This window comes from Argopecten irradians, chromosome 5 (genome assembly GCF_041381155.1).
Source record: "Argopecten irradians isolate NY chromosome 5, Ai_NY, whole genome shotgun sequence".
Lineage (NCBI taxonomy): Eukaryota > Metazoa > Mollusca > Bivalvia > Pectinida > Pectinidae > Argopecten > Argopecten irradians.
Window position 1 is genome coordinate 2,193,170 of NC_091138.1, and position 61,504 is coordinate 2,254,673.

Below are 61,504 nucleotides of genomic sequence, written 5' to 3' on the forward strand. Positions count from 1 at the left end.
GGCCTACTTACTGTATACAACAGTATTTAATGTCTGGTTGCTATATATTAATGTTCTGCAGGTTGTTACCTGGCAATTATTTAATACATTATGGAACTTCTAATTTATTTGGTAGGTATAAAAACTTGAAAGACAAGAGCATAATGAATTAAAAATTGTGCCTACTAAGTATTTAAATCAGACTACTCATCTGGTGTCAGGATCAGAGGAAATTCAGGCTAACCTACACCAAATATCTATCTATCTAGCTGGATGTCCAAGTCTGGTGTCAGGGTCAGAGGAAACTCAGGCTAACCTACACCAGATATCTATCTATCTATCTATCTATCTGGAAGTCCAAGTCTGGTGTCAGGGTCAGAGGAAACTCAGGCTAACCTACACCAGATATTTATCTATCTGGATTTCCAAGTCTGGTGTCAGGATCAGAGGAAACTCAGGCTAACCTACACCAGATATTTATCTATCTGGATGTCCAAGTCTGGTGTCAGGATCAGAGGAAACTCAGGCTAACCTACACCAGATATGTATCTATCTGGATGTCCAAGTGTAGTGTCAGGATCAGAGGAATTTTACTCAGGCTAACCTACACCAGATATATCTATCTATCTATCTATCTATCTATCTATCTATCTATCTATCTCTGGATGTCCAAGTCTGGTGTCAGGGTCAGGGGAAACTCAGGCTAACCTACACCAGATATTTATCTATCTGGATGTCCAAGTCTGGTGTCAGGATCAGAGGAAACTCAGGCTAACCTACACCAGATATTTATCTATCTGGATGTCCAAGTCTGGTGTCAGGATCAGAGGAAACTCAGGCTAACCTACACCAGATATGTATCTATCTGGATCTCCAAGTCTGGTGTCAGGATCAGAGGAAACTCAGGCTTACCTACACCAGCTATCTATCTATCTGGATGTCAGGGTCTGGTGTCAGGATCAGAGGAAACTCAGGCTAATCTACACCAGATATTTATCTATCTGGATGTCCAAGTCTGGTGTCAGGATCAGAGGAAACTCAGGCCTAACCTACACCAGATATTTATCTATCTGGATGTCCAAGTCTGGTGTCAGGATCAGAGGAAACTCAGGCTAACCTACACCAGATATCTATCTATCTATCTATCTGGATGTCAGGGTCTGGTGTCAGGGTCAGAGGAAACTCAGGCTAACCTACACCAGATATTTATCTATCTGGATGTCCAAGTCTGGTGTCAGGATCAGAGGAAACTCAGGCTAACCTACACCAGATATCTATCTATCTGGATCTCCAAGTCTGGTGTCAGGATCACAGGAAACTCAGGCTTATCTACACCAGATATCTATCTATCTGGATGTCCAAGTCTGGTGTCAGGATCAGAGGAATTTTACTCAGGCTAACCTACACCAGATATCTATCTATCTGGATGTCAGGGTCTGGTGTCAGGATCAGAGGAAACTCAGGCTAACCTACACCAGATATCTATCTATCTGGATGTCAGGGTCTGGTGTCAGGATCAGAGGAAACTCAGGCTAACCTACACCAGATATTTATCTATCTGGATGTCCAAGTCTGGTGTCAGGATCAGAGGAAACTCAGGCTAACCTACACCAGATACGTATCTATCTGGATGTCCGGTTCATACATTTTACACCATACAATCTAATGAGTGATTTGGAATTGGACCCCAGCATTCAAAACTTACTGAATACTTACTTGAATAGTGTAAATCTCAAGACTGCACAATGTGCTCTTAATTGATAAACCCTGGGAAGAAGTCAAAGGTTCTGACCCAGGACTTTTCTTTCTGACAAGATATCCCATACCAGACATCTAATAATATATATAATGTCAGAGCTAGGGGTACTTAGGCTAAAACTTAGTTTAAGTTCAAAAACACTGTATAACTATATATCTAGAGCATGCTGTATTGGTTTAAAATTAGAGGAAGACCTAGGTTTGATTCCAGGTCACATGGGCACTAGACAGGAATGTGTATTTTTTCTATTCGTCCACACAGGGACACTTAAGGCAGAAATGTGTATTTTTTCTGTTCTTCTACATACGGACACTAGGTATTAATGTGTATTTTTTCTGTTCTTCTACACAGGGACACTAGGCAGGAATGTGTATTTTTTCTGTTCTTCTACACAGGGACACTAGGCAGGAATGTGTATTTTTTCTGTTCTTCTACACAGGGACACTAGGCAGGAATGTGTATTTTTTCTGTTCTTCTACACAGGGACACTAGGCAGGAATGTGTATTTTTTCTGTTCTTCTACACAGGGACACTAGGCAGGAATGTGTATTTTTTCTGTTCTTCTACACAGGGACACTAGGCAGGAATGTGTATTTTTTCTGTTCTTCTACACAGGGACACTAGGCAGGAATGTGTATTTTTTCTTTTCTTCTACACAGGGACACTAGGCAGGAATGTGTATTTTTTCTGTTTTTCTGATCTTCTACGCTTGTGCTCAAATAAATAACTCAAGGAAAGATATCTCAAGAAACAACAGGAGTATAACAAAAAAAAGCAGGTCGGTGTGACTTATATATTAAATTATGTTAATTAAGAACATGTGCAGTTGGTGTGACCTTTATATGCATACAGTTTCTGTCACTCAGGTGATGAAGCATGTTTTTTTAGTTATTTTAGTTCATTGATTTAGCATGCCTGAGACCTACTCCCATAACATGAGAGTCGACTGGTCAGCCGTTTTTTTTATGCTGGCTGTAGACTCTCATTTCCGATGGGTTATTTTTTTGATGCAGCTTCCGACGTCAGATGAAGGCGGAATGAAAAGCGCAATAACATCAATATTTCTTGCTCTAACAGTGATAACATTGATGTGTACTTACAGTTTAGGTATTAATTATTCCATTTATCTAGGAAAACCATAAGTTGAGGCCTCATAAAATAGTATTTTAGCGGATTAGATATGATGAATCCTTTCCGTAACATTTTGACCTAGTTTTAAATATGGCGGCTGGTTACTACAAAAAATGGAACTTGAATTCAAGCGGGCAGAATGCAAATAAAAATAAAGGCAGATCAAGCGTTTTGGGGACTTTGTAATTAGTTTTTTCTATTTACCGGCCGGATCGCTTTCATCAAGAAATTTTGTCTGGGTCATGAAAGTTTACGTTAGGAGATGTAAATATTTGTTTTAGATTAATTTTACGGCTGATTTTGTCAAAATACTTGTTGATTTATGAAAAAGAGGTAGGTATTTGACATTGATGACGATGTAAATATGATTTAAACGTTTTATATTGTCACAATCCAAACTTTGAAAATGTTACCCTCAGCATCGGGTAAATGGCCTATCGGAAGTTAGAGGTTAGACACGACGTAATGTTCCAAAAGTGTCTCGTCGTGCTATACCTCTAACATTGTTGGAGTAGCCTGAGACCTAGCTGGGTTGGATTCCTGGGATTCCAGGGGCATTCTACAGGAATGAGTAATGGATAATATTAATTATTATCCAATGTATAATTCCTTCAAATACTTGATTTGGTTTGATAGGTATAGCCTCCTAAACTTATCAAACCAAACCACAGCTTTGGTCATTTAAGAAGGTGCCAGGTGAAGAGGCGAAGGAAGGCAAATTAAAAGTACCAGAAGAAAAAACTATGTGCCACGGTACCAGTGGTCAATACTTGGCAAGTATCCCACATGGAATTAAAACTCACTTCCAAGGTGGAGGGTTTGTGATAATATGCCAGGACATCAATTAAATGTGTTCGTATCAGTCTTGAGTTCAATATCGATATCAGTGTTCTGATTTCTAACTGGCGTGACTGATCAACAAAACCAGTAAAATATTTATTAAATAACTTTGGGGTCAACACATTTACTGTCAGGCACATATAATGACGGCGTATATTGTATCATGTCGTATTTAGAAACATGACTTATGCACTTTCGGTTGAGAAAAGCACATTCTACTTACCATCCAACCTGCCACATATCACACCGGTGTCCCCGTTGCTGCAGACGCCAGCTCTGTTTCCGCAAGTGCGTGCGCAAGTAGGAAGCACTTACTCATCGGAAGGTTTCTCCTTCGACATGCGTACCCGTAATAAATCTAGATAGCTTCCGTATTGTGAACCGAAAATGGCGACATTTGGTGCCTTTTAGCGAACATGCACTTGCAATATATTTATAAAATTCCTGTGGGATAAGAACTAACTTGTGTAGTATTAATATCGTTTTCAACATTGACGATCTATTGTTGTAGGAAGTGCATTCACGATATTGCGAAAAGTTAAGTATGTGAGTTAATTCATATGATATGCAGCTCCAGTTTGACCTTTCTTGGCATGCTTTCATCATCATGACAGAAAAGTGGTGAATTCTACTGCAGTTATGAGTGGCAAGAGAGACGTCAGGATTCTCCTCGTTGGAGATCGTAAGTTAAAGATTGTTAGTTATCTTAAAAGAAAACCTATTATCATAAGATACAAAGTCCATTTGAAATGTATCTGAATGTAAAACAACAGAAAAAAATAATGAGCTAGGCATGTGTTATACAATATTTTGTGATAGTATTATACTAGGCACGAATTTATAATATTAGGCAAAGCCTATCTGAGAGCGCAGCAGTTAGTCCATTCATTCGTTTTTGCCAGGTAGATCTAAATAAAGGATTTCCAACGGCGAAAGAGTACTCTCCCCTGACCCATCAGTCTTATCGATGTTGACATGTGTTTTGTTTTTATAGCTTATTGGGTGCGCTGAATAACTGTACTGCTAGAAACCATTTATAGAATTATTAATTATTGGAATAATAGCTTTGCTGAATTACTGGCATTGAGTTTATAACAAGAAAAACAATATTGAACAAAGATTACTTCTACTTTCACTTTCTGCAAAAATACGTGACTGCGGCTACAAATTATATCTCAACGTCATTCTCCGTTGCCAGGCGGAAAAATTCCGAAGCAACTGCTCACGTAAAACGGCTTTTAAGTTAAGACTCAGAAAAAAATGTAATTGTTAGATACAGGTAAGAATAAATTGGAAGGTTTATATTTCACTAATGTTTTCATTTTGAATTTTTCGAAGCGTTACTTGTTTGTAATCACACGAGAGTGTGATTTTGTAATCACGCGAGAGTGTGACTTTGGATACTGTCTTGCGCGATGCTGGATCTTGTGTTGACTTCCTGTTTCCGGTTTGTGAGAAAGTTTTCCAACTCTACATATATTGGATGATTTACATAGAATAACGTTAGTGAGACACCTCTATCACAAGAGTTCGCTGCGCTCTCTATGAAATACTAGGCACGAATTTATAATATCAAAGCAATCACTGAAATGCTACATGTATCATAGACAATAGCATAAGCGTATTGAAGAGCTGGTTTTAATCAGATTGACAGATTTGAGATGTACTAGTGGGGAAGTGGAGCAGTTTTAGTGGTTTTACTTTATGTGTTAAAAATGTGACTGTTTTAATAGTAATTATAAGAATATTAAAAACTTAGAATTGAGAGAATCTCACTATGTACTGGGTGGCGTAAGCGTATTGAAGAGCTGGTTTTAATCAGATTGTCAAATCTGTCAATGTGGTGGATCAATGTCTGGATCAACCATTGGGGACCATCATGTTGCTCAATTGGTAGATCATGTTCACTACATTTTCTCTTCTCTTGTTAGCTCACCTGGTCCAAAGGACCGAGGTGAGCTTATGGGATACCGCAGCGTCCGGCGTCCGTCGTCCGTCGTCCGTCAACAATCGACTTCTTCTCCATAACCGCTGGTCGGATTTCAACAAAATTTGACTGGTAGCATCCTTATGGGCTACTAACTGAAAATTGTACAAATGATGGGGCTGACCCCCCGGGGGCCTGAGGGGCGGGGCCAAAAGGGGTCAATTTGGCTATTTCCATATAAACGACTTCTTCTCTGAAACCAAGCATGGGATAGCACCCATAATGCAATGGTAGCATCCTTATAGGGTGGGGATTCAAAATTGTACAAATGATGGGGCTGACCCCCCGGGGGCCTGAGGGGCGGGGTCAAATTGGGTCAATTTGGCTATTTCCATATAAACGACTTCTTCTCTGAAACTAAGCATGAGATAGCACTCATAATGCAATGGTAGCATCCTTATAGGGTGGGGATTCAAAATTGTACAAATGATGGGGCTGACCCCTGGGGGGCCTGAGGGGCGGGGTCAAAAGGGGTCAGTTTGGCTATTTCCATATAAACGACTTCTTCTCTGAAACCAAGCATGGGATAGCACCCATAATGCAATGGTAGCATCCTTATAGGGTGGGGATTCAAAATTGTACAAATGATGGGGCTGACCCCCCGGGGGCCTGAGGGGCGGGGTCAAAAGGGGCCAATTTGGCTATTTCCATATAAACGACTTCTTCTCTGAAACTAAGCATGGTATAGCACCCATAATGCAATGGTAGCATCCTTATAGGGTGGGGATTCAAAATTGTACAAATGATGGGGCTGACCCCCGGGGGGCCTGAGGGGCGGGGTCAAAAGGGGCCAATTTGGCTATTTCCATATAAACGACTTCTTCTCTGAAACTAAGCATGGTATAGCACCCATAATGCAATGGTAGCATCCTTGTAGGCTGGGGATTCCAAATTGAGCAAATGATAGGGCTGACCCCCGGGGGCCTGAGGGGCGGGGTCAAAAATTTCCATATAAATGACTTTTTCTCTGCAACTTAACATGGGATTGCGCTCATAATGCAATGGTTACATCCTTATAGGGTTTGGATTCAAAATTTTGCAAATGATGGGGCTGACCCCCCGGGGGCCTGAAGGGTGGGGTCAAAAGGGGTCAATTTAGCTATTTCCATATAAACGACTTCTTCTCTGCAACTAAGAATGGAAGAGCACTTATAATGCAATGGTAGCATCCTTATAGGGTTGGGATTTGAAATTGTACAAATGATAGGGCTGACCCCCGGGGCCTTAAACGGTAATAGATGCGAGGTCAAAAAGGTCAATTAGGCTACTATTTTCATATAAATTACTTTGTCTCTGAACCTATGTATTGGATATCATATTTGTATGGTATCAATAGCATCATTGTATGGTTGTGATTCAAAATTCAACTTTGGGAGTCAATTTTGCTTATTTTTCTAATTGTCAGAGTCTTGTGATAACTACTAACAAAAAACCAGGTGAGCGATACAGGCCCTCTGGGCCTCTTGTTACAACTTAGCTTGCAAATCCCTGTGACATATATTGAAAGTACACTTTAGCAGAGGATATGCAAACTTGTCAGTTTTTATGTCTTCACTCATAGCATGAGATCAAGACTTTGAGAAAGGAAGGAGGAATGTATAGCAGAATTGGACTGATCAAATATAGGTGACCAGCTGTAGCTGAATTGGTAGAGCATTTGGCTGGTTCAAACACAGTAGTTCAAATCTGATGAAACGCTTGTCTGGTTGCTACATTTTCTCCACCCTCATTTTACTACAATCAAGTGTTTTTAATTTGCTGATTGTCAAAGCGAAGGGAAACTTCCCTCTTGTGTAAACTAAAGCTATAAGAAGGGAACATACATGGTATCTGGTTATAATAATGATATTTGATTGTTCAAAAGAAATTCAACAGTGTTCAACAAGATATATATAAGAATACAACTTTGTAGACAAAATTTTTTACTATGTTTAGTTTTAAAATAATTCAAATAGGTCCCTGAATAAATCAACAGTGCCATCATATGATGTTTCTAATGTCTAAATTAATGTACACTTTTGCAATTGTAGCTGGAGTTGGGAAGACATCTTTGATACTATCTCTGGTTAGTGAAGAATTTCCAGAGGAGGTAAGTTCATTGTTTACCATTTTATATTTCTTATGTGAAGATTATTTGGGAAGCTAATCGTACTATTTTAGTATGTACATAGAGATAATGCAGCTGTAAACAAAATCTAATACACATTTTTGTACCCCTAGGTTCCATCCAAGGCAGAAGAGATCACAATTCCTGCCGATGTTACCCCAGAAAAAGTCCCCACACATATTGTTGATTACAGCTGTAAGTAGACTTTGTACATGGTGATTTCTTCACCCTTTTATGTTACACATTGTAAGTTTTACTATGTCTATGCCAGTGAAGTTTAATAGATTTCTATAGTCTATACAGTGTAATAATATGTTTCAAAAAATGTTCATGTATGTAGTCAGAAAAAAACTATATTGATTGGATAAAGATTATGATACCATGAATCAAAATGTAAAAAATATCATGTTGTAATCCTTTTGTTACAAACAGTCTCTGGTTTTGAATCAAATGAATTTCAACACTGCATCTTGATATAGACATATTCTTTTTATAGATAATACTAATTGTGTTGTAATCGATATAACAGTTCTGTATAGAGTGATATCTGGGTGTTGTAGACAATACTAACGTTGCGTGTATATATATGATGATTCATTATTTACAGCACAAGAGCAAGATGAAGACAGACTACAAGAGGAGCTGGATAAGGTATAGTTGGGCCTCACACTTATCTACTAGTTTTCAACAAATTCATTTAATTTGAGAAATGCAGATAATATCAATACCTAAACATTTTGTATAGATTTTATAATGTAATTGCCCATTTCTTAATATTACTTTGATTTAACAACTTGGTCAAAATCTTGGCTTAATTCTACAACAGAATTCCAAAATTATATACCTTGTTTTGAATTTCAATATGATAATAAATAAAGTATACATTTTTGCCTTAATATTGGTAACTTCTAGATAACAATTTCAGAATGATGAATGAAAGTGGTGAAAATATTTTCTTTTTATACTACTGAATTATGTTGTTGCTTTTCAGGCAAATGTGGTGTGTATTGTATATTCTGTGGACGATGAAGATTCCATTGAGAGGGTAAGCTGGATAAAAGTCTTTTATACTTTATAAGATCATAACAATGTACTGAAATTGATTTGGCTTCTTCCTCTGAATTAAGATGAATATTTATCACATTCACATTCAATTTCATGTCTAAATTTCAAGATAATTGTTACTGTATAGAGACAGTACATCAAATTTCTTGTCAACAGTACCTTTATCAAAACTATAATTCGGGATCAAGCTGTGACATGTATAAGCTATTGTTATTACAGACCTAATGCTGTAATACAGTCCCCTTTTGACATAATTTGTGGTATTTTCGTTAACAGATCACCACATTTTGGTTGCCATATTTACGATCCTGTTTGGGAGAAGAGCATCGGACACCAGTTATATTGGTTGGAAACAAAACCGATATGTTAGACTTCAGCACAATGGAGGTACGTAGTGATACAGTGATTCAGAAGCTTATCATCAACATCAAATGTATTGGTTAACATTCCTGAAATCAACATCTTGTTGAGGGTTTTATGATCTTCTCAACTTAAACGTAGGTTTCACTCAATGAATTATAAAGACTACAAAATTGGAATTTATCCTGTATATAGATATAAACTTCAGACCATTTTCAATGCATACAGCGAACAATATAGGTGGTCAGTTGCCGAGCTTGACCTGGGAAATACTCATCTAGAAATAGAACGAAGTCAAGCTTTACATAGAACACGACATATTTTTTCCCAAAACAAGGCCGCATCAACAAACGGAAGCTGGCAATAAAATGTCAGACAACAGTGACAGTCTTGGCACGGTATGTTGAGTAAAAAAAAAAAAAAAAAAATTGAAGTTTGGTGGACTGTTTATACATAGCATATAATCTACAACACTTAATGTTACTGACATACACTCGCTAGCTTAGTACATCAAACATATATGTAGTAGGTCTGCCACTGCTTGTCCGCTGGCATGTGTTGAAATTTAACTCGATCACCACGTGCAATACGAGTCCAACAGAATCCAGACAAGTTTGGAATGACATGCTGCTTCTGTTTCTTCTTTTGCTACATGGCATCTCTGACTTTCATTACCTAGAGATATCCTAGGGTACTGCCGATTCCATTCTAAATTCCTCCTCTTTTTTGCTGATTCAGCTACAATTTTTTTCTCACATGCTTTTGTTCTGCCATTTTGTTTTCTTTTAGTTCGCAACAATGCGCATGCGTGACTTAGACAACCCAATCCATCTCAGCTTCATTTGCATATTATCCAGTCAGTCTTACATCGTAATAAATCAAGGATTTCCTTTAAATTAGTATTCAAGACACATTTGTTCAATCTCATATGCATAGAAAAATAAACTTGAGTATTTTTAACATGTTTCATCTTTTCTTCGTTTATCGGGTTTTACACAAAAAAACCCATTTATTTGGTTGGGTGAAACCTACCTTTAAAGTAGTGAATAATTGAAGAAATAATTTATTTCCATACAATATTGTTTGATGTCATTCATTCTTGTTACATAAAAGAATGTATGACATATCCATCCCTCCATTGATTTCCTTTGAGTTATCTATATTTCTCATTGCTAGATTATGACAGTTGTTTTAATTTGATTGTTATATTAACAATCTTTGTTACAGACGATGATGCCGATCATGAACGACTTCGCTGAAGTGGAAACTTGTGTAGAAGTAAGATTAATGTTGTTTAGGATCTGATACACAGAATATTCCCCTGGTTCAGGGATGTGTTTAGGATCTGATACATAGAATCTTTTCCTGATTCAGGGATGTGTTTAGGATCTGATACATAGAATATTTCCCTGATTCAGGGATGTGTTTAGGATCTGATACATAGAATCTTTCCCTTATTCAGGGATGTGTTTAGGATCTGATACATAGAATCTTTCCCTGATTCAGGGATGTGTTTAGGATCTGATACATAGAATCTTTCCCTGATTCAGGGATGTGTTTAGGATCTGATACATAGAATATTTCCCTGATTCAGGGATGTGTTTAGGATCTGATACATAGAATATTTCCCTGATTCAGGGATGTGTTTAGGATCTGATACATAGAATATTTCCCTGATTCAGGGATGTGTTTAGGATCTGATACATAGAATCTTTCCCTTATTCAGGGATGTGTTTAGGATCTGATACATAGAATCTTTCCCTGATTCAGGGATGTGTTTAGGATCTGATACATAGAATCTTTCCCTTATTCAGGGATGTGTTTAGGATCTGATACATAGAATCTTTCCCTGATTCAGGGATGTGTTTAGGATCTGATACATAGAATCTTTCCCTGATTCAGGGATGTGTTTAGGATCTGATACATAGAATCTTTCCCTGATTCAGGGATGTGTTTAGGATCTGATACATAGAATCTTTCCCTTATTCAGGGATGTGTTTAGGATCTGATACATAGAATCTTTCCCTGGTTCATGGATGTGTTTAGGATCTGATACATAGAATCTTTCCCTTATTCAGGGATGTGTTTAGGATCTCTGATACAAAGAATCTTTCCCTGATTCAGGGATGTGTTTAGGATCTGATACATAGAATCTTTCCCTTATTCATGGATGTGTTTAGGATCTGATACAAAAAAATCTTTCCCTGATTCAGGGGTGTGTTTAGGAATTGATACATAGAATCTTTCCCTAGTTCAGGGGTGTTTTTAGGAATCGATACATAGAATATTTCCCTGGTTTAGGAATGTGTTTAGGATCTGATACATAGAATCTTTCCCTGATTCAGGGATGTGCTTATAGAATCTTTTCCTAGCCCAATGTAAGACAACAAAATTACAACATCAGAAGACATTCATGAATTTCCTCAAGTGTTGAGATTTCATTGTCTCAACCTGAAATAGAGAATGATTATTTTTTCCTGCATACAAAGAAAAAGACAAAATTGTTTTGCTCATACTTTCAGATCAAAAAGTTAGCACAAATAATCTGTCATACCCTAGAGAAATCTCTCATGGCTGAATATGGTGATAAGAGAAACCTCTCACGGCTGAATGCTGTTATATTAGAAATCTCTCATGGCTAAATGCTGTGATAAGAGAAATCTCTCACAGCTGAATGCTGTTATAAAAGAAATATCTCACGGCTGAATGTTGTGATAAGAGAAATCTCTTACGGCTGAATACGGTGATAAAAGAAATCTCTCAAGGCTGTGTGATAAGAGAAATCTCTCACGGCTGAATACGGTGATCAGAGAAATCTCTCACAGCTTGATGCTGTGAATGCTGTGAATGCTGTTATAGAGAAATCTCTCATGGCTAAATGCTGTGATAAGAGAAATCTCTCACAGCTGAATCTGTTATAAAAGAAATATCTCACGGCTGAATGTTGTGATGAAATCTCTCACGGCTGAATGTGATGAAATCTCTCAAGGCTGAATGCTGTTATAAGAGAAATCAGCTCATCAGAGAAATCTCTCACAGCTTGATGCTGTGATAGATGCTGAATGTTGTTATAAGAGAAATCTCTCATGGCATGGTGATTGAATAAATGAATGCTGCTATAAGAGAAATCTCTCACGGCTGAATGCTGTTATAAGAGAAATCTCTCACGGCTGAATACGGTGATAAGAGAAATCTCTCACGGGTGAATGCTGTGATAAGAGAAATCTCTCACGGCTGAATGCTGTTATAAGAGAAATCTCTCACGGCTGAATACGGTGATAAGAGAAATCTCTCACGGGTGAATGCTATGATAAAAGAAATCTCTCACGGCTGAATGCTGTTATAAGAGAAATCTCTCACGGGTGAATGCTGTGATAAAAGAAATCTCTCATGGCTGAATATGGTGATAAGAGAAACCTCTCACGGCTGATTGCTGTTATAAGAGAAATCTCTCAAGGCTGAATGCTGTGATAAGAGAAATCTCTCACGGCTGAATGCTGTGATAAGAGATATCTGACACAGGAAAAGTTCATCCTAAAACATTACCTATATAAACAGAATTTTGTAAATCTATTAAAGTTTGCAATTAATGATAGAAGAAAACATTGTATAAATTATATGAATAATTTCATGAAATTTATAGTGTCTTGTTTCTTCTTTAACAGTGCTCAGCGAGGACACTGAAGAATATCAGTGAGATGTTTTACTATGCACAAAAAGCTGTGCTCCATCCAACAGCGGCCGTATACAACCCGGAGGAGAAGGAGGTATTGCTGTGTTTCATTCATTTTCGGGAGACAATCCTTGTTGTCAATAGTTTAAAACAATAAAAATATGTTTAAAATTAAATCAATTATCATTTACCCTTGATATGAGAGAAAATATAAAAAAATAATTTTGTTATAACAGCTTCATACAAGCCAGAATGATTTTATTTATACTCATGTAAACTTTATGATTGATGTTATTGAATAAATGATAATGTTGATAATCTATTTTTCAGCTGACACCACAATGCAAAAAGGCTCTTACCAGAATATTTAAGGTAAATAGTCATTCAGTGAATATTGATTGTTGACAACCTGTTTGTTTTCCATACGTCAATCAGGTATGATCTAAAGTGTGATCCAGGATGGCAGATCTTAAACTCAAAGAAAACCAGAACACATTGTATTAGTGAAAACAGCCACAGAAAACAATCTGGATTTATTTTCAAAATTTTGTTGCAGATTACGTAAAAAATTTTATTACAAGTAGTAAATATTTTGGTGTTTTCTGTTTCAGATATGTGATCTTGACAATGACTCTATACTCAAAGATGATGAAGTACATTTATTCCAAGTAAGTGCTCATGTCAATGTGTTAATGAATAAATAGAATACTAACTTTGTAACTATTCATAAACCTTTGATGGCTTTATGACAAAGAGAGATAGTTGTTAAATGTATCCAATACATCAGTATTTTTTGTTTTATGATTACAGAGAAAATGTTTTAACGCCCCTCTACAGCCTCAAGCTTTAGAAGATGTCAAGTCTATAGTGAGGAGGAATATCACAGACGGCATCATAGATAACGGCATCACACTTAAAGGTAACTTACAAATTTCTTAAAATAGAGATCATGCTCATAGGTAACTTACAAATCTCTTAAGATAGAGATCATGCTCACAGGTAACTTACAAATCTCTTAAGATAGAGATCATGCTCACAGGTAACTTACAAATCTCTTAAAGTAGAGATCATGCTCATAGGTAACTTACAAATCTCTTAAAATAGAGATCATGCTCACAGGTAACTTACAAATCTCTTAAAGTAGAGATCATGCTCATAGGTAACTTACAAATCTCTTAAAATAGAGATCACCCTCAAAGGTGGATTTGGTTAAAGATACAAATCTCTTAAACTAGAGATTACTCTCAATGATATCTTACAGATTTGGTTAAAGATACAAATCTCTTAAAAGAGAGATTGCTCTCAAATGTAACTTGCAGGTTTGGTTAAAGATACAAATCTCTTAAAAGAGAGATTGCTCTCAAATGTAACTTGCAGATTTGGTTAAAGATACAAATCTCTTAAAATGAAGAAAAATAGAGTTTAACCATCACAAAGAGGTTGTCCAATAACAGAAAAATATGTTTTGTTTTCTTAAAAAATTAACTGGATATGAACAGAACAGTTGCTATGCTCAACAATTATACAGGATTATGCTAAAATATGAAAGGTTTCACTGTTCTTCCTTGACCAGGTTTCTTGTTCCTCCACACACTGTTTATACAGCGAGGCCGTCACGAGACCACATGGACTGTACTTCGGTCATTCGGCTATGATGATAGTGTCCAACTCTCAAAGGAGTTCCTCTCACCAAGGTAGTACATTAACGCTGTTTACGAATCTGAAAGGGAGAACAAAAAAGAACATTTGTCTTTCTGAGCCATTGCAAATTGTCAAAATATCACAAAAATCGTTGTTGTTTTGACTCTTTATTTATGATAATGTGTGATTTTAATAAAACTTGGCCTCCTGGACGACAGCTTTACTGAGTAGCTGAAGTTGATGAAAATAATAATACACTGCAGTTATGGATTGATTTCTCTGGAGCAAATATTCTCTTGATTTAATTCTTTACATAGTAATGAATTACATTGTTATTTTTGTGAGTTAATTTGTTTTAGGGTACAGACTGCTATGGGCTCTACAACTGAATTGTCCACACAGGGAATACAGTTTCTCAAGATGATATTTGATAAATATGATGATGTAAGTATGAGGTGTACTGGACACAGGGTAGTGTATAATGTCTGAGAGATGACGTATAAGTTTTTGACCATCTATGAACAGGTTGCATCTCTGTTATCATTGATAAAGATTTGTTCCTACCAGTATTTAATATGTATTGTGTATTGTAGAAACATTTGTTTTTACCAGTCTTAACTAATTGACCTATTTTGTATTGTAGAAAGATTTGTTCCTACCAATATTAACTAATTAACCTATTGTGTATTGTAGAAAGATTTATTCCTTACAGTATCAACTAATTGACCTATTGTGTATGGTATAAAGATTTGTTCCTGCCAGTATCAACTAATTGACCTATTGTGTATTGTAGAATCATTTGTTCCTACCAGTATTAAATATGTATTGTGTATTGTAGGACCGAGACGGCTGTCTGTCTCCCACAGAGCTACAGAATCTCTTTAGTACATGTCCAGTGATGCCCTGGGGGTCGGACGTCAACAATACCGTCTGTACGAATCATAATAACTGGATTACACTACAGGGCTACCTGGCTCAATGGGGGTAAGTCTACAGATTTACATGTTATTTACATATTTATCTCTAGTCAAGTAAAGCTTAATTTGGATCTTAATTTGTAGTAATTTGTGCAATCCGGAAACCTGGCTAAACCAACCAAAAATGCTGGTCCTAGTGGCATCCGGTTCTTTGTTTTCTTTATATGTTTTTTACCCATATATCCCTAACTGAATCTACAGATTATGTTATTTACCCAATCATATATAGTTTAGATATGGTAAAGCTTGATTTGGTTGAATTTTCAGTATTCTGTTTACTACCTAAAACAAAAATGACAAAAAAAAATTGGCAAATTGACTAGGTAGAAAATTCAGCCGTTTATTTAAAGTGATAATGGAATCCCATTAATCAATCAACATTTAAAAGTCTTCAAAAACTGCCCTTGTCTAAATCCGGAGTCCGGTGTATTCCAACATAATTGTATGACATTTCCTCCTTAATTTGTAGAATTGTTTTACCTGTATAATCCAGAAACCTGGCTATAATGGCCAAATATGTTGTTCACGGTGCCATCCGGTTCAGTAAAAAATTGTAGATATTTTGCAGAATACTGAACATGATACTACCAAAATTTGTTGATAATTTCAGGAATACTGAATACAATGTTAAATTTTTGAAAACCTCAATGGCCAGGATAACATTAAACAACCTTGAGCCGGAGCGCCACATTTACTTCAGCTAGGATTAACATAGTGGGGCGGGGGACCTTTCTGATGCTCGTATTATGGTGTTTTATGTACTATCAGCAGCCATATACAATTGTGACATTTGGATGAATATGTCATATGAGCTAGGTTGTCATTTGAATTGTTTATTTGTTTCCAGATTAACCACACTACTAGATGTCCCTAGGACAGTAGAGTATTTAGCATATCTAGGTTACCACTATCATCATGACAATCAACTCTCCGCAATAACAGGTAAGGCGACGTGCCTTCTATCAAATATATAAAGGCAACAATGGTATTGATCATGGTTTGTCATTACTATTAAATTTTCTTTGTACATTCAACTTTTATATATAGTGTGTTATAACACAGGGAATTTTATTTATTACAGGTTTTCAGTAAGGATTTGATATTTCAACGATATAAAATTAAAATACTTAACAATGTCGAGGAATTTATAAAATGAATTACCTGAGTGAATTGTCTATTACCAAGTTAAGCAATGTTTGTGAAATATATGTCAAGATTGAAAGTTATATTGTTCTGTAAATACAGGGGTAAATTGATTATGATGGTTTTGTCTATTAAACATATCGATTATTTTCTCATTATTAGCTCACCTGGTCCGAAGGACCGAGGTGAGCTTTTGGGATACCGCAGCGTCCGGCGTCCGGCGTCCGTCAACAATCGACTTCTTCTCCATAACCGATGGTCGGATTTCAACAAAAATTGACTGGTAGCATCCTTATGGGCTACTAACTGAAAATTGTACAAATGATGGGGCTGATCCCCCGGGGGCCTGAGGGGCGGGGCCAAAAGGGGTCAATTTGGCTATTTCCATATAAACGCAGCATGGGATAGCACCCATAATGCAATGGTAGCATCCTTATAGGGTGGGGATTCAAAATTGTACAAATGATGGGGCTGACCCCCCTGGGGCCTGAGGGGCAGGGTCAAATGGGGTCAATTTGGCTATTTCCATAAAAACGACTTCTTCTCTGAAACTAAGCAAGAGATAGCACCCATAATGCAATGGTAGCATCCTTATAGGGTGGGGATTCAAAATTGTACAAATGATGGGGCTGACTGATGGGGGGCCTGAGGGGCGGGGTCAAAAGGGGTCAATTTGGCTATTTCCATATAAACGACTTCTTCTCTGAAACCAAGCATGGATAGCACCCATAATGCAATGGTAGCATCCTTATAGGGTGGGGATTCAAAATTGTACAAATGATGGGGCTGACCCCCCGGGGGCCTGAGGGGCGGGGTCAAAAGGGGGTCAATTTGGCTTTTTCCATATAAACGACTTCTTCTCTGAAACTAAGCATGGTATAGCACCCATAATGCAATGGTAGCATCCTTATAGGGTGGGGATTCAAAATTGTGCAAATGATAGGGCTGACCCCCCGGGGGCCTGAGGGGCGGGGTCAAAAGGGGTCAATTTGGCTATTTCCATATAAATGACTTCTTCTCTGCAACTAAGCATGGTATAGCACCCATAATGCAATGGTAGCATCCTTTTAGGGTGGGGATTTCAAATTGTGCAAATGATAGGGCTGACCCGCCGGGGGCCTGAGGGGCGGGGTCAAAAGTGGTCAATTTCCATATAAATGACTTTTTCTCTGCAACTTAACATGGGATTAGGCTCATAATGCAATGGTTACATCCTTATAGGGTTTGGATTCAAAATTTTGCAAATGATGGGGCTGACCCCCCGGGGGCCTGAAGGGTGGGGTCAAAAGGGGTTAATTTAGCTATTTCCATATAAACGACTTCTTCTCTGCAACTAAGAATGGAAGAGCACTTATAATGCAATGGTAGCATCCTTATAGGGTTGGGATTTGAAATTGTACAAATGATAGGGCTGACCCCCGGGGCCTTAGACGGCAATAGATGCGAGGTCAAAAAGGTCAATTAGGCTACTACTTTCATATAAATTACTTTGTCTCTGAACCTATGTATTGGATAGCATATTTGTATGGTATCAATAGCATCATTGTATGGTTGTGATTCAAAATTAAATTTTGGGAGTCAATTTTGCTTATTTTTCTAATTGTCAGAGTCTTGTGATAATTACTAACAAAAAACTAGGTGAGCGATACAGGCCCTCTGGGCCTCTTGTTACTTACATGTAATACTATAACTGTGGTGTAAAAAGTTAAATGTACCCTTGGTAGTACTGTACTCTATTCTGAAAAGTTATGCAATTCTTGCGATTCTGTTGGGCAGTTACAAGAGATAAAAAGATAGACTTAGATAAAAAGCAGACCAGCCGGAATGTGTTCAGATGTTATGTTTTGGGAGCTAAAGGCGTCGGCAAGGTAAGTGTTTTAAACTCTTATTTTTACTGTGTTCTTTTATTTGTACCTAACAGATAAAAGTTTTATGTCTATACATTTATTTTACAGGCCTGGAGTCATTATTTTTTAACAAGGAAGCCAGCTGTTGGGGGGGGGGGACCAATTTCATTGGTGATAAAACAATGGCATTTGTTAGAGAACATTTAGTAAAATTTCCGTGAAAATGATCATTCAACATAGTTTCCTGAGTAAATAAATATTACATATGTTTTGTCTTTTTCAGAGTACATTCTTACAGGGCCATTTAGGTAGGAATCTGCGCTACATAGCCACACTAAATAAGGAACACTTGTCCAGTTTTACTATCAATACAGTTCAAGTGTATGGACAAGAAAAATATTTATTGGTAAGTATGATCTATTAGGTAAGGTTTAAGGAAAGCACTGCTATAAATAACTTATATAATAGATGAGGAGAGGATTAGAATTTTGTTGGTCTCTCGGTGTTACATCATTACTTAGTAAAGGACTGGAGACTTCCTAATTACCATCATTAGCCAAAGTAAGCATGCTATTCAAGATTTACAAAGATGAAATGTGTTAAGAACATTGAAGTGAAAATAATCAAAAAGAATAAAGAAGGAATTCCTTTTGACAAGTTGTTCAATTTGATTTCATTTTGTGCATACAGCACGAAACTGAAAATGATTCTGTGGAAAGGTTCAACAGATAGAGTAGACAAGATTACAAGAAAAATACATGTCTATTATGAATATTGACATTTCTGTCATTTGTTGTTTTGACGCTACATTTGTATATTTCTTTTATTTTTAGCTTCACGAAGTGGATGTGTCTGTATGTGATATGTTGAACCCAACAGAGATGAATTGTGATGTAGCGTGTTTAGTGTATGATTCCACCAACCCTCGAAGCTTTGAATTCTGTGCTAGAATGTACTCGGTAAGTTTAAATATTGTTCACAACATAAATCATTCTTGTAGTTGTCAGTGAATGTATCAACACGTTACAATATGTGTCCCATTTTAAGAGTGATGGTTCATAGTGGTGTCTACCAACCTTTAAAGTTGAATTAGTGTGTGTAATGGGACTGTAATTAGTTGTATAAAAAAAACTTTTGATAAGTACATGTATCCATTTCAGACAAACTAATTTGATCTTGATCTTAAATTTATGATTCCTTTTTTGTCTCACAATAAACACTTGGTAAACTTCAGATATATCATAAATTGGGATATTTTGAATGTAGTCATATTTTGGCTTATATGGCCTTTCATACAAATGTGCCAAAATCTAACACACCAAAATTTGACTACCGAGAGTACATAAGAATAAAAAACTAAAGTTGGGACTCATTATTATATGAACATGCATGCCGGGGTAAGTTACTGAATCATGTTATGTACATTTAGATGTAAACATACAGAGTATGTTTATTCAACTGGAAATACACTGTTACCCGTGCAAACTTTTCATTATTTTGTGAAAACAAGTATACAGGTAGATATATGTGATTATTATTGATCACTTCTATTGAACTGAATGTACATGTACCTTCAAACCCTTCACGTGTGTTAGTATAGATATACATGTACCTTCAAACCCTTCACGTGTGTTAGTATAGATATACATGTACCTTCAAACCCTTCACGTGTGTTAGTATAGATATACATGTACCTTCAAACCCTTCACGTGTGTTAGTATAGATATACATGTACCTTCAAACCCTTCACGTGTGTTAGTATAGATATACATGTACCTTCAAACCCTTCACGTGTGTTAGTATAGATATACATGTACCTTCAAACCCTTCACGTGTGTTAGTATAGATATACATGTACCTTCAAACCCTTCACGTGTGTTAGTATAGATATACATGTACCTTCAAACCCTTCACGTGTGTTAGTATAGATATACATGTACCTTCAAACCCTTCACGTGTGTTAGTATAGATATACATGTACCTTCAAACCCTTCACGTGTGTTAGTATAGATATACATGTACCTTCAAACCCTTCACGTGTGTTAGTATAGATATACATGTACCTTCAAACCCTTCACGTGTGTTAGTATAGATATACATGTACCTTCAAACCCTTCACGTGTGTTAGTATAGATATACATGTACCTTCAAACCCTTCACGTGTGTTAGTATAGATATACATGTACCTTCAAACCCTTCAAGTGTGTTAGTATAGATATACATGTACCTTCAAACCCTTCACGTCGGTCTATGCATATACCCAGTAGACAAACGGGACGTTGCGTTAAGAAATACAAATACATGTACATCTTAAAACGCCAAATTAAAACACACCAAAATTTAATCATCCTATATTGATGCAAAAATGCCAAAATTTCCTGATGCCAAAATATCCCGATTTACAGTACTGTGGAGCCTTGATAATCTGAACACTTGTATCCCCAGCCCTATCTGTCTGGGTTGCCAATGTTCCAGACTGCTGGATTCTGTTTACTTAGTCAATGATAAAATCTACACTGTCATTTTGCCCAGATTTTGATTTTGCTGGACTATCAACGTCCAGATTATCACATGTCCACTGTTATCTTTTGTGGATTGGCAACATAACAGTGTAACTCTATTAACTCATATGAACTGTTTTGAGTGTTAACTGTTTTCAATGTCAACTCTTTCTGTTGTGTACTATTTCATGTGTAGATTGTTTTTAGTGTTAACTATTTTGGTTGCTATAGAAACACTTTATGGAGAGCCGAATTCCAACACTGGTGGTAGCTGCTAAAACAGAATACCAGGCTGTACGTCAGGATTACGAACTCTCACCCGCACAGTTCTGTAGCAAGTATAAGATACCGCCACCTCAGAGCTTCTCAGCCATCGATAAAGTCAACAGAGAAGTGTACATAAAGTTAGCCACGATGGCTGCCTACCCGTATGTATCTGTCTATCAAAGTATATTGGTTTGTAATCCTAACCTGTTATAACGATCACACCACAATCACTGTTGGTAATATCTATTTCCTTCTATCTATTTAACTTCCCATCAAAAAACTGAGCTGAAGCTTATATTAATGACTTGACATGATGTTGACTTCATGGTTTTTCAAGGCGATTCAGATTTTCATTCTTTAATAACATATTTTATCTAAAAATGTATTAAGCAGAAAAGAAAATTTGTTTCATTCTGAACATAACAACAGAAGAATTAATCTATCATTAGAGGTTGTAAGACACAAAACAATGCATGTTTCTCTAATATTTCTGGTGCTAATGTTATAACAGGATATGATGTGAGACCATTTTGTTACTTTTCATTTCTTTCTTTGTATCATTTTCATGTTCATTTTCCATCACTAGATTGCTTCATGGCAGAAATGCCCCTGTATTTATGATTCCTTCTAGTTATAGCTTTCAATGTTTTATGTCTCATATTTGTTCTACCTATAATTGACTGTTGTATGACTTATGATTTTAAAGTTATAATTTGATGGTCACCATCTTTTACGATGAAAGTGGACCTTTTACAGATAAATGTTGTCAAGGGAGACCATGAGTTATTGGACTTGATCCTTAAAATCACCCATCATAATCACTATTTCCATGATTTTATGTTACACACTGTGTTTGTCTTAATCCACTTCTTAGTATTTGTTTATTACTCTATAATTTGCTAAAACATAATGAACTACATGTAATACCCGTAGATACATTGATTTATTGTTTTTCTACGTTCTTAATATTCATAGACAGTGATTTCACATCAAATATGGGACTCAATTTGAAAGTAAAAATTAAAGTTTCTTTGCTATTGTTTATAGATTGAACGTTTGCTAGTTTCCTTATTAACTCTAAAGCTACTAATTATATATAATTTTGTAGGTTGCGTAGATCGGGTTTAACCCTGTTACTATAGCGATACCTTTAACCTAGTGTATTTTTACTGTAAGGTTGTATATCTTTTGTGGCACCCATCGGATGGTATTTTAGAGCAATGACTTTTAAACATGATGATTTTAGTCAATATATGAACAATTAAGATAAAATTGATATTAAAAAATTGATCGTTTTTAACTGAGGAAATGTTTTAAAAGGGTTTATTTGATGGACTGTAGATACATGTATATGTACTGGTAACATTTCAATGAATCATGAAGTCACATGTATGTTATTGGATTGGGTGATGACATACATGGATTGCTGTTGGAACAAAGTTTCTGATTTAGACTTATGTACACCTCCTGAACTATAAATGTTTACTTTGACTTGGCCCTTGATTATTTGCAGCAATTTGAAGCGACTGGTGCACATGTTGTTGGTGCGACAGAATCCACTGTGGCTGGAGGAGAAACTCAGGTCCCCTGTCGTTCCTTATCATAGCATGCATGCTTGTTTTATTGCCCGCTATAATCACCAGGTGTTTCGGCTGTTGTGTCCCTCGATGTTGTATCCTAGTACATGATATAATCAGGTTAACCCGACATTACTAATCTGTATGGATAGACTCAGTAAATCACAACCAGTGTGTCTCTATAGCATTGTAACGACAGATATCTAGGAATAACTACTTGGCCTATGTAATTTATCAAGTATAGTTCTTTGGGGTACCCATAAACAATCTTGATCTGCGAGATATTGAGTGTTTATTTAGAAAAGTTGTAGAAAACCTGGAGCTTCAAGAAGTATAAGAGGTCTACACTTACACTTAGATCAATTGAATTTACACAGAACTGATACACTGGTTGTAGTTTACTTAGGCTAGTCATACATACAAAGTAAGGAATACTGTATGTATATACTGTATTAACGTAGAAGGTAAATTAATGTCTTTGTCATATGGATACGGGATTTATCACTGGTAACATTAAAACTTTAGGTTAAATGATAATCTGAAGAACAGGGCGTTATCATTCTCTTTGAAAAGCAAACCGATCCACTGTCTTCATTCCCGGTATTTGCTGTTTCTCTATTTCAAGCTTTGCTTCATGTTTTCATTGAATTTCCTTAGAAATAAACACAAATCCAACATTTGTCTCTCTCTCAAAAACTGATCAATGTATTAACATGCTTACAAGAGAAGATAACTCTATAACAGAAAAGGATGGAATGAATTATACCTTGGTACAACTGCAGATTGTAAAATCTTACTCTTTATAGACAGATATATATAACTCAATATGTTGTTCTGATAATGATGCAATATTAGATCCTAGCATGAATTTTTCTTCTGCATTATGTATTTTTCTTTTGTCCTCTTTTGCATTTTTCAATACAATTTTGTAGTTAACTGCAGTAGCGATTTTGGTAATTTTTATTTAAAAGCACAAAATACTTTTTTCATATGAAATTATGAAATCACTAGATATGAAATGTATATTGATCCTTTAAAAAGCACCATGAGATGTTGATTTTGAGATATTAAATCAGAGAGGAAGAAGAATGTTTTTAATCACGTTGATGAGTCCTACCTTCAGATGTTTATGACTCCATATTTTAATGTCTTTGTGAAGCCACATTCACTGAAAGATGGGACTTATCAAAAGTAAATTGTACTTCAACCAAATTGTTTTGATATCTCAAACCAGTGTATTGCATCTAGCATTAATAGACTTTGTAGGATGACTATTAATTTGTACACGTAATAGAATAAGACAAAGCTCTCTGCCTAACACAAATGTTAATGATTTAATCTCTTGGCCTTTTGTAAACCAATATCTCTCTGTGTCCATTGAATTTCGTGTATTTCACGACAATTAAGAAATCATGAAAATAAATTGTCGCAAAACATTTTAAATCCAGGGTGATGCATTTATATAACCCAGAGCATGATGTAAAAAAACCATTTTATCAAATTACACATATTAACACCCAAGAAGATTTATCTATTGGAGCGCTATTATTTTGCTCCATTTTAATTATATCGTAACGCATGTATATTAACCAGTTTAGTATGTAAGATTGACCAGAACTTGCTTGTGACCACAGTAACTGATGAGCCATGCCTGCCCTGCAACACCTCTTTGTTTTATACAATATACTGTGTAGCCAAGTATTTTCATAAGGATGATATTTTTGCAATTTCATAGGACTTTGATGTATACATAGTTGCAAAATTTCAACTGCAAAATAATAAATAAATCACATCTACTCTGACAGCCATATTGTGAAATTTTACTTTCCCGTTTTAAGTGTAAATTTCTTACTCAGGAAGATAACCGGCTACCGTGTATACAGGATTCTAAGTAAATATCAAATTAAAGAAGCGTCATTTAAATGTATCAGCCAAACATAACTTATAAAGATATTGTTTCTATAAATTGTATATAAAACTCTGTTGTCTTCCGTACAGAGTTGTCTGCTCTTGTCATCTAGCTATTTGGATTGTTGTTAGTAGTTTTCCCACCGTTAACACTTCTGTTACAAGTGACGTAACGATCAATGTAGAACGTAGACGCTGATGACTGTTTGTTTTATGTGTTTACAGTCACGTGAAGGACATTGTGATGAAGGAGGAGAATGTCTATCTACGTGTTGGCATCGGTGTCGCTGTACTGGCCGGCGTCGGATTTGTCATCTATAGAGTTTTACGACAGAGCTCCTAGTGACCAACTCAGATGGCACTTATAGGTGTAATCGTAATGGCAACCCTTGAGGACACGATGAAAATTACGAAATGTATTCACTTGACAAGTGACAGAGTTTGTGATGAAATCTGCTACACACAATGCCTGATTAAACAATTGACAGGGATGTGATATCCAGATACTGAATACAATCATCTGCTGGCGGAGCTGAGATGTTTACAATGTAAGCACTGCACAGACAGAGACCAGACATCACTTAATGGAATAGTCTATGATGCTGTTTGATGATAGTGAATGTGAATGTCTAAATGTCTGTGTAACCAGATACATAGTTCCTAGGTGTAGAATATGAGATCAGTGTTCAGAGTCTGCCCAGTATGGTAGTGAGCCTGTACCTCCATGTCTGGGTGGTAATTGTCTCCCTTGAAAGTTACTGCTAGTAGTCATCATTTACTGAATGCAATATTCAAGCAGTCAATTAATTGACTTTGTGCATGTATTATTAAGTCAAAGATTTTATTGCACAAAATATTTATTAATGAGGGGAACAATTGAGGGATGTATTTGTGATAAACAAGTATCATAACACATACATATTGTATTATAAAAAATGTACATAAACAAAGAGGGTGTACATAAGTAGTTGACAGTTTGTACTCTATGTCTGTGCACTGTATTAAATACAGATTCATAGAAAATGGAAATTCTAGATAAGTATGTTATTTCTCAATCACCTTTGTACTAGGAATAAGAATGTATAATCATTTGTAGTTTATACACCATCTATCTATAAACTGCCTGCCCTTTTTTTAAGGAATATGAATATATATCTCCCAAGGGGTACCGATATAAATACAATTTTGTCGGCTTCACTTGAATTCTTTCCTTCTTAACATATCTATAAATACAATTTTGTCGGCTTCATTTGAATTTTTTCCTTCTTAACATATCGGATTCAAAAGCAAACATAACTATAGTCTGATAAGTTCACCTTTTTTCTTAATTATACCCAGTATAAACATGTGCATTACCTTGCTGCATTAATCACTTAAATAAAATATTTTTGTAATGGAGTTTTAAGTAAGCCAATCATTTGAAGCGGACATGCATTTTACTTTACGGTAAGGTTGAACATTTAGCCCTTATTTGGTCAGTTTAAGATATGTAGACCAAGTCTTCATCATTTATTGTTAGAGCATGAGCTTGGGATAAAGGACATGAGTGTGTGTACACTTGTCTGGTTGTGTGAGTGAAACATCATGTGACAATAACCAAGGTTTCATTACACCACAAATCACTGCTACGTGTCAATACTCAATGTTTTATGTTAATTAGCGGACATGTTTTATGTTAATTAGCGGACATGTTGTTTTATGTTTGGTAGCAGACATGTGTGACATGCTGATATGTATGCTGTGTTAGGATGCATGTTTTGTGTTAATTGACTGTATTACTTATTTATTGTCCAATATTTGTTATTAACTTGTATGAGTAATTAGATATTTTGTAGCTACTGTAGAGGTAATCTCCCCCTGCATTGTAAACAGAAGCATTTAATTCTACATTGACATCTATGTATTTATTTATTTTTAAGGCTGTTTAAATTGTTTCAACACAGTAAACAGATTTTACATATTGTACATTTAAAGTTTACCAATATTGCTAAATGATAATGATTACCACCATAAGTTATCAGACTTAAGTACAAATGGTAAGAAGTGCTAGAGACATTTAAGAAGCTTGTTTCTATATTTTGTCAATGAAGTTATTAGAACTTGTATGTCTTACTGAAACGGGTCATATGTCCTGAGATTATGTTATTAATGCAATCTAGTCTTTAGTGATAAAAAGTCATACATAGGATAATTTCCTGAACATCTGAGTGAATGAGCCTTCAGACATTACAAGTGTAACTGGTATATCATTAAAAGAGTTAATCAAGTCAAAATATAGGGCATTCACACAGTTCCATCATTAATTAAAACTTGTATCTTATACCTGTGTACTATATCTAATTTTCTGGTTCACTATCAGTGATGTGCTTCACAAATCGTGTACATGACCTGGAACTTTTGTTGTTTTTGACTTTTCATTGGTAACAATAACCCAGAATACTCTTAATCACAGAATTAAATCACTGTGAACAAGTTGTAGGCATGAGAATGCGAAACTAAGTCTCTGAAAATTACATATCTATTTTAGAAAAGTAGGGGGGGGGGAAGGATTTTCTACATACATTGATAAGTTTCATTGACCAATCCAATATTATGTTATATCTCAAAGGTATAAGGGTAACACAATAGCGCTTTTTAAGATAATTTGTTTGCTATACAGCTTTATTGTGTTTCAGTGTACACCAATGAATTATTTGAGCATGGAAATGAAATTTATATTACATCAACATCATAATATGTATTTGAAATAATATCGGCTGAAATACAAAGTACAAGACTGAATATACTTACCCAGCCTACTATGCCCTTTGGCTAAAACTGACATTTTTATCTGTCATCAGGTTTTAGTGCTACAATATAACAGCTAACACACATACATTTAAACTCCTCTTCCCAAACCTTGGCCATATGATACTTTACTTCATAGTAGATGTTTTTGAGACTAGTGCTGGTTTAATCTGATTTAGTGGTTATAATTAAAATCCACTTTTAGCCTTGTACATTACAAAAATATGATTGTTGATTAATTTTGCTCATCATTAATGAATCAATTTTAGCTGTATCTGATTCAAGGGAAGAAAATTGAGGTTCACATTTAATTCGTCCACCAGTATGTTCATAGAAGATAAATGGTATCAGTAAAATATGCTGTGTCTTTTTGTATACAAGGAAAAAGTTCACGTTGCTTTCATGTCTATAAATTAAATTACTTTTGATGCCATCTGGATTTTGATGTATCAGAATTACTTCCCCTTGTCAATTCAACAGCTTTTACCAGGCAGAGACTTTATCCCGTAAATGTTTCATTAACAATGATTCATTTAAAGGAATTCACCCCTAAAGATACATTTACACTCTTCTAAATCAAAGATTATACATCAGTCTATAATGATATATCAGGGGTAAATTTCTCCTTAGGAAAGCATTACTGAAGTGTTGATGAAACAGGGTCCTGGCTGTTTTGGTTCTAAAGATGCTGTAGAAACACCAATATTTTAAATACATCAATAAACACTTAATATATCAATACTTATTTGTAAGAACACCAATAACAAAAACAGCCAAATACTCGTACTGACGATCACCACCTACCCATTCTCATACTGACGATCACCTCACCTACCCATACTCATACTGACGATCACCTACTCACCTACCCATACTCGTACTGACGATCACCTCACCTACCCATACTCGTACTGACGATCACCACCTCACCTACCCATACTCATACTGACGATCACCACCTCACCTACCCATACTCATACTGACGATCACCACCTCACCTACCCATACTCGTACTGACGATCACCACCTCACCTACCCATACTCATACTGACGATCACCACCTCACCTACCCATACTCGTACTGACGATCACCACCTCACCTACCCATACTCATACTGACGATCACCTCACCTACCCATACTCGTACTGACGATCACCACCTCACCTACCCATACTCATACTGACGATCACCACCTCACCTACCCATACTCATACTGACGATCACCACCTCACCTACCCATACTCGTACTGACCATCACCACCTCACCTACCCATACTCGTACTGACCATCACCACCTCACCTACCCATACTCGTACTGACATCACCACCTCACCTACCCCGTACTGACGATCACCACCTCACCTACCCATACTCGTACTGACGATCACCACCTCACCTACCCATACTCGTACTGACGATCACCACCTCACCTACCCATACTCGTACTGACGATCACCACCTCACCTACCCATACTCGTACTGACGATCACCACCTCACCTACCCATACTCATACTGACGATCACCACCTCACCTACCCATACTCGTACTGACGATCACCACCTCACCTACCCATACTTCGTACTGACGATCACCACCTCACCTACCCATACTCGTACTACATCACCACCTCACCTACCCATACTCGTACTGACATCACCACCTCACCTACCCATACTCGTACTGACATCACCCATACCCATACTCGTACTGACGATCACCACCTCACCTACCCATACTCGTACTGACGATCACCAACTCACCTACCCATACTCGTACTGACGATCACCACCTCACCTACCCATACTCATACTGACGATCACCACCTCACCTACCCATACTCGTACTGACGATCACCACCTCACCTACCCATACTCGTACTGACGATCACCACCTCACCTACCCATACTCGTACTGACGATCACCAACTACCCATACTCATATGTAACACTGGTTTTATAATGTTGTGGTCTTAGGGTGTTATGTTGCTGGCTATGATAAGGAGGCTTTTGTGTTGATGTAGCCATGTTCAGTTTTGGTAAATTGTGTACTAGTACATGTGTACTAGAATATTCACAGGGACTTGACAAAACAAAAAGTTTATGTCAGAAATGTTTTGTATTCAACCACTGAAATTATAACTGTAAAAATATAGAAATATTAAAACTTTCAAAAATGTTCGATAATATTGGGTGTTTGATCAGCAGAGAATTTCAGGGGTAATTTTTGGATCATAATATGGGATTCAAATTATGGTACTTTGTTTTCAAATATTATGGATACATTATGAGACAGCTACCGTCTATTCATCCTTGTGAATGTATTAAAGCCTGCAATGTTACATACTGGGGTCTGGCCGCTTCTCCATTGATAAATGTTATATCTAATGTTTGTATATTACGTGATGGACGGCTGTTATAACTGTATACCAGTACTGAAAAGATGATTAGAATGTGTCAGAAAAGAGAGAGTGAGGGTGTCACTGAAAGAACGAAGTGTATGAGAAGTATTGTGTGAACTGTCCAGATTGTGAAATACAAAAACAGTATTCCTCTTTTAATACAGTACGTCTTAACTTTACACCCAGAGTTTGTTGTGTTTATATGAAAAGATTTTGGAGTTGTTCCAATGGCAAAGTGTACCATGTCAAAGGTATATATGTCGACTTTCAATTTGTGGTCCTGACCTAACAGTATTACTCTGCTCCACTGGAGGAAAAAAACATTCAAGGGGCATAACTCCAAACGAGACAGACATTGCATTGAACAGTTTTGGAGTATTCCTCTTTTAATACAGTACGTCTTAACTTTACACCCAGAGTTTGTTGTGTTTATATGAAAAGATTTTGGAGTTGTTCCAATGGCAAAGTGTACCATGTCAAAGGTATATATGTCGACTTTCAATTTGTGGTCCTGACCTAACAGTATTACTCTGCTCCACTGAAGGAAAAAAACATTCAAGGGGCATAACTCCAAACGAGACAGACATTGCATTGAACAGTTTTGGCTAAGGGAACCCAAGGTAATTATCCCCCGCCCAACGAAGTTGGCGGGGGATATACAAATGGGTTCCGTCCGTCCGTACGAATTGTTTCCGGAGCATAACTCTAAAACCAGTAGAGATATTTCCACGAAACTTCATACACACATTGGTCTTATGGTCTAGTAGTGCCTTTTGCTATTTCAGGTTTTCATTTTTATCATTTTTTCCGTAACCATGGAAACATTGCTGAAAATATCATATTTTTGTACCAGGTTCGTTTCCGGAGCATAACTCTAAAACCAGAAGAGATATTTCCATGAAACTTCATAGACACATTGATCTTATGGTCTTGTAGTGCCTTTTGCTATTTTAAGGTTTTCACTTTTTGTACTTTTTTCTGTAACCATGGAAACATTGCTGAAAATGGCGGATTTTTGTGTAAAAATCGTTTCCAGAGCACAACTCTAAAACCAGCAGAGATATTTCCACAAAACTTCATAGACACTTTCTGTTTATGGTCTAGTAGTACCTTTTGCTATTTTTAGGTTTTCATTTTTTGCACTTTTTCCGTTACCATGGAAACATTGCTGAAAATATGGTAAATGGTAAATGTTACTTTGCAAAACTCCACCCATCTTTGTGTATATAGTCTAATATAAATGTCAAGGCTGTATACCTGATTCAACAATTGCAGCCCCGCTCTACTTGAATTATACTCCATCTCTCTTTAGCTCAACTTCCCTTTTCCTGGTTTTTTTTTCATTCACATAAGTCTCCACAAGCAAACTTACTTCAGCTTTGATATCTCCATTGGCGGGGGATCAGAATGACTATGTCCTTGTTTATATGTAAAACATCACCAGTGGGTGATGCCGCTGACACCAACATGTGAACTTAGGAGGTCTATTGGGTCTTTGCATATGTGTACAGAGTATCCTCCCTTTCGGATAGGTATCCCATTTTGTGAGTGAAGCTCAGCCGTTTTCTCTGAGAAGCTTGCAAATAGATGATGTCACAATCAATACCTACCCGAAGGGCAGGTAACTCTGTAATATGCAATACGGAATAAGTTTGTGTCAATCTAATTATCCTATAAAATGCGTTTGCAGGGGATATTAAATTGGGCTCCATACATCTGTCCGTCCGAGATTCTAAACCGTTCAAAGCAGCTCCTTGAACCTTTCCATACACATCAGACAAGTGCGTTTGTTGTGCCTTTTGCTATTGCATACCATCCATTTTGGGAACTTCTTGCGTTACCATGGAAACTTGGCCAAAAATACCAAATTACTGTTTCCATTTGTTTCCGGGCTAAAACTTCAAAACCATTCAACGCAGCTCCATGAAACAGCTGCTTGTAAAGAAAAGAAATATCTGTGACATTTTGAGGATTATTGGGCTAAAGTGACTAAAACTATAATGCATTTATTCTGTGTGCTTCAGTAACCTTGAGACGTTGTCAGGTCAAGGTCATTGCTGCATCTTATACCTGACAGAGACCAACAGTAGTCAGGTGGTTGTTTTTCAGAACCTCTCGACTTTACTTCACCAATTTGACCATACTTACAAGTAAATTAGATCAAAACTACCAACAAATCAACCAATCAAAATATTTGTGATTTATGCAATTATTTCTCCTCTGAAATCACATAATGATAATTTCCAATATGCAAGTTTGGCCCCCCAATCAACGATGCTGTTCTATGGGTAGAACTCTTTTAAACGGAAACAAGAAACTGTTTATTAGCCTTACTTAGTCTTAAAAATAACAGTTCAACAAAATATATCAATTACAAAAGTTTTATTTCATTTTTTTTTTTTTTAACAAAATGTGAATATGAAAATTAGATTGCTGCTGATTGCATGTAAATTTACAAATGGAAATTGTTCTACAAAACAATCAGTGTTTTATATACAAGCATCAAATATTTCTCAAATATTTACAATCTGAAACCAACAACCATTGAATGCTAGGGATGGAATATTTACTTACATATCAGGAATATCATTGTAACAATACGTTTTTACTTGTTCAAGTTGGAATTAATCACAACCATGTTAAAATTTCAATAATAAATCACAAAACACATCTATACTTGAGGAATGTAGTGGCCTCGAAATTAAAAACTTGCATCTGATATGTTAAAAGCCCTATTATCCAACATTAATATGAATCACTTAAAAAATCAAAGATATACATTATTAAAGGATGGGAAAAAATCATTTAAGTAGATATCTGATTTATATATATACAAATGTGAAAAAAACGGGTTTCATTTCTAGCACTTTTCAATAATTAAATGAAAATTTACTGATATACCTTTTGAAGCCATTTGTAAATGAAGTGTCCTGAATGTTTGCAGTCATCTTTCTATGTAAATTAGCATATTTATAATTATACAAATAAACAAAATCCAACTGAGGAAGGCAAACATGGCACTTATTCAATAAACAAATAGATTATTACCAACATTATTTTAAACTTCAAATTATGGTTTCACTTCTAATTATCAATATATTACAATGATCATATTACATAATTTGTTCATCAAGACTCTTTTAAGTACAGGATTTTTGCTTTTTGTTTTTTCACATTCAGAGAAAATTATGTCGCTGATAACTTATGAAGTATCCACAAATTGTATGATTCTGAAGGTAACAACCTTTTCATGCTGTATATGAAAAAATTCTTTAAAGAACAGCTAGCTTCTATTCAAAATGTGAGTTACCCATCAAATGCTTTCAGATACAGTGTAACTAGCGGGTATATAATAAAAATAACCTTTATATGTTTCCACAAGTTTTTCCAGTTGATAAGGGTCTTGATGAACAAGGTAAAACTGCATATATATAATAATGACTACGCCGTATCACATGATGCATAACAATGGCTGGATTAAGTTATTTACACTACGTTTAGGACATCCTGGAATGTTATGTATGTATACATCACTTATAAAAATCATCTACATCTAATGGAAAATGTACAAATCTGAATATTTACAGGTAAACCAAAAAAGTACACAAAATATAATACAGTTCTGATATGTTTTGATATGGTGGTGCTTTTCATATTGATAAAGCAGCCAAAATATTTAACTACATGTATCACGACACAAAACTGTCACCATATGACTGGATGTACAGTTGTTAGACAGCACAGGGACAAAACATTAACGACGGAAGGACAGACAGTTATCCAAACTACATTCTGGACTTTGGGAACTTTACATCAGATGGATCGTTGGCGATATCCTTCTTACTGTAGATGCAAATATTATTTCTATTGAAAAATCTAGAAAAAATTCGGAGGTAAGTTTTGGATCCACAGTAAGGAGGAATCCTTGACTAATGATATCAAGAGATAAATGCCACAGTCACCTAATCATCTAATTTTCTCAATGGAAAGTTTATTACAAACACACATTGACATAATGTATTTTTAACGATATTTAATGTTAGGACACATTTGCTTTAGAAACAATTAAATGCCAATTTGAATATTTTAAGGAATGTTTTACATCAATAGATCGATGATGACTGAGTTACCAATTAGAATATTACCATGACAATAGTGCAGAAAAGGTACAAATAATATAGTCATGTTTTGAATATTAATTTCCTTCTTGCAAATCTTTTTTTTTTTAAATAAAGAAGAGAGAATCAAATTGAGTTTCAAAATGACAAACTAAATATTATGAATATGGAAATATTTCCACTGAAACAATCCATGAAGTCTTATCAAAGAGAAATATAAAGTATCAATGATGTGGAATATGTTGATAGTGATTGAACCCTTGGAATGTGCAGTATAGTGTGGTAGCTACCTAACCACCATCACATCTAACTAGGCATGTACAATTCTTGCATAGACAAAAGTGACCATGGTGCCTGTCAGCACCACAGAGGGGACACAAAGTTCTGGTTCTGGGCATCAAAACCGCAAACAATGTCTGGTGGAGGTTTCAATCCTACTTATACATGTATTTCTTAGTAAATTTTCCTAAAATTATTGCTTCCTTCTGTCACAGTACCAAAGTATCCAGACTAAATTGACCATAAACTGGCTGATATTTTATCTAAAACAACAAATGGTGACAGTGGTGGGATGCTGCCAAAGAGCCGCTGCAATCAGTATAGTTTTCACATCCAGTAAGTGACAACATGTACTGGACTTGACAGCAGTCTGATGGCTCATACCAGATATTTGTAAAAAGTTTTATAATTCCCATTTGTTGTCTCAAAGTTGTCAAAGACGGAATAGTTGGGAAGGAACCATAAAGAATTGTCTGGGCTACAATACACAGAAAAGTACCTTGTGTCAAGATCCTTTATAGATTTTTAAAGAAAATTTTAATTTCATGAAAATCATTTCTTGTCCTATGAAAATATGTCTGTGTGCCTATACAAATGCTAAGATGAAAATATAATCCAGATATATTATGAACATAATCACGAATGAATTAATATGGTCTAGTATTGCAATGTAAGACTGGTTATACAGATAAGGATAGATTCACACATTCCACATATTGATTTACAGTTTTTAATGACTAAAATGAATGCAGTAATGAAAATGAGCTGAAGATATTTGGAAAAATTTAAATATTCTTCTTAAAACATTACAGAAGTATGGTTATTATAAAGTGATTTCCCTCTATGTCCTTATTTGGTACAATACAGGTCACATCTTGAGATTCTTCATGATTAATTATAATTAGTATTAATTACTGTGGCTATGTATACATATATATACATTGTTGCATTCTAATATCTGTTCTTCTCCTTACAAAATGAATTCCAATTAATTTGTAATTTCTCCTTAATTATAGATACTTCTTAATGATCCAATGTATAATTTTTCTGACCTAAATGTGATCAATGAGATGATGATAATTGATGAGATGATGGTCATCACAGAAACCGTTTGGCAACAAAACCAATGAGAGCTATTCCCAGGCCTAGAAACAGCTGTAGATGTGATCGTGAGGCTCCATTACAGATGTCGTACTCACAATAACATATCTCCTTGAACACGCCCACCTGGTCCCACGACCATCTACACCCCCAAGCAACACCTGAAAGGTAAATCACTTCTTAATCTCATGACTTAAACAATGGCATTTTTCACTAACTATTATCACTTTCCCATTTACACTAGGAACTTAATTTCATGATCAGTATGTGGACTGACTCGCATCATATTTTTGAAGTACCATTATGATAGTAAAAACATTCTTGATGGATATATAGATATGCTTGACAAGTTGTCTTTAAAAAACTTTCTTGGATTTAATTTAATTGTGATAATGATAATTATTAAATAAGTTATAGTCATATTACTGATTTGTAATGTTCAAATAGAAGACTATCTTTTATATTATAATTATGTATATTGAAAATTCAGAGACAGCAAGGAAAATGTCAACAAAAACTCACCAGAATCTGTTCTAGATCCACATCGTCTTGTTATTTTTTTCCAGCCTCCCCCTGTCAAAATAAAGAAACCAATTAATAGAGTGACAACATTTCAGCAAATGCTGACAAACTTTTTCTTATTCATGTCATTACAGTCCGTTTTAAAGACCACACCAGGGATCAAGAAAATTTATCTTCAGGTGGTCACACAGGGCAAACTGAAACTGACCATTTTGGACATGAGAAAGCGGTCTTATAAGCAGGTAGTCTTTATACAAAGTTGGTCGCTATGGCAGGCGTCACTCTATGTCCCTAAAAAAGGTAACTTTTTTATTGGTTTCTAACCGTGCCAGAGGAGAAATTCACCCAAGCATAAGGAACAAGCTAGTTTAATTAATGTCATAACATCAAAACTTGTCTTCCACTAGATTTACTGATAAAGGTTGTAAATTGATACCCTTTATCACTTTTGCTTTAATTGTTGAACTTACATTATGTATCATTATTAATTGCTATTAATTGCCATGAATTATATAATAATACAAGGTGAGTTGTTTTTCCCTACTTATGGCATAATTTTTAGCAAACCATATAAATCTGCACATGTTTTCCATCTTTGCATATTACAGAGACACATACACTTATGAATGACATCATTATTTCGTAAACAAAATTCATGTCTTCTGTTCAAATATGACACTGTACTCGCAAACACATGACATTACAATTAATACCTACCCACAAGGGTAGATAACTCTTTATTACGCAAAGATGGAATATAGGTAGACGAATTTCATGGGACTTACATCCTGGACTCTCCTGTGTAATTTTCATACAGAACTGGCCGGGTGTTTTGGCTTCAAAGCTGTTACAGTCTATGGGTGCATTGACCTCCGTATCAAAGTACTCTGTGGACGGACACGAGGCGTCTTCATTACTGTCACACTGGTAACACTGGATCGCTTCACCTAGAATACAAAAGTTTTACTGAATTTATAAAACAAATATATCATATACATTGTGGACTTGCATTGATAAGCATATCAATGCAAGTATATATGACATTATCAAAGAGATCCCTAAAATGGTGCTCTTATACACAGGGACTTGGCATTAATCAGGGCATCCAGTTGACCCTAGACTTTAAGCAGTTTCAGAAGCAAAATATTCATTTTTCAGAAATCTGAAGAATAAAACCATATGAGTAATGACAAATAGACATGTGCTTCAAACTCAAGAGTGAAATGTGATTTTTGAGAGTCAAAGACATACTCCAAGGGGTCTACTGAATGCCCTAATGAATCGGTCAAACTGTATATGTGTACATGTATATAAAATAAAAAGAAATCTTGACACATCCTTTAGAGTTTTTCCCATGTCTCATCAGAATGTTCTGAACATTTTTTTTATTTTATCTAACTGCTATATTTCGTCTGTAAGGATCAGTCTATTCATCAATATTTACAGTTTGCACTGACATGGACTCAATAACCATGCTTTCTAGTATTATCATTATCAGTGTACAATAATAGCACAACACGCGCGGCGATTCTATTGTTATGTCAATAGTCGATGGCGTAGCAACGTGGGGTCATGACCCCACTTTTGGCAGGAACATATGAATGACTCGATTCCAAATCAGCTATTCAATCGATTTCGTTGATGATGACGGGGGGGGGGGGGGGGGGGAATATGGGTGTTTAAATAAAAAAATATGCAACTGCCGCGGGATTAAATAATATTCATTTACTTGAAAAACTGTAAATATAAGGAATAGATATTTATTTTGTTGAGGTTATGAGGGTATAATGATAATGGAGCCCGTGTGAATTTTATGTAACCCGGCTTTGTCAATATTGACATGCAGGTGGGTAAATAAATGTCCAGATTATGTTAGAAATGTTTGGATTATTGCTGAATTAATTATCGCAAATTTACTAGACATCATTTTCACTGCTGGATGTTTAAATTAGCAACACAATAGTTCATAGGAAGGAGTTGTAACTCTAATATCTGCCATCCGTCGTTCAGAACTATGTCATATCGCACCTATAGCCATGAAAAAGTTATATTCTCTACAAACTGGACACCTGTGTAAACTGAACAAATGAACTGGTCCCGTTATCATCCGGTTTAGACAAGTTATACTGAATACAGTATTATATTGACTGTTGGTTGGATATTTGTGCCAAGTCCCTGTACTCTTATAGTTATTGATTTTTTTCATTATAATTATTACAATTAAAAGTATGATTGCATGGTCCCTCTAATTCCTTGATCATCATTTCTAATAACAGACATTCTTTACACCAATGGAACTTACTGATATTATATAAATTTTCCGAATTCTTTATTGGGTTTTTTAATCAAGTTTTTTTTAAAGCTGGCTTACATACACATATTCATATATCGATCAAATTTGTTATCTAGTGTTATTGTATATATATCTAGCTGTGTCATGCCTTGTGAATGAAGTATATTATTCTTTCAACCAAATTGAAGATGAAAACAAGACATTTAAGGGAGACAATCACATTACTGTACAGGTGTTGTAAACAACAGATGCAGGTGTATATTGTCCGACAGGATGAAATCAATAATTAAACATTTGTCAGTGCGACTACTATAACTATATGGAATTGTTAAAACTATAACATAACATCCAGAAATATTTGAATCCAATATCCGGAAGTGAAGTCGGCTTTTCGTAAACATTCTTTGGTGATTACACCTTTCCCCAGGTGTAGCGATTTAATTCGAACGACCGAATAATGAACGTAAATCAAGTATAAGTGTGCATATTCCCGACCTGGTAGAATTTCTTATAAAACAATTGCTCAAATATGACGATTACCTGTGTCAATTAGGTATAACAGGCCACATAAAAGCAGCCAGGTCATCTTCAGCCAGACCATCATGGCGTCGGTGTGGCTTTTCTTCGTTACAGGTGGCGCTTCGAGTGCTCATTTACATACTATTTTAACTCACCTGTTGAAGGGCGCGGTTTTCTGTCATACCTTTACTGGGCGGTAAAATATGAAAAGTTGTCAGAGAGAAAGTCGTATATAACATTTTTTGAGATAAACGTCCTTGATCAGACATGAAATTTTGATAAATTCAGTCCTGGACTGATAAATAACCAGGTAAGAAATTAATGTAGTTAAAAATACAACTTGGAGAATGAAGAATCCAACTGAAAAACTTAATCTCGTTGAATTGAAATGACAATAAAAATCATTTGGTACATAAAGTCGGGGATTTATATCCCTCACATATATAATAATAATATTTGGAATTACCACCCATTAACTGATTAGAAAAGTCGATTAGTTATAATAGATCGAGCTACAAAATGTATAGTACCTACAGTTTTTGGGGGTCTAAAAAGTGAACAAATACACAGGAATTTGATAATTAGTTACAGTTTATATCAATATGGACCCACCACAGTACTATATGTGTATAGTGCTATGCAGAATACGAATTTTACCATTTTTTATCTAAAACCCTATATAAAACGTCTAAACTGAAATGGTCTATGGACACTGTTCTGGTGGGTCCATATCGTTATAAACTGTAACTTATCCTTCATGTCAATTTTCACCGCAATCACCTGTGTATGTAAGTGCAATCACCTGTGTATGTCAGTGCAATCACCCGTGTATGTCAACGTAATCACCCGTGTATGTCAACGCATTCACCTGTGTATGTCAATGCAATCACCTGTGTAAGTCAATGCAATCACCTGTGTATTTCAACGCAATCATCTGTGTATGTCAACGCAATCACCTGTGCATGTATTCATGTACCAAAAGCAGATATAGAGCTCTAGTCACTACATTTCATTGTGTGTCTAAGTAGTTATAAGATATCACGACAAGTTACCAAAAACCTCAACTTGAGGTTTGATAGTTCGAATCGCATTTGGGCAGTTGCCAAGTACTGATAGTTTGATCGTGGGTCGTTTTTCTCCGGTTACTTCGGCTTTCCAAGTTACTTATTACAGACCTGACACGTTCTGGTTGGTAATATGGCAAAACAAACCAATTAGTTTTACGTATAATCTGCATGTTATACCTGATTCATCCATAGTCTTGATTATCAAATAATTGCCATTTCAGTTTATACATTGTTTTGAAGATATTTAGTAATTCTCTCAAATTATTATAGACAATATTTCCTTTCTAGTGCATTGGTAAAAGTATAAGCATACAAGTACATACATTGTTAGAAGAACATACAAAGCTGATTTTTATTTGATATGGCCATCGTTCACCATTTTGCTATTATATTATATCTCTGATCATAAGAACATACAGAACCCCCATGGTGAGCCTTCACTAGTTACGTGTATTTAAATGATCTCTGTAGTTTAAATGTCCTTATGTTAGAAGAATGGAATAATTAGACGTTTTTAGGATTGTAATTTTAGCCCTTTGATAGTTGAACCCTAATGTGTACTACGCTGACCAACATACAGAAACAATAAAATCGGTCTCTCACGTGGGTGGCGTAGTATAAAGGCCTACATGGGTAACCAAATTACTGATTATTGAGTTGACAAATGAACTAGGTAAAGTCCAGATAACATATCTAATTAGCACTACCAATCTGTATAAATTAAAACATAAGTAGTTCCAATCTGTATAAATTAAAACATTGGATTTTAAAAGTAGTGTTCGAACTCCACTATGATATACACATGTTACACGTATGTGCTGCAGTACCAGAGCTGAAAAACCAAATTCACAAAAGGACATTCGGGTTTTTTTAATGTATGAAGTCTTACGCACCCATAATTTTTCAGATAATACGCTAAACTTTCTCCCGCGAAGAAAAAGTCATTTGAGGTTTTCATGTATGATTTTCTGGAACATCAAAAGATCGTTACATAAAATGTTTAATTTGGGTCGCCATGATCAACAACAGTATATATTTGTAAAACTTAATGTTCCAGGATATTAGAGATATAAATAAACCCAGAGGATATTAATTAATATGCATGATTTTAATTGATTGAAAATTTAAAAACGAAATCTTAATTGTCGATTTACTAGTTATTGAAGTTATTTCCCTTGATAAAGTCGATATAGTTTCAGCAAAGTGAGCAAGCCAGACCATATAGATCCATTTAATATAAACCAGAGATCATCATCACTATTTTGCAGCAAAAGACAGTTCTAAATGATACCATCTCGTGTTATAATTATCTGCTTGTTGTCATTCGTCTGATTCAGCCACTGACAAACGTCATTACTTTAGGTAATGTGTTAACTGCCCCCTCATCCCTATACAGTCGTCTTGTATGAAGAGAGAAAATAATAATCGCACCAGCTTGTGTAGTAGTTTGTGTAAATACTTGGGAGACATCTGGGCCGTTATTGTGAAGATGACAGCAGGATAAGACAGCTGCTGGAGCTCTCGGTCGTGCACTGTAGCCGAGCTGCACGTGTATATAAACCCTGATAAACATCAGAAGGAATTTACACCTCTCATCAGCGAGCGTGCAGCGATTGTATAGCAGTCACTGCAAAAAACAGCTAACAGCCAGTGCCCCGGAACACACATCAGTCATGTGCATTAGTAGAACAAGGCCAAAGTCGATACATAATACACAAGAAAGTTCCAAGGATACGCAGTTATCTACTCGCAGATTGTAAGATACAATACCCAACCTGTGAGATCAAAGTCAGATTTGGTTCAAAATTGGAGAATGGAGACAATTACTGTTATAACATATGATATCGACCTCGGGGTCGATGTTGATATGGCTAATTTTACACTCCGGATCTCTTAAAGCAGATATATACATACAAAATGTATCGTTGTTTGGAAATGTGTGCCAAGTCCCTGAGGTGGCAACACTATGACTTACATTTACCTCGAGCCTTAATACCACTTCAACATGTATCCATCAAGCTTACAAGATCTAAACTATAAAGCCTTTGTATAGTGGATTTTTTACATATTCTAGGCAGTCTATGATCACACCTCAAACCAGGTCATTGATGCAGTTAAACTAATTAAGTTCTAAAAATACAGACAGAGTAAGTTGATCTTTGACCTCTACCAGATTGTGACTGACAACCAAAGTCCTCTAAGTCCTTCATGACAAATTGAATGAGCCATGTGAAATCCAATTTCATCTAACTGCATTCCAATCAAAGGTTAGAAATGACGATAATTTAGAAGTGTATCAGTGAAATATACACAGAAGTATCAAGTAATTGACACAAATGAAGTGTACAACAACAGATAGAACTGTCAATACATAAATCAGAATGATTCTTTTGTTTACATAAAACAAACAAGGTAATTTGCCTTAAATGACATACATTTCAATTTTATGTTTGTTTCAACCTTTTTCCAAACTAACGACTTTGCATTATTTCATATCAAATTACACAGCAAACATTAACAAAGACCAATAAAATGAAATGGTATCATTTATTAACACAAAAGATCCTGATCACATCCTAAACAGTTACACAGGAATGTAAGGACAACGCTCTCACACATTCTACTACACTCTCTCAGATAAAAACTTGCCTTACGATGTGCAATTTCACTTAAAAAATCAACACCTCCAACAAGACCTACGAGCATAAAAACAATTTCCTATAGCCAATGTTAGTATTCCATACAAGATAATACCTGTATGCTAATTTAGAAATGCAAGTACAAGTTAATAATGTCTTATTTTGTGTTGACAATATTCTTAATACTTTTTTGCAATTTTCAAAAATATTTCGTTGCTCTTATTTTTCCTTCAACTTAAGAACTTATGATTTTAAGAATACCTGTAATTTTGAGATCCTGGTACAAAAAATCAATAATACTTTTTTACTTGAAATTGAAAATTGCTTTTCTACATATTAAAGTGATTGTTGGAGGGCTGTGGAATTGAACGGTGGAGGTATAATTTTATACAGTAGCTATTTTAGAATATTGAATATGTGCTCAGATATAATTTGAGTATGTATGTTAAATACAGGATGACACAATGATATTGCACATGGTTATTTAGACAATGCAAACAAAGATGTTAGAAAAAACAAGTTCCTCAAATAATTACTTCGTTAACTGATTACTATATATTATAAATGCTATTTCATGACAATTTAGGTTTTTATCTAATATTATCAATAACATGTATTATTTTACATTTTGTTGTGTCATCTCTTAGGCATATCTTTTTAACAAATACCAAAACCATTCGAAAGGAGAGGACGTACCAGCCTCGATTCCATTATTTTGTACTTCAGATCTTCTGAATATTACAATTTCCGGGTTCTCAGCTTTTAGACACGTGAGGAATAGAAAGGCTCTCAAAGGTATACACAACCTACTACACGGCTAAGAATCATTTTGCATCAACATGACAAAAGTGCCCTAGGCACTTGTGACCATCGTTACTACAGCTACCTAAAATAGGCAACTAAAAAAGTCATCATGCATTCAAAAAATAAACAACAATTTAAAAGTGTTAGGCAGCTAATAAATGAACTATGTACAGTATTTCCTTCAGTCCATTCTGAATAGATGAACATACCGAATATAGATCTACTTTGTATTTAAAATCGGCCTAACACATCACCCAACAGGAAGTAACGACGTGATCACAATTGGTACGCTCTTCTTTAAAAAATATGACACCAACAAATACAAAAACACAAATAAAACCATTGTAATGTTTTCGTTCAGTTATCATGTTTTATGTAAAAAAATGTTTCTACAATGATCTCTTATCAATTCCCTTTTTCAAAGTAAATTGATACCAGGGGAAATCTTGGGGTATAGGAAAAGAGATGCATCAAAAAGGATAAATTTGTGATAAGAATCTTCACGCTAACATCAAAAAGGTGAATGAATCGCAAGATCTATACAACACAATAAAATCTTATATCTATAATCTGAATTTACTGATACATTTTTAATTTCAATTTTATCTGGTTGTGATTTAATATATTTTTGTATAAAAAATTCAAGTTACTGATATCAACTTAAAATTTCTATGCTAAAATTTCTAATGGCACACATACCCAAGTGAAGATATTTTCAGATTACATATTATGCTTTATATATTAAAAATGTTTTCTTGCTAACGGATGGAAAACTGTACAGTTTGTACTACGTATTTGCATGTGACAATTTTACACAAAGACGAACAAGAAATTGCTAACAGCTTCATAACAAGTACAATTAATAATTAACCTTCCTCATCATGGCAAAATTTTAATTCAATTAAGTGCATATCATTCAAATCTATAATCATTCATATCGCATTCTTCTCATCAGTTAATAAGATTTTCCCAGATTCACATAGCTTTGATATACATGCATACCACTAAATATGGAATACTGGTATCATTCAAGGCCCTGCTCATGCTGTTTTTAATTCCATTAATAAGCTCTTCATAATTTCTAGACACTTCAAAAATAACACAAACCTATGTTTGGTACTGTTTACAATATCTATGGTACAAAAAAGGTCAAAAGTGCAATACAAATGTTTTGAAACTAGTTTCATTCATCCAATCATGAAACAATGTAAAATAATCTGACACGGTCATTAACAACATATTTGCATCTTGTAATATTAATTGTGTTAACAGGTTTATATTATTTTCTCCAATATCACTTCTTTCAACACTTGTCTACATATATCTGTATAGGAACTATTATAATATTTACATATTTCAATAATAGACAGGAAAAGATCAACCCTTATATTTTGAAAGTTCAAATGCAGAGTTTCTTGTTAATTTGTTGAAGTAATAAGTGGTTTTGGAAAAAGGGTCAATAAAAATCTGAGTCTGTTTACAGTTCAAAGAATACATGTATAAATTATGATTAATTGTATGCGTAGGTGATCAAGAACTGCATATACACATAATCATATTTTTCTTCTTTGTAGAAACAAAATTTGATAACTTTCCTGTATCAGACAGAATAAATTTATCGTTAAAAATCAATGGTACAAAAATATAAATCAAAAGAAAAAAATGTCCGGACTACAGCTCTACCTATCCATGTGTCTTATATACAACGAATTGTTAGACAGAACTTATCTGTTCTCCCCAACCATAATAAAAAGCTGCAGATAAAAAGTACATTTATTTACATTTCAGATTCCGTATTCCTAATAATGATATTATTGCTTTGAGTCTTCAACTAAAGCGTTTTATTGAGCAAGTGCTCAAATGTAGTAAATTATTCTAAAGCAAAATGAGTGAATTAATATACAAAGAAAAAAGAACTTTTTCATACTTTTACAAAGATTAAAATTATCATTATCCCACAAAACTGACCAGGGTTTTCTAATAACAAATTCTTCACATCAAATCACAATTTTGCTCCAAGAAAGAAGAAATGCCAGAGAAAGATTCTTAAGTTTTAGATATGGTCCTAATCAATGTGTTCTGAATGCCCACATGTAGTTGAATTGATCTCCTGTTTTCACTCTGGTTTAACTGCCAGCTTTATAACAGAACCTCACATCAAAGCAATTCAGTTACAGCTAACAGTTAATTCTCTGGTCTTTTTTTTTTTTTTAATTTCCAAGTGAAAACCCTGAGATAATTTGGTTAAAAATGTGTTCTAACTTATTGTAAATTTCATAAATATTTTGAAAGGTAGAGTCCTAAAGATGTGACAAGTGGCACGGCAAGAAGAATGGCTGGAAATTTGATGTTGCTGGCGCCGTTACAGCCTTCCTGGTTGTTACAGTGACAGTATCGGACTTTCACACGGTAAGTGCCAGTCCTATCCTTGCACTGACGACCTTCGTCGCCTCCGACCTCTCCGGACCGGGCACACTGTCTGATGTATCTTACATTCCAATCATCGTTGTAGTAAACTGAAAAAGAAAATACAAATGGTTACAACACTGCTCACAAAAAGTGTAAAAACATAAACAAATGCACATAATGTCCTTCGTCTATATCTCATCCCATATTAGAAGAACAAATAAAACAGTATATGTAATGATTAATTGATAATATTAATTACCTTTAGTTACAAACTTCAAATGACTTATTCCATATATACAATATAATGTAACAGGAATTATGTGTTAATTTATTCTTTTTTTAATGCATATTTAACATAGTTCACAATTTCAAAATATGCCAAGAACATAGGACCCCCCCCCCCCCGTGATGTGAAATACAATCAATTTTAAAGATCAGACAAGAAACTGATAACAATAGCACTATAGCAGTCTGATGTACCCTATAGTTATGCACAATGTATATATACATACCTTCCTGCACAATTTTTCGGCACATTTTCACATCGTCTCCACAATCGACTAAGTTGTGTGTTTTGTTGTCAAACCAATCAGCACAATCTGACTGGAAGAAGGAGTTGCATTCATAGCATTTGATTGCGCTACCTGGAAATAAAGAAGATGAAAAAGAGATAAATTGATTGCAAATCTATCAATCATAATTTTTTTTTTGTCTATGACTTAATAAACCCAAAAGATATCAAGAACGGTGGCTAAATATTTTGAATCCTTTATCTAATTTAAGATAAGAAAACACTGATGCTCACTATCATTGTACAATTACAACAATAAGAAATATGACTGGGTTTCTGGACTCAAAGACAGGGTGTACACTGGTTCAGGGTTTGTGTTGAAGCCGTCCCCATATCCTTTTCAAGCATAAAAATTGAAACTTTTTTCCCTGAAAGCCCATTCTAATTACATAAGGGGACCCCATTTTATCGGAGGACCCCGTTTATGGGAGATCCAGCGCACCCCCTGTGTGTGTTCTAATAATGCATTGTGTCCTTCTCAGATTAATATTGGGGTCATTATATAGAATCTGTCTGAATTTGAATAGACTTTCAGAAAAATACCTGGATAGTTTTCATCTTTTGTCCTTAAAAATGATATTGGGACTTCATAAACACAAACCCTGTTGATTATAAAACTAGGGAGAAAATCTGAGAACCTAACTCTCAACTCAAAATACTGCAGTACTGCATAAGGTATTCTGTTTTGACATAATATCATATCACTTTAACATTCATTCATTTAATAACAAATTGATGTGTAAATGGTTTGTTTTTGCAGGTTTGAAATGAATTTATGTGCATGAAAGGTATTTATTTTATAGTACATTTTTCATATACACCCAGTCTCTGGGATCTTCATAAGGATTTTTCAAATTCCATGTTTCCAAAAAAAATATTGAAAGTTTATTTAAATGAATTTAATGTCAGCTCATCGATACCAAACAAATGCAAAATTCTCAAATCTGTTAAAACCAAAGATTATGAATCTTTTCACTCTTTTGCAATGTGCAGACATACAGTTAACTACCATGCCTCTTCATAAGATCAAACAATTCATGGTTTGTAGGAACTATTGTTTAAGTTATCTATTTCAAATTGTCTAGAAAGTGATGATAACTGTAGCATTGATGACAAGACGTTAATCTTGACTGTTACAACAAAATAAACTTCATTTAAATACCATTGTTTTTGGTTTTTTGTCTTTTTTTTAATCAAAAGAGGTTTTGGTTAAGTGATGTACCTTAATTAGGTAAAGAAGCCTGTGGTAATATTTTCCCAAAATATAATTAGCCCAGAAAAAAATTGTAATTTATTAAATTACACATTTTTTTTTTTTTAATTTTCATCCGAGATTTATTATCGTATTATCTTAATTTAAATACAGAAATTGTGATCAAAAATTGGCATACTAGGTAAGTCAACATTTTTTTACAAAGCAATTCTAATGGGTTCTCAAAAACATGGGTTCTCAAAACACAAAAAAACACAAGTGAGACAAGAAATGCAAGAGTCCAAGACTCCAACACTAACAGAGCAGTTTTCACAAAGTGAAACCTATATATTTATCCTAATGACTATATTCACATTTCAAATCAATTACAGTTCCTTTAAAATAGATTATATTAATTAACTAGATTTTGACCATTTCTACCTTGTTATGCCCTAAGTGTCACTTTGTGGTCTAGGATTTAATTTATGGGTTATGGGAAAGGCAGAAATGACAGACAGTGCCCCGGGGCATTTGCATGAAGGCATTGTTAGTGGTAAGATTTAGCATGGTGTAGGACATACAGGTAGGTAAGACTGATTTAGAGGACAATAAAGATACTACTCCAGGGGGTTCCAGGCACAAGTGTTGTTTGGATAGCTGACCACTTAGATCATATTACATAATAATAAAGCCTTGCCTATTGATACTACAGTTGACTCATGTTTATATGTCTTTTCTAGGATTGTGAAAAATTAGGTGACAAGTTGACTTTGTCACAATGTTACGTGTAGGTAGTAGAGTAGGTCATAGCAAAGACAAACGAAACACAGCACATACTGCTCTTATTCAATGCATCGCTATTAATATTAAATGAATTAATCCGTCACAGGTGAAAATATATCCTAATCCTATAATCCAAATTGGGTGTATCCCTACGAGATGCACCTATTGCACTACATTATCAGTCATCTCTTGTCTTTTATTGAACTATGATATTAACAAATCTTCTGGTTTTATACATTCCTAGCAATAAAATATCAACTTTTTGACACAGGTAAAGCTAGATAGGCATGGCCAGTGAGCACAAGCGGCCTCCCAGCCCAGGTAGCGTCATCAAGGTCAAAAGGATATTATGTTCCAACGCTAACTAGTTTACGTTTGGGTGATTTTAAGGCGATCAAAATAGGGTATACAAACTTAGCTACTTTATCCACCTCGAACAAAATAAAAAATAACATTACATTTGACAGCAAGGTTCATAATTCTTGCCAAAATCAACATGAAACAGAGTATCGGTAGGAACGGTGCTCGTACTACTGAACACATGCAACATGGCGCCGGTGAAATGTCACTGGAATATTGTCAGAAACACAATATTATACGGAAATGTGCACAAATATATACTCACCAGTGTCAACAATAAAGTATAGAGTGATAATCGCAAATGCAACAGCTATTAAACTCTTCATTTTGTCAAGCCGGGCTTCTCACAGTCTCACAGCGGATCTTCTGGCAGCCAAAGTAATTAGGACTCTACGCATGCGTAATAATGATATGACGTCAAAGAGGCCACAGAGAGGGTGTCGATTTCGCAATACTGCCCAACTACCAAGGCCGATAACCCCGATACTTATTACTAGCACAGAAAAAAGATTTGCTGTTACCATATATAAATTATTATGTTTGTAGTTTTTATTCAAAATTTGAAAAGCGGTACTAGTGTGTCTACTGAACAATTTACGAAGGGCTATATGAGATATACATGCTGGACGTCCTTGATCGTAATATATACTGTAGTAGATATTACACAATAGACGATTTCGTAAATATATTTAGTGTAACAGGCCCATACGTAGTAAAATTTACTATTGCAAAATATTGCCAATAGTGAAATAAAAAAAAATTTTCTCTCGACATTATAACATAGGGCCAAGAAACCTTAAAAACCTTCATGCAATGAAAAGGCTCGGTAATTATAACCAGGAATAAATAAAATATAAATAAGATATATTTTGATTTTCCCACATATTATTTTACGAACGTTTTAAGAAGGTAAATATAATATTTTTAAGTGCATGTACAAGTGTTACAACATATTTAATCTGTAGATGGATAAAAGCAGTACACAAGAGTAGATTAAATATCTAACGTAAACCGACATAACACACAACGAGTATATTGTTTCACGCGTAATATTCTACCTTCAGATACTTTTAAAAGATCTGTAGAATACAATGTTTCTAAATATTTCAACCGTACAGTATAGTACAGAACAGTTTACCTATTTGTGGTGTAAGTTAAGAAAAATTCTTTTTTTTTCAGAGAATGAGTAAGGAAGTGAGGAGTGGGAGGAGGGGATGGTATTGGGTTTGGGCAGACAACCATTTCTAAATGAACCATTTTCATCTTTTATTTCAACATTTATCACGCAAAACAATATAATTATATTGTAGTAAACAAAATTCTCTATACTGAAAATCTCCATGTTTTATGTGTTACACAATTCAAACCAAGGATCCAAGAGCATTTATCTAGGGATCTTCGGCTAAAATTTCCACATTTTTCATCGTATCCTTAGAAAAGATGCACATGTTAAGCAACAAACGGATAAAAATAAATCTAATAACCAGGTCAATAATCGTTATTTTTATTGTATCATAATGATTTTGCCTTTATCCATGTCACTGGTGCGCCCGCATAGTAAAAGTAAAAATAAACAAATAAATAAATCAATTAACATACAATAAAAGGAAACATTCTCATCAAAATATTTGCTACGATGTAAAAATAAAAAAATAAAAAATTGTTACCAAAAGGAAAAGAGCTTTGACTGCGTATAAACTCGTCTTTTGTCTTAGTTATTAACCCCGCACGTTTTGTGAATTACTGCACATTAACATACATAGATAAACTATATAGTACGATAATGTTATGATGTAGATATGAATTATAGTGCGATTATGTTATGATTAGACTGACCAATAAAAGAGAAGTATGAAAAGGTTTTTTTTTATCTTCTACCTCAATGTACTTGTTAACTATAAACATTTCACAGTGGAAACGTGCGGCGATCTATAATTGTAGTAGAGGATGTATAGCTATAATAGGCCAAGGTTAGATACATATCTGTCAGATACCAGGATGAAAATAAAATTATATCACCTAAATAGGCCACTGGATGCTACAGATAATACATACCTTGGTGCAACCAAACTTTACATATATATGGTAAACCTTTTTTTCTCTCATGTAATGATCGACATATTGCTTATTCCAAACCGATGACAAAAACTTCACATGTTAACATTTCAGTATATAACAGAAATTATATAATAATAGTTTCATAGACAATGATTTTTAAAATGTTTATCACAAACTATGTTAAGGTTATGGATAATTACGTCTCATTGACCCCCCCCCCCCCCCCCCCCCCACTCTTGAATGGGAGACGATAAACTGGTGTCACATGGAAGAGGAAAATTATCGCGCGATTGTTACCTTTCAACCTCATTTAGAAATATAAAAAAACCTTTAAACCAACAAGAAAGCTATTCAGGAAACCGTTCAATGATTTTCTATCCAGTTATGAGACTGGTCATTATCAAGTTGTTATTTTGTGTTATAAACATTTCATAGTCTTCCTGACCACATACGTAGTCCAACCAGGGACCAATATTATAAGACAATATGTACAGTAACCATCATAACTACATAGCATTGATGTAATACAGTTTATGTACTATGTAATTACAACCAATGTTACCTCGTTGTAAACGAGACGAGAGTTGGTCACATACCAGGATAAAGGAATGAAAATCAACTGTGTAGAAAGGACAATGATGTAATGTACTGTTCGTTATTTGTGTGAAATACATAATGCCATGCTGAGTGTTCTGAAACACTGCAGAGATCAGTATTAAATATATATGATTTACACTTTGGCCATCATAATATCATCTCCTCTTCAGATGATCACATAAAGACATTCAACATTTATGTAAGTCATGACTATACTCTTATCATATAAAACTCTGGTTATGTTGTCAAACGTTGATACGTTGGCATCCTTATAAAGCTGACAATGCATGCTGATTTGAAAACAAAATCCTCTGGAAAATCAATGGAATTGTATGTTTAAACTAAACGCACTGTATTTAATCAAATAGTCTGAAAAATTCGTTATAAGAATTTATGTCACTTTTAATGCTACGCGGATTCACAGTTTGGAAACACCCCCTCTCCCTTTTTCATACCCCGAAGAATTAAAACAAAAGTGACATCAATGTTTAAATTAAAAAATATATATAATCTATAGATCTTATGAAGTGACTTGTTTTAAAAATAAGTTATTTTTGAATCTCAGTCGATTGCATTTTAACTCCCATTGTGAGCTTAAACATGATAGTATACAGCCAGACCGATTTCTGAGTCCAACCCTAAAAATGACAAAAGCAAATGGAACAAATTGATGTCGATGAGCCAATTTTTAACAATTGACATATTAAAGAGACTATTGTAAGATATAGACGACATTTTGTATAAACTCTGTTCCTGCTGAGGCTGCCATTGTTGTATGTTGGAGTGTCAAAATTCCATACAACTAATGATAATGGAAGCTGCCAGACTTGTGCCTGGACTCCTACGTAGAGGTTCTAGACAACCCAAAAACTGGTGTGGACAAAGCGTTCCTGGTGAAAGGTACCTTTATATCTCTGCTTAAAGCCATAATGAAAGACGGTTCTCGAATAATTGTTGTGGGTAAATTGTCCTGTTTTAGTGGGTGAGGCCATTCTGGACTTTTGTACCAGAAAGGTTTTTTCCACCATAACAAAACATCAGACGAAAAAAACAAACAGTCGCAACGCAATTTATCTAAATGTCATTCATAATGACTACATACCACAGTATCTCCTTTCTCTCCGTATAAAATACACGACCTTCATTTATATATATTGGCCAACTTCTGTTGAATAACATTTTATTGTATTAAACGGATATCGATATCACAATCCTTTACGGTTACATTATATTAATTCATTTTGTATGTATTGACAAGAGGGTTTCATTATTGAAGTCTTTAAAAGTCGATCACTTGTTCTCGAAAAAAGTTCTAAAGATTTTTTTTACACAGACATGTTAAATTGTTAATTATTTTATGATCTTAACTTAAAGTAATTGTAAAATTTAAAAAAAAATCATTATTTCTTTTGTTTCTTTTTGAAATACCTAAAATTTAAACAATGTCATCAGCAAATCCTAGAGTGTGCATTAAATAATGTTTACGCAAACATCACCTTAGTAAAATATCTCAATATATCTTATTAACTGAAGAAGTCAGTAAACTTCTGAAAATGGTTGTGTCTGTGTTTTAAATAATAAAATCCCTTTGACTGGATAAACATATTGTAGGATGGGTATACTCAGGTTTAATGGGATAAAGCAACACAATGGAAACGGATGAGGCGGTACTTAACCTTAAATGATATCACGATTTTACTGAACTTTTATTTAGGATATTTTATTAGTAGAATTTTGAATTATATAAGAACTACTTCGTTAAAAAAAATGTTTATCGGAATATTAGGTCACAGTTACGATAGTTTAAGTTAAAATTATGTTTAAGATTTACTTTATTATGTGTTAACCACATTTTTCTTTTTTTTTACATCAAGATAAAAATAAAAAAAATGAAAAAATTGAAACTAACTTGACAAAATTTCCAAAAAATGCATTGATACGTCTAAATCTACTGGTGAAAACTAATGACACACGACTGATCTCTTTATGAAGGAAATTTGTCATTGAAATGTCGTTAATATGTGTAGTAAGTTATATTATCATTAAGTCTGTGGTATTTTCATTTTAACGAATCAAACACTGATTAAAACAATCACACACAGCATTGTAATGGCTGAAAGATTTTCACGACGAAGGTTCTTCCAATCTATCCTATATTAATAAGCTGTAAAGTTCAATCATAACCATGTACATTGTGACTTGAATGTTTGTGTAAACTCGTGAATATCAAATCGTATGGAATTATGTAGATATTTTGGAATGCTTGTTAATAATGATCATGTTACCCACATTATTTTACGTTGTGGCTAAAATAGCGAAATTTGCGATGGATGCTGGTGTTTGTTGGTCAATAATGTAAGATTTTGATATATGTAATATTTTGTTGTATAAATGATTGACATTCGATTTTTTTCCAAATGAAGAATAAGATGATTTCAGATTAGAAAGTGACTTTATTATATCTACTTTTTAAAACAAAGGATCTAAATTCTAATAGGACATGAACTTGTACATTTTGTTGTAAATATCTATTTACTGTTTGTTTATGCTTTCATATTGAATGTATTTTTAATGTAATCTTCGAATTTGGAGGAAATAAAAAGAATAGCACACTCGCTAACAATAGAATTGTTCCTTATCTATTATTCTCAAAGTTTAAGCAGTTTAAATACATTATGAACTGAACGTGTTTGACTGTTGCCGTACTTGTATCTTGATAATTAAAAAAAATAAGAAAATGCATAGTTCAACATTGACATTGTTATCTATATTTTTAATGACTTATATATATCTACAAAAGGTCATGTTCTATACATGTGTTATATACAATGTGTAAATATAATAAACAAATCGGAAACCACAACACGTGTGTGCAGTACGCGATCGATAACAGATAAAATAGGGTTGCCATATACAATGTCAGTGTTTGACAAGTTATTGAACAATTGGAGGTCAACAATCATTTTCAGATAAGCCACACTTGAGGATGGTTACCACAAAGATACAGTAACCAGGACGAACTGTCCGTAAGGTGGTGCATTATATACAAACATAGGCTTTTATAGCTAAAATTCAATGAATAGCAATTGATATATAGGGAATAACAATATTTGTGGAAATACATTACTTTTAGCTGCTAACACATACGTAACTTCTGCCATCGCTGTATTTAAAGCTGGTGTGTTGTCCACAACTGATATCACATTACGTTTTATATATTATTATATTTTATATCTCGAATTCAAATTTAAATTCAAATAATATTATTGCATTTTTCAATTCATTTGCACTATCTCGTTGTTCACAATGAAGTTAAAAATACTGCCATTATAAACATCTTATTCAAGGATTTCAGTTGATATGCCTTGTACTATATATAGATTTGCAAAACTAGACAGAGAATACATATGTTTTACAATGGCATGTATCCTTTGCGTGTTAACTGACATTATACCTCTCTCAGGTGAGGGAAACAGAGCGAGGAAAGAGCTTTCTCGCTTTTCCCGACAAAGTCACCATTTTAAAACAGGGATTTCGATAACATCTTTCACCACAGAGTTTAAATGTATGATATGCAAATTGGTCAGTTGGCTTCGGTACAAGTCGGTTATCATAGTAACGGAGGTTAGGTAGAAGTGCGCGTGGAGTGGTCATTCAAGGTTAGTATACACCTGCGGGGATGTTATACGGTCACAAGTGAATGTCATACAGGTATACATATCTATAGCTACCAACTGTCAAGGGGGCGCAACAGGGGAAATCTGCAATGCTATAATACTGTCAGCCAAAACTGAAAGAAAAGGATGAATTACAAAATAAATAAAAAATAAATAAATAAATGAATAAATGAAAAAGAACATTAAGATTCAGTTTTAGGGATGTATATTTAAAAAGAAAAATATCCGAAACAAGAAAATTCATGCCACTATGCAATTAATTAAAAAAAACCGTTTTGCATTATAGCATACTTTTTTTATTATTATTTACACGATATTTATTCATTTAACACATACTTATAATTGTTAAATAAATCATCCGATAAATAAATCTCTCAATCAATAATAAAAACAATATTTCATATTTTATAATTTATATACAAACAAATACATATAAAATGTACACCGTGAATAAGCTTTAAACCTCTTCACGGGAGTCTAATGTATTTGTTTCCTCAAAAAGTACACTGGGTTAGGAAGTCATTTCTAGTTATCTTGATATAGCTACATACATTCCCTGTTCTAGATTTCAACCCGAGGGTATCATATGTTTCTACAGCACTAGTATATATTATGATTAAAACTATTAAATAATTGATAATTGTCAATTTACTTCCTTCATAAGTTTCCTGGTGACACTGTATACAAACGTGAAACACGGAGAAGAAAGAGATACAAACTCTCTTGAAACACCTGGTTCTTCGTTGCTCGTACTGTCAGGAGTTTCCTCTCAAACACATATTTTATTGAATTTATCACAATGTTATAACTACTTTTTTATTTTATATATCACCAATTTTTAGTTACGTAGTCGTTCCTTGATTTGACATATCGTCCTATAATGTGTTAGATAATTGTTTTCTGAACTCACTCGAACATTCCATCGGTGTATGTTCTATCTACGATCCTCCCATATCGCATCACCAGGGCGATAACAACTGATAATAGATCACAATTATATACTGTGATCACATGTTACCTTTCATTTAAGTTTTTCTTTTCTATTTAGCTGTGATAAGAAACGTTTATGTACATTTGAAGCTAACGTGTCGATAATACGATTTATTATTTTGTTATTTTTGGATAGTTAAAATAGAGCATGAAAAACGTGACCCGAAACATGAAATATAGACCTCTTTCGAATAGTTTTTTTGTGTCATTATTATCTAAAGATATAGGAATGAGGAATGTGAAAACAGTATATTAAGCATTAAATTTGAAAATGGAATTTCGTTAACATGATTATCATTTAAAATAAATAATATCGTCTCAAAGTTCAGTTCTCTTTTAAAAAGCCATCGTCGAAAACAACGTACGTGATGGAACAACGTCATTGGAAAGAACAATGGGGCGATTTAGAATCCTCAGCATCACCTGATCATAATGAAATACCTCATTTTGTTTTACAGGTCAATAACATCAATATATTAACCTGTCCTGATAACAGTCCATGTGTTATCATTACCTAACCTTGGTGATAACAAAGGAATGATGAAAACCGTACGGCCATGATCATCTGATCTGTTTACGATCATCCCACAACATTATCACTAACGAGGCATGATAACAGAGATACACTGATGCGCTCAGAGTACGTGTAAACATGTTTACTTTCAACTACATCAGATCTATAATAATAATTATTATACGTTATTTATCGACAAAAATATTTTAATATTAGCTCTCTAGCATAAAAAATAACGAAGATTAATGTACTCTGTGTTATGATAGCGATAAGATGCAACTAATATATGAAGGATCGATAGGGATGATGATCCGATATGGTGGTCAGGGATGGTTGAGAAGGATGGTGGACAGGGATAGTTAATATATTCTACATTCGTGACATCATGGTCAGCAATTGAAGTTGAAAGATCAACCAACTCCACATGCAATGACAAGTACGATGACTTATTTAGTTGTAAATCTTACCTTACAAGATGAGAAACTATTTCCTATTAGGTACTACAAATATATACTTATTATCTAGGTTAAATAGTCAACCATTCAACAATTTCTGAACCCATATTTCTGTGTTACAATCACAAACTTTCATAAACGTTAGATATTGATTTACAAACACACTTCGTATAAAACTTCACCTGATCTAGACAACGTGAAATACACTAAAATAAATCACCAAAGTTGGTATGATATATTACCCTGAAGGAAACAATAAAGACGTATTTTAGTGTAGATAACTGGTGCATTGTAAAAAGAAAGTAAAAAGAAATGCCATCAAAAGAAATCAGAAATATTTGGAATACTTACTAAATAACAACCATCGACAGACATACAGCTTATATCTTCATAATTTCAGTTAAATTAAACAAACAAACAAACAAACAATCAAACAAACAAACAAACAACCAAATACCTAATAGACACAAGGGAAATATTACCAAGATGTATAATGTCTAGACATTCTCCGTTTCATGGACGACTCGAACCCTACTATTTTGGGTCAATTTCATTTTGATTTTGATCATAAAAGAGAAACTGTCGACAACAACGAAACCATATGATACCATATATCATTTGAGGTGGTCACTTGAATATGCCATCCCGCCTTACAGAGTGAAATCCAAAATTATAGCAATGTATTTGGACATTATATAAAATTGTGTCGGTATATACAGGTCTAATATTAACATATTCAAATAAAATAAGTTTCATTTGGCGAATAAATGGGTAAATGAAAACCAGTATGTCTCTTTTGTCACTAAAGAATTATACAAAGTCTCATGATCTTGATCGGCAATGAAAACCTGTACGTGGGTGAAGCAGAGAAAGCCATATTTTTCCATACTGTAACGAAAGTATCTGTATAAATGCCTTGAATGGAGTGGCAAGGTTATATCAAACCTAGTGAAGAGATATTTCCCATTTACAAGGCCAGCTTTAATTCAAGGCTGGTTGTTCACCGATGTCAAGATTACACTAAACCTGTCAGACGGATATATCTTTGGGATCGGATGCAAAGCAAGATAAGAACTTAATGCATTGCAAACTAATAGACTATAAAGTTTATAGGGAAAATTCATTTTCAGAGACAAACACGAGTTCAATCTGAGGGAGACTAATTGCAAGTTGGAAGACAAATGTCACCGAAATAGTGTGATGATGAGATTTATAACGAAATAGTGTGATGATGAGTTTTATAACGGAAAAGTGTGATGATGAGCTTTATAACGAAATAGTGTGATGATGAGCTTTATAACGAAATAGTGTGATGATGAGCTTTATAACGAAATAGTGTGATGATGAGTTTTACAACGCAATTTAATGCAATACAGGATTGGCAATAATACAGAAAAAGAAAAGTCATGTTTGTTATACTATTATTAGTATACATGTCATATCCCAACGTTTTATTAGTGGTATGGAAAAAGTGAACTCTGACCACATGGTTTTATAGGTGTCTCACATTTACACAGCTAGGGGAAGCTATATAGAGTATATTGCAAGACAGTTGCCCGGCACTGACCGTCGGCTGGAATGTTTTCCCCTCAACTACCAACAATACACATGTTCTGTATGAGCCGTTAAAAGGACGTAAAAACCCCAACCAAACGTTTTGTGACGCTGTATCCTGGTACTGTTACCGTGTACGCTGGTGAAATTGTATAAAACAATATCTCCCACTACATCATTGCTGTCTGTCGGTGAACACTACCATTTAGGCTAAGTACAAGCTGTTGAACACATCAAACTAATGTAATTCACGAATATTCATAAACCAGCTGAGGATGCATTAATTCATAAAATAAGAGTTAAGTTAATGGTATAACGGCCCTACGTTCTATGTTTCTACACAGACCCAGTGTATAGTGGTGTACTGACTGACAGTGAAGAACGTTCTGGTCTGTGCGAATGTCACACAAATGATAGGTAGAAGTCAACCTGACTTCTGCCACAAGGAACATTTCTCACTCACATCTTCTCCATATACACCACAGACGCACACTGCGCACAACTTTCCAAATACACGCCATCGATTTAAGCTACATTCACAGTGCCAAATTCGTGTTCACCGATAAAGTTCGTGTTGTAGCATAATCACTTAAGGTTGATGCAATTATTTACAAAAACACATATGTACATGGAATATGAAATTTGTACCAGAACATAATGTGACCACCGTATCCAGGACAACAAGCGTGCATAAAATAATAAAATAATAGGCAATTACTAATAAGATCGCAGTGGAAACTAACAGTACTTGATGGTGTAACTTTATACAGAAAAGTAACAGTGATTCAATTCGGCATGAATAATGAATATTTTGATCTTATAAGAGCTCAGACATCGGCAGCGTAAAGTTGGCAATATGGATCTCTGACTCACCAAGTTCTGTAAGGCCACACATCCTCACTAGGTAATTAACCATTGTTACGTAACATATCAAACGGAAGACCTACGTTTGTACCTGTAATTAGTTTATGGAAATATATTTTGGTGGAATTAAATCTAGCACACAACGTTGTTCGAGAAAAAATGCCATACAATTTGATGGCCTTTTCAAGTTTTAAAACTGCTGTCCATGTGATATCATATGAGTGTACCGAACTATTACTTTCTGAACTATCATAGGGCAAAGTCAATAGCAGGAAACCGAAATTATATTATCTGTGTTTTTAAGCTACATGTATTACCATATACAAGGCAGTCTAAAGGGAGAAAATGGCCACACAAGTCAGTCAGATTTAAAATGTATTTGCTTATGAATCTGTGTATGCAAATAAATGGCATTTGAATCTGCCTTTGTGAAGTGTGTGAATGGAGATTGCTTTGGCCTAGAAGGTGTACACATGTTCTCGTAATGGCTCTCAGTTTAATTGAGGCATGCTATCCGTATTGTTGCTTTCAAATGGAGCTAAAAAGGACTTGACAATGAAAGGAAAATTAATTTCGAAGTCCTTGTTTTGCATATAAATCAGAGTAAAATAGTTCAGCGAGAGGTCTATGGGTGACAAATGTAGATAAACAATAAAAAATAATTGTATAGGTCTCAAAACAGCTTGATTATGCGACTTGATCAATAAGTGTAAACCGAGCTGTGGTTTACATATTTATGACTTGACATAACATGTACCATCAACTTTCTTTAAGTATTTCCTTACTGTTGACAGCCATAGATCAGGGAATATTTCCTTGTGTTTATTTTACCCAGGCAAAGTGTTTACAACACTCAAGATATATCATACTCATCTAACTATCAAAACGTAAATTATTACATGTTTATGTATGTACTGCCATGATATGCCTCAAATTAATGTAAAATACCAAGATCATTATGTCTCATACTCCTATAATATAGACATCATATGCAGACAAACACCACAACTACAAACTTGGAATTTATATATCTATCTTTAATGCATGAATGATTTACACATGTATATTGTTCACTTATGTCATAAACAACCTGTTTCCTGAATGATGTGTCAATGCACTGTTCATGTTACACTCAAGGTCACAGTTTATTCAAGGTCAACCTATGAACGAAAGTGTCGTCTACTCCAAAAAGCAAGTGTCTTTTGCACAAATCATTTATAAATAATGATGTAGAGGTTGTTTCGTTTGAACAGAGTATAACATGATAATATTGTAATACATATAGTGTTTCATATAAACGAACACGATTTGCATAGATCATACTCTCTACAGGTGTATTAAGCTCACATCAATGCAGACGGATGTTAATTTCACAGGTAATCAGGTGCTTTGTGAAGTAAGATTTCTGAAAATCTAATGAGAAATTGACAAAATAAGGTTACTACAAATACTCAGGTACTTTATAAAATAAGTTTTTTAATATCTAATAAGATATTCGATTAAATAAGGTTACTATAAATACTTGATTTAATAATGATACTAAAATACATGGTTATGACATTCATCAAAATAAATATTAAATTCATTTTATAAAACATCGATAAGTAAATACATAAAACGATAGTAAATCACAAAGAATTGACTTAAATAACACCAATACGACTTACATTAACACAATCTTTTTTTTTAATAAAAATTACTGTATCGGACATGTTTTTAAAGAACTAAATAACGTTGATAACGACATGAGAATTGTATATACTTAACTGAATAAGAATAAAAAATAAGTCCTTTTTGGGCGCAAAAAGGCAGTGAATCTTTGATGTTAATGACGTTCAAGAATTGTAGTTATAGTGTGGATGGGACATTTGACAGTTATATCATAAACATATTATACATACCACCAAAGAACACGTAAAGTATAAATCTGTAAATTATGATTTTTTTATTGAAATAGCCATTGACCTTATATAATATCAGTAGACATTTTGTGTATTGTTTCAGCTGTTTCTAGTGATGGCTCATGTGCTGCATTTAAATGTGTAAAACTGGGCCGACTTGTGTGACAATCAGCTGTCACTGACACATCAGCTGTAATGAGTGATGACGTAAGAAGGTGAAGACACCAGGATCTACAGAATAAGGCAAATCACAGTTATAGGGGAGGCGGAGGGTTATATAATCATCTA

The 61,504-nt window shown here is 34.7% G+C and overlaps 3 protein-coding genes and 1 long non-coding RNA gene across 5 annotated transcripts; 1 reads left to right on the top strand and 3 right to left on the bottom strand.

Annotated features, from left to right (window-relative positions):
• Window positions 1-4,090: 4,090 nt before the first annotated feature.
• LOC138322638 (mitochondrial Rho GTPase 1-A-like) lies at window positions 4,091-28,447 on the top strand. Of its 2 annotated transcripts, XM_069266631.1 has the most exons (21): window positions 4,091-4,391; window positions 7,727-7,785; window positions 7,917-7,998; window positions 8,411-8,454; window positions 8,795-8,848; window positions 9,145-9,255; window positions 10,456-10,506; window positions 12,894-12,995; window positions 13,232-13,273; window positions 13,513-13,569; window positions 13,712-13,820; window positions 14,475-14,595; window positions 14,902-14,986; window positions 15,381-15,526; window positions 16,367-16,461; window positions 18,439-18,530; window positions 18,793-18,915; window positions 19,343-19,468; window positions 21,242-21,438; window positions 22,791-22,859; window positions 24,988-28,447. In XM_069266631.1, exons 1-21 carry the CDS (start codon window positions 4,349-4,351, stop codon window positions 25,103-25,105), a joined length of 1,926 nt encoding a protein of 641 aa, XP_069122732.1. In that variant the 5' UTR covers window positions 4,091-4,348; the 3' UTR covers window positions 25,106-28,447. The 2 variants fall into 2 exon arrangements, with proteins under 2 accessions (XP_069122732.1, XP_069122733.1); XM_069266632.1 differs by lacking the exon at window positions 22,791-22,859.
• On the bottom strand, window positions 28,286-28,653 carry LOC138322639 (uncharacterized). The gene is made up of 3 exons (XR_011208452.1): window positions 28,441-28,653; window positions 28,381-28,409; window positions 28,286-28,349 (listed from the first exon to the last, which is right to left on the bottom strand). It is a non-coding gene; the product is annotated as an uncharacterized lncRNA (long non-coding RNA).
• A 3,663-nt stretch (window positions 28,654-32,316) lies between these two features.
• LOC138322640 (uncharacterized) lies at window positions 32,317-38,942 on the bottom strand. Its single transcript, XM_069266633.1, has 4 exons — window positions 38,803-38,942; window positions 36,755-36,916; window positions 35,970-36,020; window positions 32,317-35,608 (listed from the first exon to the last, which is right to left on the bottom strand). The coding sequence occupies exons 1-4, from the start codon at window positions 38,864-38,866 to the stop codon at window positions 35,445-35,447; spliced, it is 441 nt and encodes a 146-aa protein (XP_069122734.1). The 5' UTR covers window positions 38,867-38,942; the 3' UTR covers window positions 32,317-35,444.
• A 3,439-nt stretch (window positions 38,943-42,381) lies between these two features.
• LOC138322641 (UPAR/Ly6 domain-containing protein crok-like) lies at window positions 42,382-49,026 on the bottom strand. Its single transcript, XM_069266634.1, has 3 exons — window positions 48,872-49,026; window positions 46,213-46,344; window positions 42,382-45,807 (listed from the first exon to the last, which is right to left on the bottom strand). The coding sequence occupies exons 1-3, from the start codon at window positions 48,930-48,932 to the stop codon at window positions 45,566-45,568; spliced, it is 435 nt and encodes a 144-aa protein (XP_069122735.1). The 5' UTR covers window positions 48,933-49,026; the 3' UTR covers window positions 42,382-45,565.
• Between the last annotated feature and the right edge of the window lie 12,478 nt (window positions 49,027-61,504).

Bases quoted from the DNA above. Each gene is read 5' to 3' on its own strand.
- LOC138322638 (XM_069266631.1), top strand. From the start codon at position 4,349: ATGAGTGGCAAGAGAGACGTCAGGATTCTCCTCGTTGGAGATC. The intron at 9,256-10,455 runs GTACGTAGTGAT...TCTTTGTTACAG, and splicing joins TAGACTTCAGCACAATGGAG to ACGATGATGCCGATCATGAA. The intron at 16,462-18,438 runs GTAAGGCGACGT...TCTGTTGGGCAG, and splicing joins TCAACTCTCCGCAATAACAG to TTACAAGAGATAAAAAGATA.
- LOC138322640 (XM_069266633.1), bottom strand. From the start codon at position 38,866: ATGATGGTCTGGCTGAAGATGACCTGGCTGCTTTTATGTGGCCTGTTA. The intron at 36,917-38,802 runs GTAATCGTCATA...TTTGTATTCTAG, and splicing joins GTTATACCTAATTGACACAG to GTGAAGCGATCCAGTGTTAC. The intron at 35,609-35,969 runs GTGAGTTTTTGT...TTTACCTTTCAG, and splicing joins TGGATCTAGAACAGATTCTG to GTGTTGCTTGGGGGTGTAGA.
- LOC138322641 (XM_069266634.1), bottom strand. From the start codon at position 48,932: ATGAAGAGTTTAATAGCTGTTGCATTTGCGATTATCACTCTATACTTT. The intron at 46,345-48,871 runs GTGAGTATATAT...CTTTATTTCCAG, and splicing joins ATACTTTATTGTTGACACTG to GTAGCGCAATCAAATGCTAT. The intron at 45,808-46,212 runs GTATGTATATAT...TTTCTTTTTCAG, and splicing joins CCGAAAAATTGTGCAGGAAG to TTTACTACAACGATGATTGG.